Raw genomic sequence first — 71,725 nt, 5'->3', positions numbered from 1 at the left:
CTAGTAAGCATGCAGTCAAGCGTTATGAAAAGTGAAAATCGGTTTTCTTAAAAGTAGAGTAACAACCTTTCAAACGCTGGAGATTTGCCTGCTCAGGCAGGGTCTCATTTTTTTTTTGTTGAGTGGGTCGCTTTAGAATTGCGTTGGAGTTAAACCTAAACAAGGCTGTCAAATTTGCTAGTGTTTGGTTCACTTGGGGTAGTGTTAGACACGAATTACAGTAACACCCAGACCAAAACTCAGCCTAGCCAACTTTCTTAGGTCAACCTCGTGTACAATGTGTTAGCACACGAACACTCCACCCCGTGTCTTTAGCGATGAGCACTATACCCAAGACACATTATCAGAGAAGCTTTGTCAGGAGCGCTATATGTAAGACACACCGATCATGGTCCCGTGAAACTAAAAATCACAATTTGATTTTTTTCATGATTGAATGTGTTTCTTGTGAGATTTTTTCTTTTGACAACCGTACCTTGAGACACATTTTTCATTAAGAGGAAGTAGAGTTTTGAAAAAGTACAAATGACTTGTATGTAATCTTAGGATTACCACGACGGTCCCAAAGATACAATGAGCACCAAAAGAAAAGCGGAGGAAAAAGGACCCTTAACCACAACACCCTAAGAGACTGAACATATGACAAAAAAAAAGACATCAACAGAGTGGTAGCCTATAGAACAGTCAGTGGCGGAGCCAGAAATTATACATAGGGGAGGCCAACCAAAAAATTCAACTAATCAAAATTGAGCATAATTAGTGACCATTTAGCTTAATTCATCAACTTGATATAGGTGCTCACACTATATGTATTTTAGGATCAAATGTGTTATTATTTTGGTGGTAGACGATAAACCCTTAATAGCAAGATGTTTGAGATAATTTTGTAAATCTTAAGATCTGCATCTCAGTTTTTCTAAGGTGCTTCATTGTATTATCTAGTTATTTGTACTTCCTCCATCTCAAATTATAAATCATTCTAAGAATCTTGGAAAATCAAAGTATCTCAAGTTTGACCAAAATTATATAAAGAATTATAAAAATTTATATCGCAAATAGATATACTACAAAAAAATATAATTAATAAAGAACTTAATGGTACTTAGTTGGTATCATAAATATTGTTATCTTATCATATAAATTTAGTCAAATTTAGGATAATTTGACTCTCCAAATTTTTTAGAATGACATATAATTTAGAATAGAGGAAGTATAATTTTATTATCTAGATGATATTAATAAATATATATGACATCATTGTTATATTTTTCTTTTAATATAAATAAAAATCATTAATTTATAATAGTAAAAAATTTTGTTGACAAATGTTAGGGGGGGCCATGGCCCCAGCCAGCCCCCCCTTGGCTCCGCCACTGAGAGCAGTGAAACTGTAGTAACGAAGCATCCACCTAGGGAAGACAAGACGCGCTTTCAACAGCTGTGGTAGCAAAGCATCTTCTAGAGAGACGATCAAAACAACTTCAACGACAAAGCATCCATCAAGAAAGCTGACACGACTTAATCCACAATACATGCATTAGTATGAGCAATACGTAGAGCCTTGATGGAGAGGTGGCTCATGCAAGTTGCAAGTGCTCAACTAGTTGAGTAGTGGCTTCTCTGGAATTCTGATCTCACAACATTCTCTTTGTTTCTTCCGGATGGTCATCCTGAAATATCAAACAGTGCTTCAAGATCTTGTTGGAACACGTAGGTACAACAGCTGTTCATACGAACTACAGACAGAATGCTCATCATCGTATTATCTATCTCCATGTCCTTTACAACTTTGAGTACTAAAACTAACGATACAGTAAGCCATCCGCTACTACCTAAAATATTTTATAAGACAGGACTCAAACATTAACGGAAGAGTAGAGTTTAAAGGAATTTATTGCATATAAGACATAACATATATTCATATAGCTAAAGATCTGTTTGGGATAGCTCCCCCAACTCCACATCTATCAAGTTTATCTCCGCTCCACGAAAAGTTTGTCAAACACTCTAACTCCACCAAATCCAGACCCACCAAAATAGTGAATCTGAGGGCTAGATTCACTAAAATGGTGGACCTCCTCAAGAGGTGTCACGGGTTACACAAATAATGCTTTGTTCTATTTTCTTTCTTTCCTTTCTTATTCTCATGTCCTTACCAGGCGCCCACACCACCACAGTTGCACCCCATCCTCATCGAAGCTCGCGCCAAATTGGAGCCCCAATCATGCCCTCGTGGCCAGGTGCCGTCGTTGGTCACATGCCTCGACCGTGGCCGCTGGAGCACTGTCCGCGCCGCCCAACCCTGACAAGGCCGCGCCTGCGGGCTCCGACGAGGCCGTGGGACTGCCCACGCCCGGCCCATGCCCAAGCTCCACCACTAGCGAGGCCGCGCCCTCCGCCCTGATGCCATCCACCCCGTGCCCGAGCTCCACCACCGGTGTTGTCATGTCCGCCCTCGGTCGCCCACGCCCACCACCCGCAAGGTCGCGCCGACCATGGACGACCATGCTCGCCCCCGACGATGCCATGCCCAGCACTGGCGAGGTCGTGCCCACCACAGGTGTGGCCGGGCTCGACACTGGCCCTACGGTTCTTCATGGAAAGCATTTATTTTGTTTTACCCGCTGAAACATGGGCCCCTATGCCAAGGGTAGTTCAGTCCATTCCAAAGAAATTGCCCCTGACTAGATCTGGAGCTTGTTGCTGTGCGGGTATAAACCCCTATACCCTTATGGCTAGACTTGGGCTAGGAGGCTTGGCCCGACTTGGGCTAGGAGGCTTGGCCCATCATGAAGACGGTCCGAGGCTTGATCCAACTGCTTGGAGTTTCGCGCAAGGAAACAAGACGTGGAGATCAAGCCGGATCCTGGTCGGTTAGAATAGGGATTGATATCAAACTATCTATGGCAGTTGTAACCTAGTTTCCAGATCTGTAACCCTGCCCTCCGGACTATATAAGGAGGGGCAAGGGACCCCCCTAGGACATTATTCTCTCAATCCAATACAATCAGACGCAGGACGTAGGTATTACGCCCACTCGGCGGCCGAACCTGGATAAAAAGCTTGTCCGTGTCTTGTGTCACCATCAAGTTCGTAGCTTGCGCACCGTCTACCGATAAACTACTACCGTGGGTATACCCCAAGGTAGACTGCCGACCAGCTTTCGTCCACAGTGGCGCGCCAGGTAGGGGGTGTACGTACAGCTCTCTCGACGAACAAGATGGTCATCGTTCCAGCTTTCGCGGTCATACCTGAAGGTCTCACGTTCACTGTCGGCCAGATCACGTGGATGACTCAGGGTGGCGGCCTCACGACCACGATTTTGGAAGAAACCCAAATCCGATCTGGGACGACGGCGACGTCAACTTCGATCACGCCGGCGCCGAGCACTCGACCTCCACTCCCTCGCTACAAGGGAAAAAAGAAGGTCGACAACTCGGATCTTTTCCGAGCCCTTGATCGCGCCGATCTCAGGCTCCTCGAAGCTTTCCGACTGGTAGATGGGATCTCACGCCAATCTGATCGAGCCGCGCCGACGGACTTTTTTGACTCCTGCTGGCCAACTCGTGTCGTCACACACGAACGGCTGGGGACGTCTCTGACAATAACTTCCACCCCCACGGGGCGGTCCGCCGAACTCAAGGCAGACCCAGACCAGAGTCCTCCTTACGGGCTAAACAACTCAGCCGTTTACTACTCACGGCACATCTAATCCCTTTTCAACAGGGCGGGTTGGTTGCCAAAACGGAGCAGTCGACCAGCTCGTCACTACGTCAACATGGTGACGATCCGAGAACTACCAAACGACCAGGCTTCCAGCACAAACTCCAGCACTGGATCCATCCCCACCGAGGTTATAAACTCTGAGGACAAAGATTACGACCTGGATTTACCACCGTACCCTCCGGGTTTCTCTCGCTTCCCGGTCTTTCCGCCCCGGCGGGGAGATCTCGTCTTCAATGTCAGCAACGATGAACCGGTTGTCGATGGAGAGTCAGACGAGCAGAAGCAGCTCCGCGAACAGCGCAACACCGACCATGCTCGGCGACGCGCGGACGAGGAACGGCAACTCCCGCCGCATAACCTCAGTGACGCTTTCGACATGGTCGGAGATCAGCAAGTCTACAAAACGCCAAGTGCTAACGTAGCTGTTGCTATGGCAAACCTAGACCGACTTCCTGATACTCCCGAGTGCCAGGGTGTCCGATCCAGCGTACGCGCACATCTGATCGCCGCGATGGGACAGACAGCCACCTTACTCAAAAGGGTCCAAGCTATCTCCTACACAGAGGTCTCCTCCGACCAGACTCATCACAGCCGGACCTCACCACAACCCAGCGAGCACCACCGTAGCCACTCCCCCAATAATCATCGGAGGGATTCACGGCGTGGCAACGGTGGTCGGGACGCCGACGGCTACCACGAGCAGAATCGTGGGCGTGGTCAGGAAGTAAACCAGGACAGGGATCTACGATACAACATCCCTCCCAAGGACGCCAGGGACCGCATCAACAGGCGCGCCACGAAAAGAGCGTTGCACGAAAACCTGCGGCACATTGAGTACGATGCCATGCACGGTCCTCCCGGCCTGAGACAGTTTTTCTCACACCTTCGCCAAGTCGTATGGCCCCACAACTTCAAACTCGAGAAGCTCAAAAAATACAACGGCAAGGAAAACCCAGAGAACTGGATCACTCTCTATGAGATTGCAGTCCGTTCAGCAGCAGGAGATGAGCACGTCATGGCCAACTACTTCCCAGTCGTCCTCGACCAGGCTGGTCATCAGTGGCTCCTGGGCCTGCCCGAGGACTCTTTCGACTCCTGGGAAGAACTGCGCCAAGCGTTTATCGACAATTTCATCGCTACCTGCGAGCAGCCCGGGAACAAATACGACCTCGAGAGAATAAGGGACAGGAAAAACGAGCCTTTGCGTGATTACATCCGACGATTCTCGGATATGCGCCTTAAAATCCCAAAAATTTCTCACGACGAGGCCATATCCGCCATCATCAAAGGGCTACGCTTCCACGAAGCGCTAAGGAACAAGCTACTGCGCAAAAGGCCGACCACGATGGCTGAGCTCCTTGCCACGGCAAAAAACTACGCCGACGCCGATGGCGCAGAAAAGCTCATCCGAGAGGATGCGAGAGGTCCCGACCAGCCTCCTCGACGGGACGACAGTCGTGGTCGTTTTGATAACAGGAACCATCGTCGCCCTGACAACCGCGGCCATAGAGAAGGTTGGGATAGGCGGTGTGACAATCGTGATGACTTCAGGGGCAAGCGCCCTCGCGACCACGACCACGAGGTGAATACGGTCAAGCGCCCCAACGGGCGGTGGGATTACCAGGAAGATTACAACAAGACGTTAAAGGGACCGTGCCAACTCCACCCCAAGTCTAATCACACGATGGAAGAATGTCGTGTCCTCAAACGCATCTACACGCGGCGGGCTGCTCAAGACGATTCCGCCAAGAAAAACGAGAAGCACGACGGGCGCGATCACGAAGACGAAGACGAGGACCAGGATAGGGACCCATGACACCAGTATGTCAATCCCACCGACGCGGTCCACTCTATCTTCGGAGGCAAAGTTTCCATCGAGTCTAAGCGAGAAAGAAAGCTCCTAAAGAGAGCCTGCCTCAACGTGGACAGCACAGACGGTTTGATCGCCGATCCAAAATTTCCTCCCTGGTCGCACAGGGAGATCTCCTTCAGCAGGAAGGATCAGTGGGCCGCCATCCCAGAGCCAGGACGTTTCCCTCTAATCCTGGATCCTTGCATCAACACCATCAGACTCGAGCGCGTGCTCGTCGACGGGGGAAGCTCTATTGACATCCTCTTTCGCAACAGCTTGCCTGCTCTCAAGATAACCCCGGCACAACTAAAATCATATGATGCACAATTCTGGGGAGTCCTGCTAGGTCAAAGTTCAGTACCCCTCGGACAGATAACGCTGCCTGTCCAGTTCGGAACGCCCGACCACTTTCGAACAGAGTTCGTCAACTTCGTGGTCGCCGACTTTGACGTAACTTACCATGCAATCTTGGGCCGACCATCGCTGACAAAGTTCATGGCCGTTCCGCACTACTCATACCTGGTCCTTAAAATGCCAACAGAGAAAGGCGTCCTAACTGTCAGAGGCAATGTTTATACCGCATACACTTGCGAGGAGGAAAGTTTCAAGATCACCGAGGCAATTGACCTCTCAATCCGCATGGCAGAAACCATGGCCCAAGCCACGCAGCTTCCACCCGACCAGCTTCGACTACCCGAGCAGGAGACTCTAAGGAAAAATTCAAAATCCAAAGAGCACAAGGAAGTACAGCTGGTCGACGGCAGCCCCGAGAAGACGGCCCTTATCGGGGCCAATTTGGATCCCAAATAGGAAGACACGCTCGTCAGGTTTCTCAGGGACAACGTAAGTGTTTTCGCGTGAAAACCCGCGGACATGCCCGGCGTCCCGCGAAACCTGATCGAGCACTCCTTAAACGTCTCGAAGACCGCAAGACCTATCAAGCAGAAACTACGACGGTTCGCTCGTGACAAAAAGGAGGCTATTAGGACAGAAATAACGCGGCTTCTAGCAGCCGGATTCATTAAAGAAGTGTATCATCCCAATTGGCTCGCCAATCCGGTTCTTGTACGCAAAAAGAATAATGAATGGAGAATGTGCGTTGATTACACTGATCTCAATAAGCACTGTCCTAAAGATCCTTTTGGTCTCCCTCGCATCGATGAGGTGGTCGACTCAACGGCCGGATGCGAACTCCTCTCGTTTCTAGACTGCTACTCTAGTTATCACCAGATCTCGCTAAAGGGAGATGACCAGATCAAAACATCTTTTATCACTCCTTTCGGCGCATATTGCTACACGACCATGTCCTTCGGACTCAAAAACGCTGGAGCCACTTATCAACGGGCTATTCAGCAATGCCTCCACGACGAGATTCGTGATGACCTCGTCGAGGCCTATGTAGACGACGTCGTCGTCAAAACAAGGGACGTGAGCACTCTAATCGACAACCTAGACCGAACTTTCAAGGCACTAAATAAATACAAGTGGAAGCTTAACCCCAAAAAATGTATCTTTGGGGTCCCCTCCGGTCTACTGCTCGGCAACGTCGTCAGCCGCGACGGCATACGGCTGAATCCCTCAAAAGTAAAAGCAGTGCTCTATATGCGACCACCCAAGAACGTCAAGGATATTCAAAAGCTCACCGGATGTATGGCTGCTCTTAGCCATTTTATTTCTAGACTGGGAGAAAAAGGCCTCCACTTCTTCAAGCTCCTATAGGCGTCAGAAAAATTCGCCTGGACAGAGGAAGCCGACGCTGTGTTCACCCAGCTCAAAACCTTCCTCACTTCGCCACCCGTTCTTACAGCGCCTCAGCCCAACGAGGACCTACTCCGTTACATAGCAGCAACCAACAGGGTTGTCTCCACAACAATGGTGGTCGAGCGGGATGAGCCAGGCCATGTTTACAAAGTTCAGAGACCAGTTTACTTCATAAGCAAAGTCTTAAACGAGTCCAAGACCAGGTACCCTCAGATACAAAAGCTCATCTACGCCATCTTAATAACTTCAAGGAAGCTGAAGCATTACTTCGATGGTCATCGGGTCTGGTAACCACTAGTTTCCCCCTGGGGGACATTCTACGCAACAAGGACGCCAATGGCAGAATTGTAAAATGGGCAATGGAACTATGCCCATTCTCCTTGGATTTCCAGAGTCGCACTACCGTCAAGTCCCAAGCCTTGGTCGATTTCATCGCAGAATGGATGGACCTCAACGAGCCTCCCCTCTCCGATACTTCCGACCACTGGTCAATGTTCTTCGACGGGTCCTTAAACATCAATGGTGCTGGCGCTGGAATACTCTTCATGACGCTCAACAAGGACAAGCTATGCTACGTCCTTAGGATTCTCTTTCAGGCATCGAACAACGTCGCTGAATACGAAGCATGCCTTCACGACATTCGACTGGCTGTCGAACTGGGAGTCAAACGCCTCTACGTTCACGGCGACTCTGCCCTGGTCATCAACTAGCTAAACAAAGAATGGGACACAACCCACGAAAAGATGGACCTCTACTGCAAAGAAATTTGCAAAAGGGAATCCAATTTCTACGGCATAGAATACATCCACGTGGTCCGGGATAAGAACCAGGCAGTGGATGCGCTGTCAAAGATAGGATCATCTCGGGCCCAGATCCCGCAAGGCATTTTCGTTCAGGACATCCACGCGCCAAGTGTGGGCACAGACCTGGTTGAAAAGCAACCCAATGAGGCAATGCTCATAGACGACTCCGCTCCGGCAACCAGCAACTATGATTGGCGCGCCCCTTTCATCAGGTACATATCGGACGGATCGGGTTTTCAAGATAAAACGGAGAATGAGCGTCTCATCCGGCGATCCAAGAACTACATACTGGTGGATGGCAAGCTTAAGCAAAAAAATGCAAGTTCCAAAGTACTGCTCAAATGCATATCCCAAGATGACGGCATCAAGCTTTTAGATGACATACACGATGGATCCTGTGGCAACCACGCCGCCTCCAGAACACTGGTCGGGAAGGCCTTCCGAGCAGGCTTTTACTGGCCAACTGCGGTCGCCGACGCCGAGAAATTGGTCCGACATTGTGAAGGATGTCAGTTCTTTGCCAAGCGGACCCACGTACCTGCTCACGAAATTCAAACTATTCCGTCATCTTGGCCTTTCGCTTGCTGGGGTCTTGACATGATCGTGCCATTTAAGCCGGCCCCCGGCAACTTCAAGTTCGTCTTTGTAGTAATCGACAAATTCTCGAAGTGGATCGAGTACATGCCACTGGTCAAAGCAACCTCCGAGAAGGCTGTGTAGTTCCTCAATCAAATCATACACAGATTCGGGATTCCCAACAGTATAATCACCGACCTAGGCACTCAGTTCACTGGCACTACATTCTGGGACTTCTACGATGACAGGGGCATAGTCATAAAGTACGTGTCAGTAGCTCACCCACGGGCCAACGGTCAAGTAGAACGCGCGAACGGAATGATTATCGATGCTCTAAAGAAAAGGCTGTACACCGAGAACGACAAAGCACCTGGACGATGGATGAAAGAGTTACCGGCCGTGGTCTGGGGCCTCCGAACACAAGCTAGTCACAACACGGGTGTGTCACCCTACTTCATGGTTTACGGCACCGAGGCAGTGCTTCCGTCCGACATAACCTTTGGGTCTCCAAGAATTGAAAACTTTGACCAGTCTTCGGCCGAGATCGCCAGGGAGCTTGAAATCAACTGCATGGAAGAAAAGCGCCTAATCTCGTGCCTTCGAACAGCAAAGTATCTTGAGGCCATCAGGCGGTATCACAACAGGAACGTCAAAGACCGTTCCTTCGTGGTTGGCGATCTGGTACTCAAGTGGAAAACAAGCCAAGAAGGAACGCACAAGTTATCCATGCCTTGGGAAGGACCCTTTGTGGTCGCCGAAGTCACACGCCCTACATCTTACAGATTGGCGTACCCAGACGGAACGCGCCTGCCTAATTCTTGGCACATAGACAAACTGCGCCGTTTCTATCCATAAGTTCCAGTACCTTTTGTTTGTAAATTTCTTATGATTCGCAATAATAAAATTTTCTTTTTTTCGCTATATACTTTTTTACACGCAGAACTCTCGACAAGTGCTACAATCTCTTTCTAGGATCAAGACCCTTAAAGATTATCGACCCAGTGATACATCACTCAGACAACGTTGCAGCGCTCAAAACCATGGTCATGACAAATCAATCTTTATTACAAACTTTACATACAAAGTTTACAATACACACCCCTCTGGGCGGTTGCTAGTCTATTCCTACAGACTACTCTACAGGCCTACTGCTCGGGCTGATCACCCGCACGGTCTTGCCGTCCAGTCAAAGGGGTCGGGGCCACCGGCGCCTGGCTGGTCGAGACTGCAGGCGTCGATCGCCCATCTCTGGCATTCGACGCTCCCGACAACTCCCTAGCCGACCTATCTGACCCAGGCTGGTCGGGGGGAGTTGCTGTCCGGCAGAGGTTGATATCGCCGATCACTGTCGACGACAGATCAAGGAGACCAACACGAAGGTTGTCAGCTTTGGTGCGCGGGGCTGGTCTTCAGGGAGCTCGGGGCTGATCAAATCAAGCACCGGGGCCACTCCTTTCCAAAGCTTGATGCAGTTGGCCTTCCAGGAGTCCTGGTCCTTGATCAGCTCGTCGAGGTGCTTCTTGGTGTTTACTTTGAGCACTGAGAACCAAGCAGGAAGTTAGTGCGCGCACAAGACAAGGAATGTTGAGCAAACAAAGAAGAAGGGCATACGGTTCTTACCAGTCACCTCCCGACTCTTGTTGCTTAGCTCCTCGCCAGCTCGGCGCCCGGTCTCCAGTGCCCCGGCAAGCTCTTGGTCGAGCTTCTCCTTCTCTTGTCGGAGGCGTGCAACCTCCTCCTCCAAGTCTGCAAGAGCAATTTCTGGTCAACAAAAATGACTACGTGGCTACATACAGCTGCTCGGAATACATGACTGACCTCCCCTTTCCCGATCCTTGTCGGCCAACCGCCGATTGAGATCGAGCAGGCGCTCTTCCTGAGCACCCATCTCGGCCATCTTCTCCTCGGCCTCCGACCGAAGCCGGTCCACCTCTACGGACAGGGCCTTGTTCTCGGCCACGATTCCCTCAATCTGGTTGAAGCACCTTTTCCAGTACTTCGCCGTTTTCATTGCGCCCTATAGGAATCATGCTTTAAAGTAAGCAATAGTGCATAAACATCTCAAGCAGAGCACAAGACCACTTACCTTAACCTCGTCAACAAGACGCTTGGCTGCGCGCTCCACCCTCGCGGCCTCCTCCGTCTCCGCGAGCTCTTCGTGACCAATGAAATGGTCCCCATGTTGGCGCCACACGTAAACATGTTGGCGACCATCATGGGGACAGCCTTGGATTTCCTCTACCTCGTCGTCGGAGGCCGCCCGGGTCTCTTCGCCCTCCACACTACCTCCAGCCGCGGCCACAGGCATTACCGGACCCTGAACTCGGCCAGGGGAGCCCTTTGGTGAAGAAGCCTCCGCTCGGGGTGGAGTCGGGCCCCTTCTCCCCTCAGAAGACGGGGTAGTCGGAGCTCTGTCCTGCTCCTCCGCGACACCGCTCGGGGGAGGCATCCTCGCAGACTCATCATCCCCTACAGGGGTGCCCGCTCGGGTCCTCGCCGGAGCCGGATGCTCCTCGGCACTCTCAGCGGCGGTCGTCGCAGCGGGTTGCTCCTCGGGTTGCTCCTGGGCGGCCTGCTGCGCTGCGTCCCTGACGACGGCCGCCGGCTCGGCTGTCCTCTGGCCAGGAACATTGTCGGGATCGACGTCGGACGCCGCACTAACAGAAATATGGCATTTTACCTATGTCAAACGTTGCGGTAACAAACGCAAAAACAAAAATGATGATAGAGGAAGCGTCAAGAAGAGATTTTTTCTACTTACAGATCAGAGCGACTATGCGTCGCCGTAAAGACCCTCCTCCTGGTCCTACCGGCTGTCGCTGCCGCCTCTGTCGCCCCAAGACGCGTCGGCTCGGTGTGAGGGGCAGGGGTGTCACTAGTCGCTCGATCGCCAGTGATCGGCGCGACGTTCGGACGACTGCGCGACCTTCAGACCAAAGAGGGGGAGGCCTCCTCTTCCTCGTCGTCATCATCGGTGATCCTGACGAGCCGACGGTGCTTCGGTGCTTGGCTGCTCTCCGCCGGCAGCGCCTCCGCAGGGGACGGATCCGTCACCAGTGGCCTTTTCCCCGCTACTCTATCCTCGGTGGTTGGGACGGGACGGTTCTGCTCCTCCTCGCTGCTGGTGTATTGAGGACACCGAGCAGCGTCGTCTTCTGGTGGGTCCACCCCCGTAGGATTTTTCATACCAGGTGCCAGTGACACGTACACCGCGCACCGGTCAACGTCTCCAATCTGCAGTAGAACCAAAAGACATGTCAATAACTGGGAGAACAAGTAATCAAAAAAGTAATACTAGTCAGTAACATTATTTATTCACCTTAGGAGCTGGTCGCCCCAGCTTGAAGGCGTGCACCCGATCACTGCTTCGAACGAAGTTGTCGTCTGTAAAGTTGAACAACTCGTTCATCAGCTGCAGCACCTCCGCCTTCTCCAGATCGTCGGGGCTCATCCTGGTCGGGTCCTGGCTCCCGCGTACTCGTATGCAGAGTGTACCCTCCTCTGGCAGGGCATCACCCGACGCACGATAAAGTTGCCGACCACTCCTGGCCCGTCTAAGCGGGACCAGTCGATCAGTTTCATCAGGTCTGCCACTTGACCATTGAATGCCGAGCGATCCGTCCAGCTGACCCTCTTCTCGGGGATGTAGCCCACGTCGCAGAACGTGGAGCTGCCTGGCTCTTCCCTGATATAGAACCACTTCTTGTACCATTCGGTGAGAGAAGTGTTCCACGGGCAGTTGAGGTATCGGTTCTTCATCCCATCACGCAGATTGAGGTATACTCCACCTGCAATCTTGGCGCCTCCAACTGCTCCCTTCTTCCTCAGGCAAAAAAGGTAGCGGAAAAGGTCGAAGTGCGGCTCTATCCCAACATAGGCCTCACACAGATGAATAAAGGTGGCGATAAGAAGAATTGAGTTCGGGTGCAGATTGCAGATCCCGATCTCATAGTAAAGAAGAAGGCCCTGGAGGAAAGGGTGGACAGGAATCCCAAAGCCCCTCTTGAAAAAATCCTCAAAGACTACGATCTCACCGGCACGGGGGTCGGGGTAGCTTTCCCCTTCCGGCGCCCTCCAGCCGCCGAGCTCTTGGTTGTGAAGTAGCCCCATTCCGACGAGGTCGTTGAGGGACCTCGTGCTGCTTTGGGATTTCTTCCACTCCTTCGCCATCAGTTCACTCCTTTTCTTTGAGTCACTCTTCGCCATTGACGCTGCAGAAGCGATTGCAAGCTGAACGAACAAGGATGGAGGTTGCAGAGGGTAGGAATGGCAAGAACAGAAGGCTCGAAGGCAAAGGCAGGGTAAAGATTCTGGTCGTGGCGTTGAGTCTTTATAGGCAACGGCTCCACGTCTTCCACTTCCTGCATTCTCGGGAAGTGGGCGGGCCCGGCGGCGGATGCGGCGTTTCGGTTTTCAATAATTACCGGCAGTTAATACGGTGGCTTTTCTGTAAAATTGATGATTTCCTTTTCTTGAACCACGCAAAGAGCGGCTGCACAGTTACCCAGCGCTCCTTTTCACGCAACCATCTGACAATACGCCAGGATGCCTCGTCACATCACACATTAATGTGGCAAGATGCTTTTCTAAAATAACAAGCAGAATTGGTGGAGGACTGTGACATTCTTGGGGACTGTACCGACCACCGAGCACTATAGACCCGGGGACTGGTCGACCAGTCTGCCAGTTTGGCGACCTGGGGACTGCACCGACCACCGAGCACTATATGCCCGGGGACTGGTCGACCAGTCTGCTAGTTTGGAGACTTGGGGACTGCATCGACCAATCTGAGCACTATACGCTCGGGGACTGGTCGACCAGTCCACAATTTGAAAATTCGGGGACTGTACCGACCACCGAGCGTTATATGCTCGGGGACTGGTCGATTAGTCTATTCAATTCCAAACGAGCATGATATGCTCGGGGACTGGTAAATCCAATTTTTTAGACCTTGCTACAAGGTTCATACTTCGCCTTCCAGCAAGCTCGGGGACTACATCGGTACGATGCATCTGGCGACGCATCTTAATTTTAGAATTTCTATGAAGACTTTTTTGACCCTGGCACCACGTGCCTACGTCACCTACTACCAGGCTCGGGGACTAAGTGGGCACACTTCACCTTGCAGTGAATGTGCTTGCTTTTTGAAGGACTGTATTTTTAATAAAAGTACAGTGGGCACACTTCATCGAGAAAAGAGATATTTTTTCGAAAGAGCACCATGCATTCTTCGAACAACCGGCTTCTTCGATGTCAGTGTTGGTCAACTATCTGTTGAGTTGGTCAAAATACCGTTGCAACTGTTTGGGCGACTTTCATGCTAATCGAAGATGTCAAGCCTTGCTGATCGAAGAAGTTCAAGATAGCGTGTTACATCACAATACATGGTGCTCGGGGACTAGCTGTGGGGGTATAAACCCCTATACCCTTATGGCTAGACTTGGGCTAGGAGGCTTGGCCCATCACGAAGACGGTCCGAGGCTTGATCCAACTGCTTTGAGTTTCGCGCAAGGAAACAAGACGTGGAGATCAAGCCGGATCCTGGTCGGTTAGATATGGGATTGATATCAAACTATCTATGGCAGTTGTAACCGACTAGGATTAGTTTCCAGATCTGTAACCTTGCCCTCTGGACTATATAAGGAGGGGCAAGGGACCCCCTAGGACATTATTCTCTCAATCCAATACAATCAGACGCAGGACGTACACTACTGCAGAAAGAATAACCGTGGCGGGCGTTTTCCCTTTTCAGCAGCGGGCAAACGCGTCCGCCATGGCCATAAGGCCACGGTAAATCGTGGCCACTTCCGTGGCGGGCGAACGAGACCGCTACGGTTAATAGATTAACCGCAGCGGGCGTCTTATGTTGCCCGCTACGGATATTGATATTAACCGTAGCGGTCGCCTTATGTTGCCCGCCACGGTTACGTGTTTTTTTTAAAAAAAAACTTTTGCAGAACCATTGCTGCATATGTATTTAAACAATTTGCAAATTCCAGAATCTAGATTTCATTTCAGAAACAGAAGATATATATATATAGACACACACATATGCCTAGCAGTTCAATTCATAAGACACAACCTAATATATAAATCCACTTAGTTGTTCTCATCATATCCACATATACACATGAAACCCACGAATCCGCTACACATCACAATTCTACTGCGTGGGTGTAATCCGTCGGCCGTAGCATGGTGTCCCATCTCCTAAGCTTCTCTAACTCTGGTCAAATTGCCAATTCACCTTCATTGTCGAAGAATGGTTCGCCTTCGAGCACGCATTTCTCTAGGATGAACTTACACATGTCCGCCTTGATTTGCTTAAAAGCTTGGCGTTCATTCTTCATCGTCTCTCCACGATTCTTCACTGCTTCTTTGAGCTTCTTCCAGCTGTTGGTGTACTCCTTGCTTTCCCTTAGGTTCTCGCATGTGTACAAGCCACATGCCTTTGATCCTAAGGGTTGTTTGGCGCACTGCACGATCAATACAAAAGCATTAGACCACATATATACTAAAAGCATGATTGAACTACCTTTGAAATATACTTACGGGGAAATCGCGTCGGATTTTGAGGTGGTGCTTATGCCTCTTCTTGAATTTCTCCGTTCTCCGATCCCAGCATTGCGGATCCTTGAGATATGCACTATAAGCGCTGTACGAAGTGTATTAGTGTTAGCATCAATTTGAATATGATCGATAACCGTAAAGGATCAAGAAGCTCGGTGGCTTACTTTTTCAAGCAGTCTTCGAAGGCCTTGTATCCCTTTTTGTTTGCTACCTGTAATGAGTCAAATATGACAGCCCGGCCATCTTGAGGATAGACGAGGAAGGCAACCCAGTGGCCGCCGGCTAGGTCATTTCTACACCATTGAAACAAGTATAGGTTATGTCAACGAGAAGGCATGACCCTAACTTTTGCTCTACATGGATGTTTTTGACTTACCCAAAGTGATAGGCAGCCATAATACAATGCGGCCCATCTGGGTTGAGCTTCTTCATTACTTCAAAGATGTACCTTGACAGTTTCTTCTTCTCCTCTTTCATGTTTTCTTCGTACTTCTTTTCCCTCTGCCGCACGGTCAACTCTGGGTCTGTTATCTGGAAACCCTTGATCACTCTCTCAGCAATATGCATTGGAGAGAGGTATAGAATAGGATGGTGCCTTTTGTTGCTAATAGTGACCGTCAACCTGCACGGACAAGTCATCGTGTCCTAAAAATCATATAGTTCTCCAATACAAATGTAGAGATTGGTCTATGAAGGTCGCAATCATCACTTACAGAGAGAATAAAGTGATTTGGACGATGTCAAGGTCTTCTTCCCGCAATAGGTTGTACATGTCCTGGAAGTCCACAGGCAGCTGAATATCGGCACCGGGCAAGTGGAACAACTCCGAGGGAATCTTGACGGTGAAACCTGTCATCCCGGCTTTTGCCGCTTCCATATACCACAGGTGGAACTTCCTTGTATCCCACTTTTCGTCGTCGATGAGCTGGGCCTTAGGTAGCATGAACTTTCCAAGCTCATAGTGGCCAGGACAGTCTTCCGCCTCAGGAAATAGATTGATCTGTAGAGTATTTGTAGGCCTGGCAAAACATGGATACAAATGTTATTACCATTTCATGTGTTAGAAACGTTAAGAGATTATTATGCTTGTTTGTCTCATACCTTTCAGATGTAGTAGTGTACGGGAGCACTGTGGCGGTCATGCCTGCATTCTTGCTCGGTGGAGGAGGGGCTTCAAGCATAGGAGTAGATGTTGGCGGTGGTGTCTTAGTCCTTGTTGCCTCCTCCATGCCTCCTTCTTGTTGTCTGCTTGGGCTCCGAGGCGGACTATTTCTAGGAGGGGCACAGGTTGCACCCATGTCTTTGTCCCCCTCATCTACTTGTGCCTTCTCCTTATCTCCGCCATCGTTCTTGTCTTGTGCCTTCTCCTTGTCCTGGCCATGGCTATCGCCATCACCTTGTCCTTTGCCCTTGTCCTCACCATCGCCTTCAGCATCATCGCCACTGCCATCAGGATCATCGGGGGGACAAGATCCAGCCACTGATCGTTGTGATCCGACAGTTGATGGCTGCGATCCTGGTGTCGGTGTCGGAGTTGGTGTCGGTGGAATGATCTCAATGTCTTCCTTGTTCCACAGAACTTCATGACCAACGGCCTGCCCAAGAAATCTGACGTGTTGTATGTTTGGAAGGTCCAATTCGTACTCTTCTTCCTCTGGCACATTCCAGGGTGGGGTCACGACCACATAGCCTTCTGGGATTTCCTCTGGGCTGAAATCTATGCTTTTGGGATGTAGCATTCCCTTAGCTATATACATCTTCTTGGATCTTCCGAACGGGATTAGGAGTTGGATGTGTGTGTCTTTCTGGATGTCCTCGGTCCAGTGCCTTGGTTGACCCTCGATCATCGGCAGCCTTGCGGTTGTTGTAGTGGAGCCGTGGCCAGGCCAGCCTCGCGAAACATCTGTGACCTCATCGCCACCATTTCAGGCTCATTGCTCGTGAAGGCTTCTTTTATTGATTGTTTGATCACCTCGGCCATGCCTTCTTCGAAGCCTTTCTGATACAACATGTCCTTGTACTTCTGCCTCGACTTGTATGCGGATGCGTCGGCCTGCCATGACTCGACCAACTTCCAGCTCATCTTGCACTGGACTCCACGAACACGGCCGCGACGCTCTGGGGTTTCGAGGACCTCGGTCAGCAAGTCATGGCCCCTGCGGACCTCGATGTTGTCCTTAGATTTGGCGGCCTCGACGAGAGCCTTCTCCAACTCCTCATATTGCGGCTCGTTGTACTTGGTCGCGCCTGGCTTTAGCTTCTTTGGAACGCGGGCATACATGAACTCCTTAGCTCTGACATCGACGTCTTCGTACGGATCGGGAATCCCAGCAGCCTGTCTAGCCTGTTCTTCTGCCTGCCATCGAGCCCTATGTCCGACATAGCCAATCATGCCCAAGTGGTGCGGATGCTTGTTTTGTTTCGCCAGAGCACTGAACTTGGCGCTCTTTGCCTCTGCTTCAGCGGTCGTCCTCATTCGGCAGAATTCTTCCCACACATGCTCCTTCACCATAGTGTATTTCTGGCAGGGTGACTTCTTCTTCTTCAGAAACTCCCGTGCCAGCATTGACTTGAAGTTGCGAAAGGCACAAGAAGCCACGTGCATGGCCCACTCACAACACTTCTCCATGTCTGCACCTTCGAGATAATTGAACTTCCGGGTAACCTCACCCCATACATTGCCCTTGACGTCTTTCGGGACTTGGTGCCAGCTCGGCCAAGTGATCAACGCCTTATCCCTGACTATGCAGGACACTTGGTTGCTGAACCGGCCAAGTACCTCTTGCGGACTCACTGGGTTTCCCTCTGGCCCCACCTCAAGGATCACGTGCACCACGTCAGTCAACTCCCTTTGGTGCCTCCCGTGTTGCCCCCTCCTCCGCTTCTGCTTGGATTCCGAGGTTGACGTGGAGGGAGCGGGGCCTTCTTCATGTCTGTTCTCTTCTCCGGACCCAAAGTCTAACGCACGAGGCACAACTGGGATCTGTGCACTGTGGGCTTCGTCATCCGCCGGATTGTACGTCGGATCTACGTCTTCCTCGGTTCGACGTTTCTTTTGCGGTGGGGTCACAGACGCGCCACTTGCATAGCTAGTTGAAGATGAGCTAGGGGTAGGCTCCCTCCAATTCTGAAACGGGTCGTCCGCCATTTCTATGTGCAAACTATTTAAAGATGTGCAAATATCTTAGAGCATAGAAATTATTTATCACAATAAAGATGATGGACATGATTATTTACTGAAATTTTGCAATTGTCCAAGTATATATAGTTTAAATGCAGCAAGCTTAGGGGCTCCTAACCAGCTAAAATGATATGAAGTGAATAGCCATCTTTTTCAGTTTAAAGCAAATACAAAGTAGAACCAAACACAATTATTGTCAGTTCTCAGCAACTGAATTTGTACCTATCTGACCCAGCAGCTCAATCTTATAACAGAGAGGGAAACAATCTATTCTCTGAAACAATCTATTCTCCCATTATCTAAAAGACAAACTATTCTCCATAAGATGGTAGTAGCAGAAATTGGTAACAAGCCAAATATATAACTTCTTTTCAGTGACCTCAAATATCTAAAATTTTGCCTATGCTTTAAATCAGAGAGTCCAAATACAATATAAGCTTCTAAGATGGCATCACAGACTGAGGGACGACGCAGGGTGTCAGCAAGGCAGGGCCGCTGGGCGCGCTGCTGCTGCCTGCCTCCATGGTGTGGCTCTGCGCTGGCGCTGAGGTGAGACCGTGGGAGGCTGCAGCGGGAGGCACGAGCAGCCAGGCAGGAGCAGGGGCGGCGCCGAGCAGAGGAGCAGCCGAGCAGGGGCGCGGACGCTTAGGGTTTGGGGTGCTCGGCCCCGCTAATGAAGAAAGGGAATAGAAGGGAGCGAGCATACCTAGTGGCGAAGAGGTGGTGAAGTGCGACGGACGGCGGACGGAGACGTTGAAGAAGTGGCGGTGGACGGTGCCGGCGAAGGTCCCGCGGATGGTGGACGGTGACGAAGCGGCAGCGGACGGTGGACGGGGACGAAGCGGGCGAATCCGAGAGGGCGCCGGTGGACGATCCGAGCGAGAGGGCGCCGGCGAAGGGTGGACGGGGACGAAGCGACGGCGGCGGCGGAAGTTTGAAATTTGGCAGCCCTTCGGGGTGAGGAAGAACAACACGAATGACTTAGAAAAAATTAGAGGAGGGGACGGTGCATTTATAGGCCGGGAATAACCATAGCGGGCTTCTTAACGAGCCCGCTTCGGTAAATATTAACCGCAGCGGTCACTTAAGAAGGCCCGCTGCGGTAAACATTTACCGCAGTGGGCACTTTAAGATGCCCGCTTTAGTTAATATTTACTGCAACGGGCTCTTTAAGAAGCCCGCTGCGGTTAAACGTTGAACAGATGCTTTTTATTTACTGCAATGCTTTTTATTTTTTATATTATAATTTTTTATGATAATTTGACATTTGTTATTAGCTACAGGGATATTAATAAATTGAAATTTATAAATAGCTGAATTACAAAACTTACATATCTTAAATAGCTGAAATATAAGACTTCTCTTAAAAAGGGATATTATACAATTATTGTCCACTACTACTTCATTACATATAGATTTGTGCTATGTAATTGTCCACTACTTCATTAAATATAAGACTTGTCTTAAAAATAGGTATTACAATAATTGTCCATTATCTTAAATAGTTCTCTCATTTTGGTGCAGGCGCTTTCACAGACCGCACCTCACCATCGTGTCGGGCCCACGGCTTTATTCCACTCTTGTTGCAACGGTCCTCGATGGCCTTCACCTTCTTTGGTAGATCGGTAAATAGCTCGAGCTCTTCATAGTTGTTGTATTGTTCTGGGCTCTGTACCCCATCAGCTCCAACGATCCGTTGCTTTCCTGAAACAACCACATGCCTCTTTGTGTCCTCCGGATAGATATAGTAGGCCACTTGCGCGACATTGGTTGCAAGTACCCACTGATCATCTTTGTAGCCGGTACTTTTGAGGTTCACGGTGGTTAGCCCATAATTGTCCACCACAACCGCTTTTGGGTTAACCCAGTGGCATCGGAAGACGGTTACGCGAACGTCTTTGCCATAGTCAAGTTCCCATATTTCTTCGACCTGCCCATAGTATTGCGTCCTCGAGTTTGTGGCCTCGTCGACACCCTCATATCGAACACCGCTGTTCTGTGCGGCGCTCTTCTTGTCCTTTTCTTTCGTGTGGAATCGGTACCCTTTGACATCATACCCTTGCCACGTGGTGACTTGGGTGGACGGACCAAGCACAAGCTTCTTAACGGTATCTGTATCTTCATCAGGGCAGCCTTCTAGGGGTACGTGTTGCTCTTTAAGCCAGGATAGGAAAGTGCTCTTGTGCTCTTTCTGAACCCATTCCTCTGTGTGTTGTCCATCATGCGCGGCGCGGATCTCTTCTACATGTTTGTCAACATACTTCTCCATACTCACTAACTGATGAAGGATACTGTAATGAGCTTGTTCCACATCTTTGTATGGTATATCGGTGCGTACTTTGCGTCCAGTACACCCCAACCCCGCGGTTCTGCCCTCGTGCTGATGGACAGGCATCCCAATCGCTCTCCCATCTCTTATGTACCTCATGCACCAGTTCACGGACTCCTCAGTTGTGTATGCCTCGATCATAGAGCCTTCTGGGTAAGCACGGTTATGGACGTATCTGCTGAGGGTGGACATGAACCGCTCATACGTCCACATCTGGTGTAGGTACACGGGGCCAAGTTGCTCGATCTGATCAACCATGTGCATCATCAGGTGTGGCATAATATCAAAGTAAGATGGGGGAAAGCACATCTCGAGCTGGCAGAGGGTCTCTGCAATGAACTCCTTTAGGACAGGTAGGTCAGCCTTACCGATGACCTTCTGGGTGATACGGTTAAAGAAGTATGACATCCGAGTGACCACCATCTTCACGTATTCTAGACCGATAGCCCTAATCACGATTGGAAGGAACACCGTCAGCATGACGTGACAGTCATGTGAGTTGTAGCCGGCTAGTGTGAGGTCTTTCATGGACACCAGACTCTTGATGTTGGAAGAGAAACCGGTCGGCACCTTGATACCCCTCAACAACTTGAGCATAGCAATCTTCTCATCATGCCTTAGGTTGTAAGACGCACCTGGTAGATCGACTTTGCCGTTATGAGTCGGACCCGGGTGAAGGTCCTTCCTGATGCCCTGGTTCACAAGATCCAACCGTGACTTGAGGCCATCCTTCGTCTTGCTCTTGATGTCTAGTAGGACACCGATGGTGCTATAGAAGACGTTCTTCTCGAGGTGCATGCAGTCAATGGCATGGGGTGTTTTCAGGGTTTTCCAGTATGACAGGTACTTGAAGAAAATTGATTTCTTCTTGAAAGGGACGACGGGGACCATAGGCGGTACGGTGTCCTCCTTCGTGTCCCGCTTTCGCTTCCTTGTCTGTTTTGTCCCCTCTTCTTCTGGTACCTTCTTCTTCTTCTTGCCAAACTCTATGTGATCCATATCCTTCACCATCTCATACACCTTTGGCCCCCAACTAGGCTGCGCCGGTGCTTCACCCTACGGCTCTTCCTGATCAGCGAAGAACTGATTCATAACACTTCTTCTGTACCTGTGCTTCTTGACGAGGAACCGTCTATGCCTCATGTACACCATCTTGTGAGATCCCTGGAGGTAAGTGTAGCAGGTCCCGTCGATGCACACTACGCAGCCGGTCTTCCCTTTGATCTGCCCTGATAGTGAGAAGAGACCGGGGTAATCGGTGATGGTGACAATGATGATGGCTTTTAGGGTGAACTTCTCTTTGCGGGATGCATCAATCATCTCTACCCCAACATCAAATAACTCCTGCATTTCCTCCATCAACGGCTCTAGGAACACATCGATATCATTACCAGGCTGCTTCGGTCCTGAGATAAGCATGGTCAGCATAAGATACCTTCGCCTCTGACACAGATGGGAAGGTAGGTTGTAGACGGTGAGTACGACTGGCCAGGTGCTGTGCGAGCTGCTAAGCTCACCAAAAGGGTTCATCCCGTCAGTACTCAGCGCGAGCCGAACGTTCCTAGGCTCCTTACCAAATTTCGGGTATGCCTTGTCAAAATCTTTCCACTGTTGGCCATCGGATGGGTGCCGCAGCATGCCATCATCCTTCTTGCGGTCAGCTGATGCATGCCAGGACATGAGCTTGGCATCCTCTGGGTTCCCGAATAGTGCACGCAAGCGGTCGGTCACAGGCAGGTACCACAACGATAGTGCCGGGCTTTTCCTCCGCGTGTAACCCTCTTCTTCCTCATCCTGCTGAGACGAGATGCGATTAGCTGCGGCACTGCTTTTCTCGGCCTCCTTCTTCCTCTTTGGACCACCCCGCAAGGCCACATCGTCGTCTTCGTCCACACGACATCCAGCATTCCTCTTGTAGCGACTGGCGCCGCAGTGCGGACAGCTCGTCATATTCTCATACTCCTTGCCTCGATACAGGATGCAGTGGTTGGGGCAGGCATCAAACTTTCTAAGTTTCATCGCAACTGGACGAATCAACTTCTTCGCACGGTACGTATTTGCGGGGACCTTGTTACCCGTCGGGTACGTGGTAGCAAGGTAACTTAACAGCTCATTGAAGCTAGTATCAGACCAGCCATGCCGGGCCTTCATCATCAACATGTGGAGGTTGAACCAGAGCACCGTGCACTCCTTGGGACAATCACCGCCGTCCTTATACAATGGATCAAGTGCAGCCTGCTTCATCTCCCTAAAATTTTCCAACCACTTCGGGGAGCCATACACAACGTCGTCTTCATCGATGTGGCTGACTAAACCCTCGATCACCTCGATATCCTCGGGTTCCTGCACGGTAGTTGCCTCGCCATCTACAACACCATCTGCCATCTCCCCGAGTATATCATCCACCGTGATGTAATCACGAGCACTGTCATTGTTGCCACAGGTTGGCCCTGCAGTCGCTGGAGATGAGATGGGCGCTCTAGGTTCTTGGTTCATGGTCGTTGACGCCGAGCTCAAACCAGATGCATCGCCACTGGGGTCCACTCTTTCACCGTGATGAGTCCAGACTGTGTAACCCTCCATGAAACCAAATCGAATCAAGTGAGACTGCACCGTACCGTCGTTCGTGAAGGCTGTCAGATTCTTGCAGCGAGAACATGGACATATGGTTGTCGTCCGCTTCGATCTCTCACGGTGAGCTTTCGCCGCGGCAATAAACTTCCTCACTTCAACAAGGTACCGCGGGTCAAGCACCCGATTCATTCCGTACATCCATTCCGACCTATCCATCTCGTGCCTACGATGAAGGTTTCATATGCATCCATTAAGAATTTAGACAAGAAAAACACAACTTTCTCTCTCCTACATGAAACTAGATCTAGATCTAGCTATATATAGACATAGAGGAGGCTCAAAAGTGAGAGAAAGAGGGGAGAGACCTCCTATGTACCTCTTATGATGTCCTACTCCACCAAATCGAAGTTTTAAACCACAATTCAATTATTTGGTCAAATTTTAAGGCAAAACCACTCCCCCACGATTTGGAAGAGAGGAGGCGCCGTCAGGAAGAAGGTCGGCTGGCTGCTATTTATAGTGCCAAAGGTTAACCGAAGCGGTCAACATAAAGTGCCCGCTACGGTTAATGTCAGTTAACCGAAGCGGGCTTCTTAAACAGCCCGCTGCAGTAAATGCATTAACAGTAGCGGGCACGTTACGACGCCCGCTACCGTTAATAAGGTTAACCGAAGCGGGCGTTTTATATTGCCCGCTACGGTTAATCTTTTACCGCAGCGGGCGTTTCTGTGGTCGGTGGTTCTGGCGTGCGGATGAATAACCGTGGCGGGCGAAAACTGTGCCCGCCACGGAGGTGGAAATGGGTTCGTTGCGGTTAATGAATCCTGTAGTAGTGGTAGGTATTACGCCCACTCGGCGGCCGAACCTGGATAAAAAGCTTGTTCGTGTCTTGTGTCACCATCAAGTTCGTAGCTTGCGCACCATCTACCGATAAACTACTACCATGGGTATACCCCAAGGTAGACTGCTGACTAGCTTTCGTCGACAGTTTCATAGACAAATGGTTTCACGATGAATCTTAGATCCACTAGTCGAGCTTCTCTACGGTGAATCCTAGATTTAGATTTACTTTTTGAGAGGAGGAGATGTCCCAAATAGGCCTTAAGTAGAGAAGATCAAGAGGTGAGTCTTGGCTATAAAGAGCTAGGTTGCAAGTGTGAAAGGTAAGTTAGAGGCTATGATTTGTTGGACGATTGAGGTGGTAACATGCGAGTAGAGGGTTTGGTGTCGATGAATATTGTACCATTGTTGTTAATGCTGAAGTGTAAGCGAGGCTAGAGATGAATCCAATAAGACCAAGTAAAGCTATGAATTTGGTTATATTATTCATGAAAGTTCAAGCCAAGTGTTGATTTGTTTAATGATCAAGTGGCTTGATGGAAAAATGATAGAGGAGCTTTGTGCTGTCGGCAGTGATCAAAGGTAGCATGGGTGACTACACGATGGATGACCATTGTTCATCATTTAGTGAAGATAGATGTTGCATGCTTGTGTGGTCATGGAGATGGAATGGGATGCACATCTATAGAGTATTTTATTTCCCAGTCGAAGATTGAGTAAAGAGGTGCTTGACTGGTTTTAACATAGATAGCCGTACTATCAAGTTATTTAGTGCTCCACTTAAATGATCTAACTTTGTGTGTGTGCTAGGATCAAGGGACTATTTGAAAACACATTGAAAAATAACTTTTTGTGTGTGCTAGCATCTTGCACTACTATACAAAACATAACCGAGGCAGGCAAAAAGCATTAACCAAGGCAGTCCTCCAATAGAAAGTCACGATTAATCAGGCCTTAACGGAGGTAGTTCGGTTAATTGATTAACTGAGATGGCTATATTAAAGTGCCCTCCTCGGTGGATTAACCGATGCGGTTGGCGGTGGTCTTAAAATACCTATCTCGGTTAGTGTTTTTGAAAAACGCAGAAAACTAAAAAAACTTGCAACTTTAGAGTGTTAAACCCGTAATGTGTCGTTCAACACAACTATACCTCTACATCTGCACCATCTTTTTATATTAATATTTTGTAATCTTATATTGGATATTTTGACTAATAATGGACTCAAATAAAAAAAATTAACTATAAAGTTTTAAATCTTGTCAAGTACTACAACTTTGGTATAGTATGTATCTTCAGATATAGTTTAGAAAATTCAAAAATTTGAGTCTCAAAAGATTTAAATTTCAAATAAATATTTGAGACTTAAGATGACTTTAAATCAAAAACTTGTCAATATTAAACATGTAGATTAGGTTGGTCGCTAGAATTTTGGTATTAACTATGTGAACATTTGAGATTATTTAGGAATTCTAAATTTTAAATTTCAAAATCTATAACCTCCAAATAGATATTTGGGATACTAAACATCTTCAAATTAAAAACTTTTCAACTACAAAGTTGTAGACCCTAGTGAGAACTGTAACTTTTGCATAAATCATGTTAACATCTAAGATTGTTTAATAATTTAAAATGTTAAAATTTAAAATTTGTACACTTACAACAATATTTTAGGACCCTAAACAGTTTCAATTCAAAAACTTTTTAACTACAAAGTTATAGATCTCATCGAGAGCTATAATTTTGATATAAAGTGAAAGTGCATTTGCCCCCTATGTGGGTTTTGGTGTATTAATGACATCCAATTTAAGGACTAATGCGTTGTATTTGAGATTTGCTACAGCTATTATTCTCATGAAAGATTCAAAGGTTTGATTTAAGATGAAATGGTATCCCCCAATCTTCGTTCGTGAGAAAGGCGTTGGAATCAATCTAGAGCTTAATTGTTTATCTTTTAACTTGGGATAGGTATGTCGTACTATCAAGAGGGATTCAAAAGTTGTTGGTTTGGGGAAGATAGAGTGCTTAAGTGTTTCAAAACTTCTTAGAGACACTCTAGCACCTCTCTTGCACTTGGGTTTACCTTCTGTGTCTTTTGGTGTCGGAAGTCCCGACGCGGGTCAGAACTCCCGACGTGCTGGGCGAAAACTGTGAACGTCGGAAGTCCCGACGTGAGTCGGAAGTCCCGACGTTGAGTTCTGCGCGCGCACGTGTCGGAAGTCCCGACAAGCGTCGGAAGTCCCGACGCCAGGACTTTGGCTGGTTGTTTCCCCGCGCGAGCGCCAACAGTCCCGGCCTGTGTCAGCAGTGCTGACGCGTCGGAAGTCCCGACGTAAGTCGGGAGTTCCGACACTGACTTCCTGCGCTGACCTAGGCTGCCTGTTGAGCAGTGTTTTCCAGTGAGTGTCGGAAGTCCCGACACTATGTCAGAACTTCCGACGTAGATCTGAGCAGACTTTTCTCCCTGTAGTATAAATAGCTCTCTCTGTGTTTCTAACCGTTACTCACTCATTCATTGCGACCAACCCTCAGAGAAAACAGCTCCCAAGCATTCAAGACTCCTCTCTCCTCTTCCTCTTTGCTCCCAATTTCGATTCACCTAAGATTTGGAGTGATTGGAGAGTGGATAAGTGAGAGCAACGCTTTGAGAAGCTTGAGCACTTGATCTCTTCGTCAAGCCGGCAGTTTTTGAGTTTATTACTCTTGGGTTCTTGGAACCCTAGCCGGCTAGGCGTCGTCCAAGAGCTTCCATCTTGTGGAAGAGCCTTGGAAAGTTTGTATTACCTAGTTTTTCTTAGTGGAAAGCTCGAGTGACCTTTGTGGTTACTTTGAGGGAGGCAAGGAGGTGAAAGAGACTCCGACCTCTTGGTGGTCACCTCAACAACGAGGACGTAGGAACTCCTAACTGGGATTGCCGAACCTCGGGTTAAATCCTTGTGTCTCTTGTGGTTGCTTTTCTTAAGATCTACTTGTATTACTTGTATTTGCTTGTACTTCATCCTCCTTTTAGGGTTTGGTCTCGATCTACGGTTTGGGGGACTCTTGGTGTCAAGAAAGGCTCTCAACATCCTCATCTAACCACTAGACAGTGGTGTTGTAAGTTGTGGATCTCACAAAGTTCATTTAAGCACTTGTAGTTCATTTCCCGTAGGTGTCGGAACTGCTGACAGTTAGCGTTGGAACTTCTGACAACGTCGGAAGTTGTGACCCAAACTGTCGGGACTTCTGACAGTTGCTGACAAGTGACTTTGAGTTTTGTGTAGAATTTTTTAGATACGCCTATTCACCCCCTCTCTAGGCATTGTTTACATCCTTTCAGAAAGTTTGTCTTATAAATTATTTTTTGATGTAATCATTAACCGAGGTGGTTGCCTTAAGTGCCCACCTCGGTAAATTAATTAGCAGTTGCCTTAAGTGCTTGTCTCGGTTAATTGAGATGGTTGCGTCAGAATGGCCGCATCGGTTATAATACTCACCTCAATTAATAGACTTTAACCGAGGTGGTTATATTACAATACCAGCCTTGGTTAAGCATTAACCAATGCGATCACTGATCCGGCTACCTAGCCTTGGCTAACTGGGGCGGGCAACCAAGCCGCCTGCCTCCGAGTTAATTTTCAAAATGTTGCACAAAATGTTTTGAGTAGTGACGTTGTGAAAACATTTGTTATATTAAAATATATATTATTTATGTTGCTAATTAGTCATGTCATAGATATAAGTTTTACATGGTTTTTTGGGTACTTTAGTACTTGACAAGATTTAAAACTTTATACATGTCGAAAATCTGCACCATCTTTTATTTTCGACATGTGCTAGGTTACTCGACATCTGCACCGTCTTTTAAATCGTTTTCATAACGGATCTGAAACCAGATGGAGAAAAATCATAAAAAAAAGAATACAGATAAATTCAGGGGATATAAAAATAAAAAAAGGTACCACATAGCATACATGTCGAAAATTCTTGCACTTACACAAGAAGAGTACATCTCCCATAAATTTGCTGTAGTTTATTTACTAGACACATCTTATCTTATACTTCTATAAAGCTAAACCTTAGTATCTATTTCTCTCAACATGCAAGTTATCCAACTAAGCAACCTAATGCCATATACAATTAAAAATCCACTAGGCCATGCAATTGTAGTGTCCACGTCAAGTCACTATATTTCTCTCAACATATAAGTTGTTTAACTAAACAATGTATTAATCATATACAACTAAAATTCACTAGCCATATAATTATAATATCCACGTCAGCAAGACACATAAGTATTTTTGAAAGCCCTAGTTTGGTTTTGGTTAATTGATGAAACCCTAGTACTAACCTCTATACTAATAAGTGTGTGTAGACTTAATGAGGTTGGTACATGCCAAGTGATGGAGCAAGTGATGATCATGGTGATAATGGTGATGACCACAAGATGATCAAGTGCTCAACTTGGAAAAGAAGAAACAGAAAAACAAAACCTTATGGAGATCAAGACAAATGTATTGCTTAGGGTTTTAGTTTTGGTAATCAAGACACCATAGAGGGTGTGATCACATTTAGGATAGATAGCCGTACTATAAAGAGGGGAATTCTTTGGCTAAGCGATTATCAAGTGCTACTAGATGTCTTCGTTCATGTGCATGCATTTAGAACCTAGTGAGCTAACTTAACTCCTTCGAAGAAAATGGTTGTGAAAATGCTAACACACTTGCACATGGTGGTACACACATGGTGGTGTTGGCACACTTTGAGAAGGAGGTGGAGTTTGAAGGGTAGAGAGGGGTTTAGGTTTCTCTCTCCCTCCCGCCGTTTCTCAAAAGTGTCGAATCCCGCCTCGCAAGCTCAGCGGGATTCAGCACTTTTGAGAAAATGAAATGCATATTTTCTATTGCACCGATGGAAAGTTTGGAGAAGTCGCAGGAGTGTTTTTCACTAGAAAAACACTCGCCGAACGCTGCACCTACGCGTCCGGTGCGCTCTCGTTTCTGGCAAAGGTGAAGGGTTGAAAGGTACTTGTTTGGTTTTGGTAATTGAGTGACAACTTAGGTGGACTAATAGTGTTTATGTGAGATACACAGGAGATTAGTCCACATGTGATTATGTGATGATGGAGGAGCTCATTGCATATGAGACATGACATAGAGTCATGTGACCAAGGTGGAGAAGATCAAGATGTGGCTTGGCTTGATGGACCGGTTGCAAGAGTGAAGGGCAAGTCACAGGCTTTAAAGCGAGGGACCGCGTGTGATGGTGAAGCTTGAGCAAGACTTGGCGCCGATGGACCAAGGCAACGGTGAAGAGCAAGTGACGTCAAGATCGATGAACCAATACGGTCACGTGATGATATGGAGTGGATCATATCATTTGGTGATTGGTTGGTGCATGTGTTGCATCAACATCGGAGGAGATGGAATGGAAAGCGCATGGCAAAGATATAACCTAGGGCATTTCCATTTCACCAGTCATAGGTGTGTAGAGAAGTTTATGACCAGATTTAGGATAGATGGCCGTACTATCAAGAAGGGCAAACTTGTTTGCATATCGGTCATCTAGTGCCACTTGAGCAATCTAACTTTGCATACGTGTTAGGATCGAGTGGCGTGGCAAGTTTGAGAGGCTAACTCTTTTGGGAAAATGTTTGTGAAATGCTAACACACATGCACATGGTGGTGTACACTTGGTGGTGTTGGCATATTTGCAAAGGAGAAGGTGTTGGAGTTGATTTTGATCAACTTGGTAAAGAGAGAGAAGTCTTTCGGTGTTCTCCGGACATTAGGATGGCTTTTATATTGAAATACTGCTTTGATACATTTTGATTTGGATTGAGTATTCATATGGATTGGATAGCACTCTGAATAAGCTTTCCAAAATGTCCAAGATCATCGAATTCAGAGTTCGGAGCTAGAAGTTAGCAACCTAACAAGTTGAACTACAAGCACAGGACGAGTCCGGTGTGCATAGGACGTGTCCGGTGGTGCGGGTTCGGTGTGCACAGGACGAGTCCGGTGTGCACAGGACGTGTCCGGTGGTGTGAGTCCGGTGCCCCTGCGAGTTTCTATTGCTCTCTACGTACGGGTCCGGTGTGCACATGATGAGTCCAGTGTGCACAGGACTCGTCCGGTGGTGTGAGTTCGATGCCCTTGTGAGTTTGCATTGCTCTCTGTGTACGCGTCCGGTGCGCACAGGACGCATCCCATGTAAAGCAGCAGAGTGTCCGGTGCTATTGTTCCAGGCGCGCGTGTGAGTTAGCCGTTGGCGGCAATGGTCGAGTTCAAATGGCTAGTGACACGAGGCTATTTCTGGAGCACCGAACGCACTGTTCTAGCGTCCGGTGCCTCCCTGCAGTAGATCCAGTGCTCACGACTTTTGCCCAGTGAAGGGGCAACGACTAGTTTAGCCCTTGGGGCTATAAATAGAAGTGGTGGTCGGCCTTGGCTGGTGCTGAGCACCCTTGAGACTTAGTGTCCATGCTTGGGGAGTGCTAGTGAAGCCTCTAACTCACATATGCTTGATAGTGATCATCCGATTGTATGAGTGAGTGATTCTAGTGCGTTGCATTGAGAGATTGCATCGAGTGGCACTAGGTGTTCGTGTTGCAAGCCGGTGGTGCTTGTTACTCTTGGAGGTTGCCACCTCCTAGATGGCTTGGTGGATTATGACTCCATCGAAGCACGCAAGGAGATTGTGCGGTGCTCCGGAGAAGAGATTGTGAGGGGTACGATGCTCACCTCACGGGGATCGCGAAGAGCAACTCTAGTGGATTGCTTGTGGCTTGGAGGATCCCCATCTTGAGAGTGGATGTGTGGCACCCGCTGAGGGTTTGGCTTTGGAATGCCAATTAGCTCGTGATCCATCAAGTGTGTGTATCGCCACAACAAGGACGTAGCTTGGTGGCAACCAAGTGAACTTCGGTAAAAATCACCGTGTCAACATTGTATACTCTTCTTGGTGGTTTGGATTCGCCTCACAGAAGCTTGTATTTACATTCAATATACTTGTTCTTGTGTAGTTGCTCTTGTAATTAGTTTAGGTTGTGTAGCTTGCTAGTTACCTTCTTGCTTGTATAGCTAGAAGTAGTTCCCTTACGTGGCTAATTAGGTTTATGTAACCTTGTTAGTCACATTGCTTAGTTTGTATAGCTAAGTAAGTAGCGCTATCTAATTTGGCATTAGTTGCCTTATTACTGAGCTTGCTAGTGAGCTTAGGCTTTGTGCACTTTGCCTCACTAGTTTGTGTAGGAGCTCCTCCGGTTTGCAAAGTACTAGTTGCATAGGTTTGTGTGACCTTGCTCCTAGAATTGGTTAGGTGAGCTCTAGCTAAGGTAACACCTTGTTAGCTCACTTAGGATCTTTTGCAAGGTGCTAGAGATCTTAGATAGAGGGGTGTACTCTTGGCTAGACCGTTAGTTTTAATTTTGCATTTGTTTCGGTTAGCCGGCGCGATAAGTTTTAAAAAGGACTATTCAGCCCCCTCTAGTCTGCCATCTCGACCCTTCAAGGGTGCATCGGATGTTTAGCATTGGACGCTGGTTGGACTCTGTTTGTGAGTCTGGTGATGCATGACGTCAACATGAAAGATTGTGAGTGTTTCTGACTGAGAGCACCGGACGCTCAGGAGAGAGTGTGGTGGTCGTGTTCGGTGACCCCGCGCATTTGACAACCTCTTTGCGTACGTGTCTGCTGTGTACCGGACGTGTTCGGTGCCTACTTGACCGCGTCCGGTAGTTTCAATATGACCATTAGAGATCGACGTGTGTGATTCAAGTAGGGGACACATGGATGTCTTCTGAGCACCGGACACAGGGTTCGAGCGTCCGGAGGTCACCTGCTGTGCGTCCGGTGGTCCTGATTTCTCTATCCAGTGAAAGAGCCAATGACTCTATTTGTTTGAAGGGCTTATAAATAGTTGTTTTCTGGCTTGGGCTCACTCTCTTAGAATTCTACCTTACCTGACATCCTTGTGAGCCTAAGCAAACACCTTCCACTCATCTCCTTTATAGATTAACCATCTTTGTGAGATTGGGAGTGATTCCAAGTGCATTTGCTTGAGTGATTACATCTAGTGGCACTTGGAGATCGATTTGGCTACGGGTTTCTTGTTACTCTTGGTGATTGCCACCACCTAGACGGCTTGGAGCAGCGAAGGAGCATTGGTACGAGTTGGTGATTGTTCGTGGACATCTCTCGGTGATTGTGAGGGGTTTTGTATCTTCCCCGACGAAGAGCCGAAAGGTAACTCTAATGGATCGCTCGTGTCATTGAGCTACGTACCTCACTTGTGGGTAAGTTCTTGCGATGTCCTAGTGAGGACGAGGCTCATGCTACACCTCTTAGCCGCTGAACCACCAAGTATTGGTCGACACAACGGGGACGTAGCGTGTCGGCAAGCACGTGAACCTCGGGAGAAAAATCAGTGTCTCAGTTGTGTTTGATTGGCATTCTCCTGGTGCTTGATTGTTCATATATTGGTGATTGATTCATCCCCTACACGGCGATATAAATATCTCATCCTACTCATTTACTTACCGGAAAGTAGTGTAATTAGTTTAGTTGCTTACTTTGTCTTGTGTAGCATAGTTTCCTGGTGTAGCTTGTAGTGGCATAGCTCTTGTGTGCTTAGTGATCATATCAACCAAACACCCTATTAGAGTTAGAGTAAAAAGCTTCGCTTTATTATTTACTAACCTCTTGCCCTAATGAGTTTGTAGAATTTTTAAATAGGCTATTCACCTCCCTCTAGCCATATTAGGACCTTTCAATTTTGTTTGTCCATGTCATCATGTCATGCAATCCACTAAGGCCCCGTTTGGTTGTTTCAATTTTTTTAACTCCTATCACATCGAGTATTTAGACACATGTATAGAGTATTAGACTATTTATAAACTAAAAACACAACTAGAAAATAATTTACGTGACAAATCTTTTGAGCCTAATTTATTCCATGATTGGACACTAATTGCCAAATAAAATGAAAATGCTATAGTACCTGTTAAACTTTAACACTCCAACCAAACACCCTTTAATATATGCATTCTTGCAGCAACACACGGGGTATTCTCGTAGTCATATACTCTTATAAAGCTAAACCCCACTAGATGATTTTTTTCTCTTCGTGCAAGGTGTCCACATCATTCCTCACTAAGTGACCCACTAAATGTTCTATCTCTTTATGCAAGATGTCCATATCATTCCCTACTAAGTCCATGTCATATCATAGTAATTATGAAAAATGCCCATGTCATCTATATCATATAGAATACTTTAAATATTAATCTATTAGCATACAAGTCATGTACATACACTATTTGTTTCATCACCTATTTCTCCGTAGTGTAATCAAATATTAGTTTTTTTTCTATTAGCTTAGCAATTTTTTACTAGATCTGATACAATAAAATACATGCAAGTCAAATTCACACATACTATATATATATATATATATATATATACACACACACACACGACAGCGCTATTCTACACCGCAAGTCAAAACTAAGTAGAAAAAATACTGAGCAGTACTGGAGATTGTTCAGTATCGTCTTGTCCAACACCTAGGACCACGAAATACTGAACAATACTGAAACATGAGTACTGAATGATACTGAATTTTGCTCAGTATAACAATTCGGTGTAGAATAGCACTTATATATATATATATATATATATATATATATATATATATATATACGGCAGCGCTATTCATCTTAGTAGAAAAAATACTGAGCAGTACTGAAACGCGTTCAGTATCATCTAATACTACACTCAGGACCACGAAATACTGAACAATACTGAAACGCGAATACTGAATGATACTGAATTCTGCTCAGTATAACAGTTTAGTGTAGAATAGTATTCTACACTTAGGGTGTAGAATAGCACTTATATATATATATATATATATATAATATAAGAAAATCCTGCAGCAACGTGCAGAAAATTCACCTAGCATCATATACAAACCCCACTAAACTTATATTAGCATTAAAACAAATACGACCATCAGATGTTTTAACACTCCGACTCATCCCTCGAAGGGAGGTGGAGGATGAGAGAGAGAGAGACTAGAGCCCCCCATGCCGTCCTGGCGTCCTGCCGATCGAGCTGGCTTCTGCCGCTGCAACGGAAGGCAGGCAGAGGCGGGGCAGGGCAGGCACGGGCTCATGTCACATGTATGTATGCGGCCGGAGTAGTGATTGCTGCCACGGCAAGGCATCAGACTCAGATTCAGTAGTACTTGCTTGCTCACACGTTGATTGTAGTCCATGGTAGTAGGAGAAATGCTCTATTGCAGCAGCTTTACTTTTCTCCGTCACATCAAATCTTTAGACGCATGTATGAAGTATTAAATATAGACGAAAATAAAAACTAATTGCACAGTTTGGTCGGAATTGACGAGGCGAATCTTTTGAGTCTAGTTAGTACATGATTAGAGAACATTTGTCAAATACAAACGAAAGTGGTACTATTTCTATTTTGCAAAAAATTTTGGAACTAAACAAGGCCTTTACTACACACTTTACTACCCTCCATTTTAGATCAATGTTTGGATTACAGGAACATCAAAGAAAAAATATATAGGAATAGCAAGTGAAAATGGCCGTTTCGAACAAAGGAAATGTCGACGAAAAGTGTTGAGCTTTTTATGGCCTTTAAAAAATGTCTCTTTCTTCTATAGCCTTTTTTTAACTTACCTGGCCTCAAAATAAAATTTCATTTCTTCTATGGCCTTCCTTCTATTTTTAACGCTTGACGATGTGAAGTCAAGGATAAAATGACCATTTTACCCCTGATAGAAAAAACATAGAATAATTTATTTTTTTTTGCTTTAAAAGCAAAATACAATTTTTTTCAAAAAAATTATTTTTGTTTTGAAAAAATAAATTATTTGCTTTGCAGCAAAATAATTTATTTTTTCAAAGCAAACAACTGTTTTTTTTCAAAACTTCAAATTTTTTCATGCCAGGGGTAAAATGGTCATTTTACCCTTGACTTAACACCCTCAAGTATAAAAAACGGACGGAAGATCATAGAAGGAAGAAAATTTCGTTTTGAGTCCTTAAAAAAAGAGGCCATTGAAGGAGGAAGTATTTTTTTAGGCTGTAAAAAGCTAAAAAGTTTTTTGGTGTCACATCAAATATGTCGGCATATATGTGAAATACTAAACATAGACCGAAAAAAACAAATTACATAGCTCATCTTAAAACTATGAGACAAATTTATTAAGCCTAATTAATCCGTCATTAGCACATGTGGGTTACTGTAGCAGTTATGGCTAATCATAGGCTAATTAGGCTTAAAAGTTTCGTCTCACAGTTTACAATTAAACTGTACAATTAGTTTTTATTTTCGTCTACATTTAATGCTCCATATATGTGTCTAAAGATTCGATGTGATGGGTGCAAATTTTTTGGGTGGGATCTTGCGGCATAAACCAAAACTTTTCAAGATTCACCATCATATCGAATCTTACGGCACATACATGAAACATTAAATATAGATGAAAACAAAAATTAATTACACAGTTTACCTATAAATTGCGAGACAAATCTTTTAAGCCTAGTTACTCCATGATTAGGGCCTTGTTTAGTTCCTAAAATATTTTGCAAAATTTTTCACATTCCCTATCATATCGAATCTTGCGACACATGTATGAAGCACTAAATATAGATAAAACAAAAACTAATTATACAGTTTATCTGTAATTTGCGAGACGAATCTTTTAAGTCTAGTTAGTCCATGATTAGTATTTGTCAAATACAAATGAAAATGCTATTGTTCGTATTTTACAAAAAAAAATTAGAAGTAAACAAGGTCTACACAATGTTTATCAAATAAAAACAAAAGTGCTACAGTGTCCAAATCCAAAAACTTTTTGGATTTTGACACGGTAGCACTTTTGTTTTTATTTGACAAACATTGTCCAATCATGGGGTAACTAGGCTTAAAAGGTTCGTCTCGTGATTTACACGCAAACTGTATAATTAGTTTATGTTTTTATCTATATTTAATGCTCCATGCATATATATATATATATATATATATATAGTTTTAGTAGTCAGTTTCAAAAGAGGAAGAGAAGAGGTCACGTGAGAGAATAATTGCTAGCAGTATGCATGCATGGTCATGTGTAGGTAGCTGCATCCACTAGTGAAACCATTTGTGACTGGGCACTTAATTGCATGCAGCAGCACAAGAAGTGTATGATGATGTGGCACAAGGAGGTGCAAGAGAATTAGCTTAGTGGGGTTTGTCTTTATAGGATATATATAGATGGGAAATCTTGAAAAGTTTTTGGTTTTTCAAGATATTTATTTTCCATTGTGTTGTAATTCATGAGGATAGAATAACTTTGTATGCTTGTTAATATTACTCTTGGTATAGCCTGTCTCTATATGTGTAACACAAGCTACATTATCTTCATAGATAATGGTTAGTGTTGGTATAGCACCAAGTCTATAAGATTTGTTGTATGTGGTTGATCATTTTGTGAAGCCAAACGCACTTTCAGGAGGCCTCATATAATGTGACGATTTCAAAATGAGACTTTGTAGACATAGGCAAATTGGTGTACAAAGATTTTAGTTAAAAAATGCTCAAGCTGTAGGGCTAAGCAAAATCTAGTTTTATCCTAATCCATCAACTCGAACTCTATCTTTAGATATTTGCATATGCCTTATCAATATTTAATGACCGATGATATTTAAATGATTAAAGTATACAAATATGATGCAAAACCCCATTTGGGATCTTTCGATGAAGATACATGAACAATCATCATTGTTAGTGTACCCCTTCTGTAGAAGAAGGTACTCACTAAGTCGATTGTACCATATTCTGTCCGACTGCCTTAAGCCATAGAGTGACTTTTGTAGCTTTACACAATACATGTTGCAATTTATGTTTTGATTCGGTATAGGGATTCTGTTGGGAACCTTTATGTATATATTCGAATCAAACGACCCATATAGATATGCAATCACTACATCCATCAACTATATAGATAGATGATTTTGTACGGCCAAAGATAATAAATATCAGAATGTTATTCCACTCATAATTAAAGAATATGTTTCAATTGAAATCAATATCAGGTCTCTGCGTGAACCCTGGTGCTATAAGCCTCGCTTTATATCTCACCACCTCATTGTTCTCGTTCTGCTTTTGGACGAAAACTCATTTAAATCCCACAGGAAATACTTGTGGAGGTGTAAGTATTAATTGAGAGCAAGGATATTTGTGCTTGGATTGCATCCTTCCATTGGTTTCAGTCGAAGCGTTCGTTGCACTCTGCCATGGTCTTGGGATCTATATGATTTTTGAGGATTTCGGCAATCATGGTGGAAAAACATATGTCAATAATTGTAGTCTTTCTATCATATGATTCTCTAGATTCGAGATAATTGATAGAAATTTCATGGATCCTTTCTGATATATGATTATTTCCTAAGATGGTCACATCATGGTATTTTGATGTCCCAACATCATTAATTGAGTGCATTGTTGATGTGGGATGTGAAGGTTGAACCTTCAATGGATGTTCCTCAACTTGAGGTTAAGTTACATTTACTAGGTTGGAAGATTATTCTTCCTTTTCATTTGCTTGCTAGGAGTTGTATCCATGGAGGTGGCCGTACTTCTCCCCCTTTTATTTGGGAGTTGAGTAGTTTTGTTTGGTAACTCTACTCTTTCTGGCATATTTCTCGCTCGACTATAGGATTTTATAATACCCTTATAATCAGTAAATGCGTGTAGCGTATTATTTGCAATGTATTACAAATTGATGGTTTTGTAAACTTGAAGTTCAGTCTCTAAAATGCGTGGATCTGAGTTGAAGATGTCTGGGGCATCCCAATTGATTTCCTCGCATTCTTTGAGGTATTGTAAGTCTCCCCCTAATGTCAAGAAATGATATTCATTGAAGATGTACTCAGCGTACTAGGTCGTGAATAGATCCCCTGTGGTGGGTTTTAGATATTTTATGATGGACGGAGATTTATATTCCACATATATAGATCCCCAATTTTCTGTGAGGGCCCATAGTTGTATGTTGTGGTGGTAAGATCAATACGTATGTAGCGCGACCGAACTTTCATAGACAGGAAATGCTGGGGGGATTTCCATGTACTAGTTGCAATAGAGAGGCACGGTATGCAGTTGGACACAAATAAATTAAGCCAGTAGCGTGTAAGGGGGTGTTTGGTTGGAGTGATAAAATTTAACAGGCACTATAGCATTTTGATTTTAGTTGACAATTAGTGTCCAATTATGGACTAATTAGGCTCAAAAGATTCTTCTCACAAATTATCCTCTAGCTGTTGTTTTAGTTTTACAAATAGTATGTATTTACTACTTCATACACGTATCTAAACATTCGATGCGATGGGTGATAAAAAAATCCCATGGAACCAAAGAGGACCTAAGACTACATGACCCCAACATAAGGATGGCAAATTACAATTCTATAACAATGGTCTTGTAATGAGTTTGATTCTCTTGATGAGAGATTCTGCTAACTCATTTTGAGTATGGACATATGGGACAGAGTGCTGGACTTGACTTTCAGGCCAGACAATAACCATTGATAGCATGAGAGAAAAATTCAGCAGTGTTATCCATCCTAATTGACTTGATTTGATGTTTAGAGTGTTGCGCTTTAAGTTTGATAACTTGAGCGATGATTTTATCAAATACATGATTTCGTATCGAAAGAAGAGACACATGAGACCATCGTGTAGATGTGTCTATTAGAACCATGAAGTATCTGAATGGTCTAGACAAAGGTTGCATGGGACCACATAGGTTGTCTTGAATGCGTTTAAGGAACTTGAGTGGTTCAACTTTTCTTTTGAGGGAAGAGATCTTCAAAACTAATTTCCCAGTGGCACATATGATGCACATAAAATTTAAAGATTGGGGAAATTTTACATTACTTAGAGGGTGACCGACAAAATTACTAGTAATTTTCCTCATCATTGCTATGCCAGGATGCCAAGTTTGAAATGCATTGACATTCTTAAAAATTACTTTGTATGTAACATGTTGTACATGTTTTATATATGAATAGTACAATTGAGACGAGTGATGTAATTCTTTTAATCCGTTATCCTTTGTAATAAAAGAAATTCCTCATTATTTTCATTATGGGTTTTTATATGGAGCCTATTTTTTTTATGGATATCTCTATAATCCAATGAGGTGAGTTGAATGGTACAAGAGTGCATCACCTACTATGATCGATGTACCTATAGGGAGTATAATAATGGCTCGTCCAAAGTTTACTATTACAGTATCCAGCAATTGTTAAAATATTTTCTTTATTAGGATGTAATAATGGTTACGGGAGGAAACATTATTTCACATGATTCACGACACACATTCATGGTCGCGGGAGTATTAGAATGCGGTCTGCACAGAAAAGTCATCTCCACATATAGAGTCTTAGGGGTCGTGGAGTAAAACGGAGGGGAATCCGCCGAGGAGTCGGTTGAGATTTTTCTTTTTTCATCATCATAACATAATTCTCCCTAATTAAGCAATGCTTACGTCCGGAGAATAGTGCAGCTGTTGTGAGTGACCGAGCGCGTGGGTGCACGGACGGACACGATCGACAGAGACGGATCGGATGCCAATGCCATGCGTGCGGCCGGCCTGGCGCAGCGCACGTGTGATCACATCAACTAAGGAGTACTCTACTCCCAGTACCAGTACTCCACTCAAGTAGCTAGGAGTACGTGCATGTTCCTCCGTGGACCGCTTTGCGTGATCGCAGGCACATCTTCACGCAGGCAGGCGGCACGGGCGCCGGAGGCAGTACGTGCTCCTGCTGCCTGCACGTGACGTGGATGGCCGCCGCGCGCGCGTATCCTCGCGGCTGCTGTGGAGACGTGGACATATCCTGCGGCATCGGCATCGGCATCGAAATGACACTGACACAGCACAGCATGCGCACGCTGGCCACTAGTCTACCTGCCCCCTGCAGCAACAAACTCATCTTCGATCGCCACTTCACATTCACGCATGCCATTGCCATGGAACTCACTCACTCACGCGAAACAGCTCAATTACTTTTAAAGGAACACACATGATGGAAGCTACTTAGTTTAGGCTTGTGATCAAAGCTAGTAGTATACTGTATATAAGTTGAGGCTCTGCCACGCCAACCTAAGACATAAACAAGCCTAGCTTCTTTCGAGACCCTTGCTGGTCAGCAACACATGATCGATCGATCGAGACGGTAGGCGTAACCTCAGACATATAAACAATCCCATCAAAGCAAACATTGCATGGTTCTAAGGAAGCATCATGTTACTATAACAGTAGTACTACTAAAAAAGAATCTGATGATGATGTGTGTGCGCATGTGCATCCACAGTTGACTCAGTCGCATGCATGTCTCTCAACAAATCTCCCGGCGTCGAGCTTAGGCCAGTCTCAATAAAGATTTTATAGTAATTTCATGTATATTAAATATGTTAATGTGGCACTATATTGACAAAGAGAGAGAGATTATAAAAGTTTCATGGGAGTAGAGATAGTTTCATGACGATGAAACTCTTCTGCACTATTTCTAAGATACAAATGTTTTAGAAACTAGACCATAAAACCTCTATTGAGACTGACCTTATTAGGAGGGGACTACAAGCAAGGAACAAAACACCAAGCTGAGAGCCCTTCTTCCCATAATCCCCTCTTTGTTGTTGTTGGTATAAAGGAGAGGAGTACAACTGAAGAATCATATATATACTACCATGCATACACAGGCCCGGGCCACAAGCATCAAGCATGCATGTGAGGCTCTGCCATGCCAAGGACAGATGCTGTTGCCACCCCATCACTACACTGCAGTAACCATCAAGGAAGGCAAGGCAACACGCTTGGCCGGCGTTGGCCATCCAGGAAAGCCTCTTTATCTCTTGCTGCAAAATGTATCAATGGCAGTTACTCCCTGATGTCAACCGCTCAGCTAACCACGCACCTGCCCCACACTCTGCACATCAAAAAAACATTGCTCGCAGATTCCTTCATGTGATGAGCACCTTCCACACCACATGCTAATGCTGAAGAATCAGGTGCTCGTCAGAGTTGTTGACATTCCACCCAGCACTGCTTAGCTGCTGATGCACCAAAATCAGGTGTTCAGAGTTCACAATTTGCACCTCACCTACCGCTGGGATCACCACATTGCTTGCCTGCTGGCATTATATGGTAAACAGGATGCAGGGTTCCAACAAACGCATTGCAGAAATAAAGGATGTCAGATGTCAGAACAAGGTACAACCAAACATGCTTCAGGTGATGCTTGTTAATAGTAGCTTGAGTGACTGTCTATAATTCAGAGGAGCAACCAACGATTGCAGCTACCTTACAACAGATGCAGTGTCAATTTTACTCTGAAAACCAACTCCTTTACACCTCTCTTTTTTTTTACATTCAAAAGTGCACTGAAGCTCCCTTTTTTTGCTTGTGGATCCCTAAAGTGAACCATAATCAACTTATATTATGGGCCCAAAAGGCTCATCCATGGATACATTTGGGATCATTTTTTCTAGGTAACAAAAAATGCAAACCAAAAAGATTTTGGGTACACCATGAGGACTTCGTTGTAGGGGTAAAGAAAGTACACAGCGCTTCAAGAGTCAATAAAACTAAAGGATAAATGTTTTCAATAAAAAAATGGTAAAAGTTAGATAAGTAGGAATTCTTATAATAAAAAATAGCCCAATTAAGAATTAGAGAACATATAAACAAGTCAGACAATGTACAAAAATTACAGGGCCAATGAGCTCAAAAAATTATTTCTTGTGGGGATGGACAGGCTTGGGGGTTGAGTAAGAACAAAGAACTCGGGATTCTCAGTGATGTATAAGAATCGTTTGCAAAACTGAGAATATTGCATGCACCATTGAACAACTAGAGAAAACATTGAATACTCACATACATAAAAATGGAGGACCTCAGTTCACCATTTAAAAAAAACAAAAGGGAAAGTAAAAAAAAAGGAAAAGGGTAATGGGTATATTACGAACAATAAGGATATCTATATGCACACATTTCATACAATTTAGAAGAAATGACATACATTAGGTTCCTTCTCTTAGAGGAAAAACATATACATTCAAATTGATACATCAACTTTCGAGCGCTAAAAAGTACCTGATACAGAAATAAGCAGGACCTTATATCCAATTAGTGTGAAGTTATCTGCATTATCTTAAGATAACTAAATGTCAAAATTGCTTCATGGGCTGCCTTCAGTGAAAGAACAGGCGCAAAGTTTGGGATAGTTGTCAGTCCAATGTTCACCCATGCAATCCACTGTAGTAAGGTTCCATGCAAGTCAGAAACAGACTTTCCTACAAATTTTTTTAAAAAAAAAGCCAGTAAAGCTTCAAACAATAGGTATAACCTATTTTGGCAAAAAAAAAAGTCCAAATTCAGTTAAAAAGTTGCCAATGCCATTGATATAAGATCTATCATGGTGGGGATTGCACACTCACCAAAATGGGCAGCGTCAGTAACTTCACCAGGTAACAACATTGTAAACTTTTTGGATTAGGATCAGTGTGTACGTATGGTACCACCTCAGAACAACAGGCTTGGCAGTATAGATAACACTTGTCCACAGAAACGTCAAGTACCACAGTATGAGCTTTGATAGAAGCAATTATGATGAGCGGGTTTCATGTTCAGAGTCCATCGCCATCATACGTTGCCCATCTTTCAATTACAACCTGAAACTCATTATCCCTTTTCCTGACCTGTGACCATTGGAAATTAAAGATTTGCTAAGCATGCTGGCTGCACTGGACCACATAGAGTATAGACTCCACATTTGTATATCACAGAGTTCGAATAAAGATAGTGGCTAGTGCACTACTTAAGACTTAAGATGTCAATATGTCATGCTTCAAAATGACATTTACAGGTAAAACATGCAAGAAATATAGGTACAGAAAGAACTGAAATGACCGTACCCACCAAAAATAACCCTGAATACGTCATATCTCAAAACTTGATACATGGTTTGTAGAATGTTTACCTCAACCAGCGGCTTCTTGCCATGCAGTAACATATCCACGCTCCTTTCTGTCTGCACAAAGAAAATCAGCATTGTGTGTCAGCATTTGCACAAATGGACAACAAGAAAAATAACACAAACCATTTTCTAAGAGAGTCCATTTAGGTTGCATCCTAGGCTTTGAAGCTCATATTGGTTGGTGAAAGAAAAAACAGCAACAGTGGTGGAAAATAGTTATATTCGTAACATAGACATACCCGATGTGTTACCCAGTAATGTCGCTCCCTCATCTCGATAAGGAAAGGGAATGTTGGAGGAGCTTTCCTCTCCAGAATACTTTTCTGACTTCGTCGAGCACGAGCCTCATCGTCTCCAAGAGTAACAGTTTCTACACCTCCAATCTGTTTTCCAGAAGATGAGAAATTTCACTGAACTGGTGTAAATAATATTACTTTAAGCTTAATCACTTCTTTCAGTAAGTGTTTGACACATGGACTCTCTAATTAGGTATGGACACAAGAAGTTTTAGATGAGAGCTTCATGCTATTATATTGACAGCTACTCTTCTCAATAAGCAAAAGTAACAAAAGAACTTCAGATATCCTTGTAGAATAACAGCACCTTTTTAATCTCAATGATCCATTTTTTATCAATGTTTAGACTATGCAGGTATAATGTATTTTTCATTTTGTTTATTTGCAAAATTGTGATAATGTCATAATGATAGCATTACCAAGTCAGATAAGGTTGGGTTCTTAATGATGTTTGCAAGTCGTTCTCCATGGGCAGTGCCAATAAGCATAACACCCCTTTCTGCAATTGATCGACAAGCTTGTGCTTCTGCTTCAGTTCCGATCTCATCTACAATAACCACCTCAGGCATATGGTTTTCAACTGCTTCAATCATCACCCTATGCTGCATTGATGGTTCAGGTACTTGCATTCTTCTTGCTCCACCAATCGCAGCATGGGGAACATCCCCATCCCCACCAATCTCATTACTTGTATCCACAATTACCTGCCCTAAACACCAGTACCAAAAGAATATATAAGGTACAAGAAGTAGATTGAACTGGAAATAGAATGGTACAAGAAAGTAACATTGTTTAACATACCACTCTTTTCTGAAATTCATCTGCTAAAACACGTGCAATCTCACGCATAACAGTAGTCTTGCCTACACCAGGCCTGATTGAAGAAGAAAAAAATAGTGAAGAACAGATAATCTTTTGAAATTTATTTGAAAAACAAACTGAAAACAGAGTGTTCAATTCCTGTTGCCCTATTATCACATACCTATTCCTAAATAGAACATTTTCCATATAATCAATATTCATATAACACTTATATACTGGCTTATAATATATGAACGATGGAATCAAGACCGTAAACATTCAAGGAAGAAGGGGAGGTACCTTCCCAAAAATAGAATACTTTCTTTGTAATTTAGGAGATCATGGACCATGTCGACATGCCCGGTAACAGCTCGGCCAACTCGACAGGTCAAACCAACAACCATTCCTTTCCTGCTCCTTATAGCAGATATCCTATGTAAAGTACCTTCAATTCCTGCACGATTGTCACCTCCAAATTCTCCTACAGCCTTTTGAGCATCCTCCAACTCTTTCTGTGAGATCTATGATATAAAACATCCATAGAGCAGGAAATTACTGTTGCAGTTTTGCATCTACTCACAATATTATGCTGTGTGTTCATCATGAAAAAAGGGGCCTACTATGGTTTTGAAGTATATACATTAGTAAAGATCCATGAGCAGAAAGAAATTAGCAGCCAACCAGCAGAAGACTTGAGACTAACATAATTTCTAATTTTACACAACAGACAAGAGGATAAGAGCAAGCACACCACAATGTAATCATATCTGATCTCTCTGTGTTGCTACCTTTTCTTTTTGAGGTACTATTGGGTTCAACAATATTGACAAGGAAAGTATGTATGATCACTGCAAAAATAATTATTACACATTTCAGAATGAATAGCTGTCACATACCTCACTGTCCCGTAGATATTGGCCACCAGAGTCACCAAGGAAACGTGCCTCTGGCCGTCTTCCCAAATCCAGAATGACCTAATTGATGACTCATCAGTTGGGATCACATATGCAACCACAACCATGAATTTCTGAGTAGAATGAGGCTTGTAATGGTTGAAGCCTTGAAGGAGTCAGGCAGGTACATCTATCTCACCTCCAGCAGTTGGTCCTTTCTAGGTTCATTCTGCAGATTATCTCGCAAGTCTCTCGGGAGAATCTACAAAAGGAAGATTAATACACTTTGATCAATCGATCTATTTATTTGTATAAAAAACGTCAAAAACTACTAGCCCAAAGCAATCTGATAAATACTAGTTTAGTCAGTAATACAAGTAGCAAGTGATATTGGAACATAGACTGTCCATGGGACACAGGGTTTTTCTTCTGTGTTGAAATTGTTCGTCACTTCATCTTGAGACACTTTATTCTGGATATAATTCATGCAGGGCTTGAAGATCCTTCTTGCATTGCAAGGAGAGGATGAAAATTTGCGTGCTTGGTATACTTGTAGAGATAGTTACATCAACTACAAACAGGAATTCATATAATGCCCAAAATTCTCTACTAATTGGACAAGTTTTTTCAGTGCTCCCAAACGGCGGCCAAACCTCCACCTACTAGCACCGCACGGCATAACATACAACCTCTGTGCGATTAGGGAAAAAGGGGGGCAGAACCAAAAGGTGAGACGGACGCGGACCTGCAGGAGCTCAGAAAGGTCGTCCTCGACGATGCCTCCCCATCCGCCGCCAGCCTCAGCGGCGCAGAGAGCGTTGCCAGGCCAGGCTCGGCCCCTGCGCCACCGCCTGAGCTCACGATGCGCCGGCGGGAGCTTCGGGGTGAGGAGGGGGAAGAGGAGCAGGCGGCGTGCGCCACACGTGTCCATCGCGCGGCAAACTAATGCCGGCGCCGGCGGTGGCGAAGTCGCGCACGAGGGAGCGAGCGGTTGTGCCGTGTCCGGCGTCCGGACGGGATGGATAACGCTTTGCTTTCCCTTTTCCCTTCGCGCGGTTTTTCTCCCCCAACTAAATGTCGGCCCAATTGCTTGAACAAAGTGAATATGGGCCTAATCCCTCCGGTGAATCTTAGGGCCCAAAAACAAGTTATATAGACGACATACATATTGACTCGGGTTTAAATCCCTGACTTGATATAAATGCTCATATTTTTTCTAATTTTTTCAGAGCGATATGTTCGTCGACAACGAGGCGCCTGCATCGTCAATCTCGATATTTGTCGGTCCAACTTAGTTTTTTCAAAGGTGCTCATAGAGGTAGGATAAGCGTGCACACGCTCATAGGGGTGAGTGTGCGCTCGTGCATCTGAATGTCTGTGTGTGTAACTAAGTCTCGCAAGAAAATAACAAACAAAAAATGTCTAGAGAAGACGGCGAGCCGGGCGAGCCATGCTCTTGTAATCGGCTTACTCGACTCATATGCCTAGGTTGGCTCCCCTCCTGGCTGGCCCGCTTATCCAGAGCCACAACTTAGCTGACTCCCTTTGTAAAGTCTCAACCAATTTGTTTCGGGTTTTGACATGTTTTTTTAACATTAAAAACTTAGAGAACACGTTTTGGATTTTTTTTACTAAGATAAGACCGCTCACCTCTCTATATATGAGAGAATCATGGCCAATTGAGTTTCCAATTATCCAATCGTAAAAAAACACATGTGCTACGTCTTTTACCCCTCTATAACACTCTAAATTTTGAATTTCAAATTTTAGTTTAAATTTGATTTAATTTTGGCTTAGTTTAAATTTTTAGGCAATTATTAAATAATTTACAAAAATAAGTAAAATTGAATATAGGGTAGAAACATGATTGAATGTATTCATGCTGCTGCATAAATTTTTGTTTGATTTTATTTAATGCTTGTTTGAGCTTGGTTTAATTTTGAAAACAACAAAAAAATAGAAATCAATTTTTATTTGAAAAAGAAAAAAAAAAAGAGAAAAGCCCCTTCCCTTCTCCTCCTGGGCCGGCTCCTCCCTTCCCTCGGCCCAGCCCCCCCCCCTTCTCCCCCTCTTTCTCCCGCGTAGTACGCGTGGGCCACTGCGGCCCACCCCGCACCCAACAGCCGCGCGGCCCAGCCGTCCCGGCCCAGCAGCCGTGCCCTCGCGCGCCAGCTCAACACCGCAGCCCAGCTGCGCCCGCGCCGCCTCCGTCCCACCCGCTGCCGCTGACCAGGGGGCCCCACCCGTCAGCTGGGAGGCCGTCCCCTACCTCCGGCCGAATCGGAGTCGGACCGCAACCGCCGGCTCCGACTTCTGCGCCGCCGCTCGGTTTCCGTGTGCACGCATCCCAATGATCGTCCCCGCCTATTTAAAGGCTGCCGCACCCGCCCGCACACCCCCTAGAAACCCTAGCCGCCTCCAATCGCATCGCGAAGCCCCTGCTCGAGCTCGGACTCGCCGAGATCCCGTCGGCCGCCGCGAACCGCCTCCGTGCCGTCGTTTTTCGCCAAGGTGAGTGCCTTCCCGAGTTCGCTAGGTCACCACGAGCGCAGAGATACCCTCAACGCGCCCTCTCTCCCTCTCTTTCCCCGCGCCCGCGCTCGCCGGAGTTCCGCGTCGCCGTCAAGCCGCGCCACCGCGCGCATCGGCCCTCCATCCGCTGCGCCCAGCGTGCGCACCAACTCCGCCGCGCCGCCGGCATCACGACCGTGGCCACGACACGGCTCCCCGTGCCCTACGCCGCGCGCCGTGGCCCTGCACCCCGCCACCGCGCGCGCCCTGCTCAGCTTGGCCCCGGTCCACGGTGGACCACCGCACCCCCCGGTCCACAGCGCCGCCATGGACCGGCCCAGCCACGTGGCCAAGCTGGCCACATGCCCGCGCCCCCTGCGTTTTTTTGAAAAAACCCCTGCGGTTTCTCAAAATCAACCCACACTACGCTTTAGTTTAGGTTTTATTAAATCTATGCCCCTAGTTTTGCAGAATAGCCCCCGCAGCCGTTAGAATTTACAGATTTAGTCCAAATCACTTTTAAAATTCAGATTTTAATTATTTTAAATGCGAAAAGTAGTTCTGTTTATTCACAGAATTGCCACCCAACTTGTTTTAGCCATAACTTTTGCATTTTAGCTCCAATTTAGGTGATTCTGGTTGCTATAGTTTCGTATCGTCGAGTAGAATACAGTAGTGCAGTTGCTTTCTGCTTTTCAATGCTTTAGTGTACTGTTTCTAATTAAGTTTGTTTGCTTGCATATATTGCTTCTATGTGTGATGATTGTCGCGTATAGCCAACGAGACGCTCGTAAAGGAAGAGGAGCAGGATCCCGCTGAGTTCAAGAAACCCGACTACGATCAAGGCAAGTGCAGACACCGTTTGATCATTTTGAACCTACTCATTAATGTCATTTACTTTACATGCATGTGTCCAATGAATGCAAACCCTAAGGACCTGAGTAGCTTTACTTACTATTCCTTGTTCACCTGGGGTTATGTATATGGGTAGACTAGGTTATATTAGGTATGCTTAGCTGCTCCACTCACCTTATACACATGCTTAAACAAGAACTATTCTCTACTCAACTTGATGCTTAAACTGTGCTGAATCTTTAGTCACTGCGGTGATGGCGATGTTGGATGCTTACGAGCATCGTGATGATGGTGGTGATAGGGGGAGCGGGTACTGTTGGTGGTCCAGTTGTCGGGCGTACCAGTCTCTGCTCTCCGTAAGGACTTAGTCATGGAGCGGCCCCCTGGGACATACAGTGCAGCTACAAGCCATATGGCTCTAGCTTGACTAGCAGGACCTCCACTAGTAGGGTGTTACTTTCTGGGTAGGCGTGAGGAAGTAACTTGGGTAATGGATATTAAGACGTCGGTTGTTCGGTACGCCATGGCTATGGGTATCGACTGTCGAGCACCCCGGCCAAAACTTGCGAGTGGCATCCTATTAGTTAGACCCTGTGAAAGGTCTCGTAGTGAGACCCTGCCTGCTCACCTTGGTAGTGTTTTGGGGAGTCATGACCCCAGGCAAATGAGAATCACGACTTGGAGTGAACGTGCACACCTCTGTAGAGCGTAAAACTGATATATCAGCCGTGCTCACTGTCACGAGCGGCCCAGACTCTCACATGATGAACAAATTGGATTCACATGATACTTGGAGATGGAACTTGTTTGAGGTGGCTACCTCGTGCTTTGGTGGAATGACTATTCCGTGTTGGCAGAATTGCTATCTTGTGTTCTTAATTGGGGTTAATCCTCGGACTACAATAACTATTAGGATAGTCATTCAAAAGATGCTAAATACTACTTACACTAATTAAAGGTTGGGTTTATGCTACTCACAATTAGTGATAGGTTGTTCTAATAATAGAGTTATAATTAAAAGTGATCAACTAAAATACTACCGCAGTCAAACCTAGTCAGCTTTACCTTGTTTTAAGCCTTGCATGTCATTACTTTCCATTGTGCTTGCTGAGTTCGACATGAACTCACCCTTGCTATAATCATTAAAGGTTGCTCGGACGAATCAGAGTACCATTGTGACTTCCCTGAGGACTACCCTGAGTCGCCTGGTTGTTAGGCTCGTGTGATTCTGCTGTCGACCTTCCTATGGCAAGGTGGTCCTGCTACGTCGACGTGATTGAGTTTCACCTTTTATTTATGGAACAATTTAGTTTATGCTTCCCGTTCGTACTTTGATCCATTGGCTTGTAATAATGGTACTTTATACTCATTTATGTAATTCGTTTGAACACTGTGTTTTGTACCATTGATGATGTCGATCCATGTGTGTGAATTTGAGATCCTGGCGCACATATGATTTGGCACCCGAATGCTCTTTTACATCCGGATGTGACACCCTCCCCCCTCGTGTTGTTCGTCGTGTCCCCCAACGAGATTTGGAGGCATTCTAGATGACCTTGCTAGTCCTACGACACCCTCCATGTGCTCCTCCCTGACAAATCTGGTCAGAAGAAGTTTGGGAGTCTATCCAAGCCAAGAACAGGATCAACATCGACCTAACCGGTCTCTAAATCACTTTAATCAATCACTCTGCGTTCTTGCAAAATTGTAGGTTGTGTGCAACCTCTTGGTCATACTAGCCTCCGCTAGTGTGTGATTTGGACACCCTCTGACATCAACATTATATTTTCATTCATTTAACAAATTAGCATAGGCCACCTGAAGCTACCTCAGTTACTGAAAGTCTATTTTTCTAACGAGTGACGAGCTACAGGCTTACCTGTTCTTCGCACATGCACCCTTTCAAGAAAGAGAATCCAACACACGAACGGAACAATTGATAAACAAAGTGACATGTTCAACAGAATGAGTTCCACATACAATAGAAATAAATCTGAAACCCGACACATTCTATGCACTATTACAAGTACTACCAAGACCATAACAAGCACTTGTAACTTGTAAGGTTCTAAAACAAATAGAGATAACATGGTCAGAAAAACACATGTCGATTCAGGGCCACCGAGGCTCAATTTTGCCAAACCCAATTTGAAGCACACGTGGGCCAAGCCCACTTCTCAAAATTAATATAATTCACATGGCAGTCATACAATCATCATAGTTTGACATTATACAAAAATATTGGTGAATGGTCATTATTCATGAACTTGCATACATAAAAGCCAAGCATTCACCAAATTGATCTCTTAAATAGTTCATTGATAGTTCGAGCTATAAAAGTGGGTTTATGCAGCATGAGCAAGACCAGGAAAGATCCAACAGCGCCCCAGAAAAGAACTTGCGTGGATGCTCATCAGCGCGGAGCTCTCCCTCCCCATCCGGTGCCAGCTGGCATCAGCAGTGCAGCGAGCGATGCCGGGCCAGGCCTTCCCTGCGCTGCGCCGGCACGGACAAACTACTCCTCTTCGGCCCTTTCCTTTCCTGCGGTTTTCTCAATGTGGGCTCCATTGCTTAAACAAAGTGAATATGGGCCTAATTTCTGCAGTGAATTCTCACAGGCCCAAAAACACATGTGCCCATTGCAGGAAGAATCAGAGGCTTTGCAAAAGATAACTGTTACTACACAGGAACAGGTGAAACCAGAGGATAAGCTACACATTCATACAACCAAACTTGTCAGGATGCAGAGTATGCTATATCAGGATCCAATACAAAATGTGTCATGTTGGATATCAAAGCCTAAAAGACTTGGGAGAAAACCTAATGTAAACGCCCAGGATCACTTTACCTAGTACCCAGACTTGTACCTGTTGTACCTGACAAATACTTGACGATGTACTTTCTTCTAAGCCACTGGAACCGTTCCTCGGCCGTTTCCATGGTCAGGAACATCTCCCTCTGTTCTCTACTGACAAAAAGTTCAGTTGCAATGAAATGCTCATTGCTCCCACACCGTGCTCCGCACTCCCGGACCAGTGTCATAACATCCTGGATGCTAGGCCATGGCGCTGAGTCAGCCTGGGAGCTGAACTTTTCGAAAGTGTCCTGTGCTTTCTGAGCCAGCTCAGTTATGCGGTACAAATGAGCTTGCATGAGCAGAGCAGTTTCGGACTTGTTTTTCTTCTTCTTCTTTGCAGCACTGAAATGGATCGGTATCTTCTTCCTGTTTGAAGGATAATGAAACACAGGCTCTCGATGAGTGTAATCATTATCTTCAGTGTTGTCCGATCCATCGAGGTTCACACCATTCATGGGGGTTTCTTGAATACGTGGCAAATCACGTGTGGCCAGTGGCAAATGATCTGTGCCATTCACGTGGCTGTCTGGACCAGATGGCAACCCATGTGCAGTCACAGGCGAATGCTCCGGCAAACCAGTTGCGGCCGGTGGCGAATGATCCACCCCATTCTTCGGGCTTTCCGGAGCAGGTGGTGAAGGATCCACACCATTACTGGTGATGTAGTCGAACATTACTTTCAACTTATCCTCATGTTGTAGACCGCCATGTCGAAATTTCCTTGCACCTGGCAGTTCCTACCAGAAATCAAAAGGAAAGGGTGTCATGCGACTAAAATCAACTAAACAGTAAAAAATAAGGAACAGGTTTAATTTATGCAAAACAAACCTTATTGATCTTCTTCCACCATTCTTCGTCAGCAACAAATGTCCCCTTAGCATTGTCCCAGGGTAAACCCTTCCCCACTACAAGCAACTTCCTCCAAGTGATATAATCATTCTTAAACTTGTCCCATTTGTTCTTAAGCTGCAATTTTGTATAGAGAAGTTGTGTCCTCTGCTGAAACTTAGCCGCAACTTGGCGGTAACCAATGTTGTTCAGGTGCGTATTCGGCCTGTTCCCAGCCTGAACCTGTTCTTCAAAGAGTTCACAGACAAGCCTAGTGCGTTCATCGTTCCACTCGGCTTCTGGCATCTGCACCAATAACACACATTGACTGGCATCAGCAACACAAAGTCGTGACATGCAAAGTGAGCGATTCTGCAAGCAAACATACTGATAGATAGAACACAACAGCAAACAGAGGTCTACTCCCAAAAGATGTCAATCCTAACGCTTCTGTAGAAAATAGTGGCTGCAGCCAAACAACAATGCTGTATAAAAACTTAGAACCACATTGATAGTGGCCATACTAAGCTACTTTCAAAAGATGTTTCAGGTTTAACCTACAACATTTTAGTGCCAGAACCCATAAAAAAGTGAAGGACCTAAACAACAATCCTGGACATACAAGACTGCAGTAGAAAGACGTTTGAGGTTTTACCAACATATAATATTGCACAAACCACATTGCAGGAAAGACTCAGGGAGATGTGTAGAAGTGTATTGGGTAGGCCACATTTTTAAACCGCGCACTGATGGAATTAGAGGATAAGGCAACAAGTGCGATAAGAAAAATGCAGGCGTTCTGTTCAGTTGCACGTTCAGATAGACTAACAGCAAGCGTCAGAAATTCGTGTATTGAAAATCAAGAACCAATCCTGCAGCTAGTGGGACTCGATGGGTCGGATCACCCATCCCGGCAAGGAATTTCGGGATTTTCTTGTTGGATTGCTCGAGTCTACCGAAAATTGAACGGCGGAACCGCAGAAGCCCTAGCTAGAACAGGGAATTCAATTTCAATACGAGCAAGCAACGTTAGGGCTTCCTTACCAGCAACGACGACAAGGTAAGGACGAATTCAACTAGGGTCCGGCCCGATTCCCGCTCCGCTCAACACCGACCAAGCAGCACCAGCGCAGCGCAGCGCGGCGAGGCGTCGAGGCGATGGCGGCTGCGATCGAAGAGCAATCCTCGCTCGACTGGGCGGCGCGCTGGATTCGCTGGGCCGTGGGCGGGGGAGCGCGGTCGGCGTAGGGGGGCGATGGGGCAGGCGGGCGGGGCGGGGCGGGGCGGGGGCGCCGGGAGATGAAGAGGCAGCACCCCCCCGGCCGGTCGGTGGCCTCGCCGCGCCGCCGCGTGGGGAAAAGGGGAGCGAATAGTGATTAGCTAGGGCTGCAGGGGCGTGGCGGTGAATGGGTGAAAAACGTTGTCAGTTATCACAAGACCCGGCGTTTTTTTTTTCAGTCGTGGAAAGACCTTGTTTTTTTGGTTGGCAACGTATCTAGTGCAAACTCATCTCCCGTGCAAACTGTGCAAACTCTAATCTGGACCGTAGAATATTGATCCAAGGAGGCGCATGAGAGAGGTGGAAGGAGAGATTTGTAAAAGTGTGATTAAGAGCGGGCGGTTAAGTGTAAAATTACCCAATCTTTCCGTGCCCCTTGGATCAACATCCTATGGTCCAAATTAGAGTTTGCACAGTTTGTACAGGAGATGAGTTTGCACTAGATCCGTTGGTTTGTTTGTTTTTTTTACAACAGAAAGACCTTGTTTGTGTTCTGTATCTCTACGGCTCACCTGCCACGGAGGATAATGAGCCAGGCATGTTTGATGCCTGCTCTAATCTTTAGAGCAACTTCAAGAGTTTGGCTATTTTTATTGTAGAAGTTATTTTAGAATTTGTACAGTAAAAAATAAATAGCTTCCAATAGATGTGTTATTTGATCTTCACAGGTGGTGCTGTCCTACCCCTGTCGTTATCTCGCTTTACTCCATTCATCTTCTCCACTGCCTACCTAAAAATGGGCAGTGAATCCGTTGTCATAACCGAGATCGAGGGCTTGCCTGCATGGAAAGTGACTCCGAAACTCTCCCGTTAACGAGGTCAAGTGCCAGCTTACCGCAGAGGATTAATGGGCAGTCGGGGAAGACCCTCCGGTTTTATGGACTTCTTATTTTTTAACAAGTTTTGTATTTTATAAAATGGTTAAACAATGGAATTTGACTCCAAACTCTTGAGTTGCTCTTAGCCACCAAATCTTTCTCTTCCGAATCCATCGGGAGTGGAAGAGGAAAATAAAATAAAAACTTATTTAGAGTTCTCAAAACAAAATCTTTTATATACATGAAAAATAAAGAAAGTATAAATCCTAGATGCAAAGTGTTTGTCTTATTAGTTTACTTCTCCTTTATTCTTTAAGTCTGTTGAAAATTGATAAATAGGTAATAATTCAAAGAAAAATCTAAAAATTATAAAATAAATTTTGTTCAGCTCCACATATGTAGATCCATGCAGTAAACAAAAAATATCACAAATTTTTAGTATATTTTTTTGCTGGAGATGCTTGCCTATGCTTTTTAGTGTAAAATTGATCGGTTGAAAATTGATAAATACGTAGTAATTCATAGAAAAATGTAAAAATTATAAAAAAAATGTTTCAGCCCCACATATATAGATCCATGCAGTAAATAAAAAATATCACAAATTGTAGTACATTTTTTTGCTGGAGATGCTTGCCTATGCTTTCTAGTGTAAAATTGAAATTGTAGTTATCTGCTCCAATTATTATAAAAATTTTATAGTAGCTTATTTAATGTGATGCTTGATTTGTGGAAAAAGTTTTAGCATCATTCCTGTAAAAAATCAGTCCACCATATCTTTATATGTCCGCTAGTCTAAAGATTAATTAAATCATGCTCCTCTCGTTTGGATCTGATTTCCTAGCTTATTTTCTATTTATGACACGAGGACTCCTGGTCCAATTGGGTTAAGAGAAAAAAGTAAAGTTATGGGCTAAATCTAACTCGAAGCCTAACACGAGTTTAAACCAAATTTTGACCAAAACAAAGCGAATAGTTGAGCTCGACCAAAATCCAAAACGACCAAAATTTTTGTCTTTTTATTATTAGAGAAGAAGAAGAAGAAGAAGAAGAAGAAGAAGAAGAAGAAGAAGAAGAAGAAACTACAAATTATGATTTGATTTTTTCTTTTGCCTCAGATTGAAGCGAAGCAGAATAAAGAACGTAATTCTTATCCTTTTCTGTTTGACTATTAAGAGTTCTATTTAGAATACTTAGGATGTGAGGAATCTATTTATATTAGGACTCCTACTCCATGACGGTGCCTTAAATCGTCATATAATGTATCATAACATGACGGAAAAAATTTCGTTGTCACAAATAGGGGAGAGCCATGTTTTTTTGTGACGACGTTGGATTTGTGTCACATAAAGCCATCAAATGTCGTCATATAATGTCTATCGTCGTCAGCCATTTGTCCATTGCTTTTTTGTGACGCTGGGAAATATCCTTTTATGACTGATTAGTGTTGTCACTTTTAGTTACTTCAATAATTTACCTTTCCCCGTGTTACTATACCCCTGCAGGTGGAGCCGAGCGTTGACCATTTCATTCCCCATCGCCACCGTCCCTTATCTAAACAAGGCCAGGAGCGGAGGGGCTCTGCGCGGCGTCTGCGGCGTGGAGGGAGCTACGCAGCGCCGGTGGCGGCGCCGGCGAGGAGGGAGCTGCATGGCGGCGGTGGCGCTGCGTGGGGAAGCGAAGGACGGGCTACACGGTGCCGCTTGGGGATGTACCCTAGCTCGGACTCCGGCTGGGCGGAGGGAGCGCGTCAGCCGGCCGGCCAGCGCGGTTCTCCGGTAAACGCCTCGACATCATCCCGCCGCTCGAACTCAGGTGCTCACGGCCTGCTGCTGCCATTCCCCTCCCCTTCCCCCTCTATTTGTTCTGCAATGGCGCCTACTTCCCCCTATTTCTCTTTGCTATTGAATCGGAGTAAGAGGCTATAGAGTGTACAAGAAGTTTGAGGAAACGAGCCCTTGATTTGATTGATGCCAAGCTAAATTTATACTGAATTGGTCCTCCCTGTTTCTTTTTAAAGTATATGAGCTCATAGTATGAATATGTCTTTGCATATCTTGTTAGTATGAATTTGTCTGAGCATATGTCTTTCAATCAGGCCTCATGTCGCAGGCGTCGTCATCTAGCACTCGCAATCGGCAGTCAGCTAGGGTTGTCCACCAGCCCGGACCCCTTGTTGTTCATGATGCAGCACCTCTGGCTGCAGCTGTCGATCTGGATCCAGTGATCGATGAAGTGTCCAAGTTGCCATTGATAATGTGCCCAGAATGTAGGGACGTGAGAGTGTTTGGTGCCACTACGACACAATCTCAGTATAACAATGGAAAGAGATTCTTCAAGTGCCCCAGGAAGAACTATGTGAGTATAGTGGTTCCAGTTTGAGTACCCCAAATTTAAATCTTGTTTGCCCAAAATTCATTGTTGCTTGTGGTTCTAATTTGGATGTAGGGGAAATGTCATAGCTATTGGTTTGAGGAAGAATATGTGGTCTTCCTTCGTGACAATGGATATATTTCGTCAGCTTTGACGATGTCTGAAGTTCCTGAGGCTGTGGAAAAAACTCAAAGCTTGGAGCACCTGAACAAGTTGAAGGAAATGGTAGGCACGAACAGGGATGGCCTAGGAAGCTGCATTTGTCTTGTTTGTGGATGTGTGAATGTAACACTATTTCTAGTATTGGCCATTGTCTTGGTTGTAGCTGTAGTGTTCAAGTAGTCAATGGCCGTGAGTATGGGCCTTTGTGTTGAAACTGTAGTGTTGAAGATGGTGAAGATGTGAATGTTGAACCTATTATGGTGGATGTATGAAATGTGGGCCTATGAGCAATTGGACCTATTTTGTGCATTTCTTCTTTATGTTGTAAATGAAGGGCAATTTTGCTTATGATGTTTGACTATTGTTGGAACAATTGTTAGAATACTCCAGCTGTACATTTTGTGACGGTTTTGGATCAATTTGTGACGGTTTTGTTGGTTTTGTCACAGTTTTTGAACCTTTTGTGACAAAAAAACCTGGAAACAGAACATGGTCCATGTGAAATCTGGACAGAACTGTGCCCGCTGCTTTGACATGAAAAGCCTTTGAAGGCGTGGAATTATGGGAAAGTAACGGAGGACCTTGTGAGGAACCTTCTTTCTGATATCCTTGTTGACTTTCCATCTTGTGAAGCCACAAACTGGGCAATGTTGATCAGTTTTGTGGTCCCCCCCAAAACAAGGCACAATCATACTTGCACACATCAATAGAAACATAACCAAAACCAAGCTTCCGGAGGAGAGCTTTCAACTCATTATATGACTTAGGAAGTCCTGGCACATTCTTCAAAGATCTAGAAAGCAACTCAAGGAATGCATCAAACCCAGATGTTGTTATCCGATTGTACACTTTTACATGCAGCAGTTTAATAATGAAAGATAACCTAGTCTCCTCGGTGCAACATGGATAAAGTTCACGCTTTGCCTCTTCCATGAGTTTTTTTATATAAGTTACCACCAAAGCCATGGCTCGCTGCGTCTCGCATATCTTGAATCAACCCCTGAACTCCCCTTGCACCATCATCTATGACATCTTCTGCTTGTCCTTCCTCAGGAAGTGGTGCCTGGTCATCATTTCCATCCCATGGCATATCCTCTAGTACAACAGCAAGTTCTCCATCATCATCTTGTTGGACATCATCAATAAGTTCCTCTCCATGGTGAATCCACCTTGTATAGCTTCTAGACATACCATTGATTTCAATATCCTCGTGTACCTCATCTAAGCTTTTCTCTATGTGGTTTAGGCATTTGCGGCATGGGCACTTGATTTTTTCATTTGCACTATATCTTGCTCGGACATGTTGCATGAACTGGTCCACACCATCCAAAAAAGGATGCGAAAATGGTTTTTCATTGTAAATCCACCTTCTATCCATCTTGACCTACACAAAATTAGTTGCCACATAATTATCTTCGCTGTAGTAAATCGCTTGTATAGCCAACCAGAGGTGCCAAAATAACTTGGAAGAACATATCTAACCTTGATCTATAGTGACGGTGGTGTCCAAATGTGACGGTGCTAGCCATCACAAATTACGGCTTCCATCTCTGGCTCAAGCGATGGCTAGCATCTCCGTTGTAGGCTGACAGATCTGCCCCCGGCGAAGCCCCCCAACGATGGAGTTGCTAGCCTCCATCTCAGGTGCCCATCGAGCATCCATTCATTGAGCAACAACCGGATGAGGTGGGTGAGGCAGAGCCGGTGAGCACTACGGCTCTGGCTTGCTAGCAGCAGATGTAGGTGTTGGGTGGACCGAGAGTGGCAGAGCAGGGGCGAGAGAGAGAGGGGCAGAGCGGGGGCGAGAGCGGCGTGGCTGGAGGTGGGGTGGCGGTGTGGCTCTGCCTTGCGAGCGTTGGGGGTGGCGCCGTGGCTGGAGGTGTCGCCGGCGAGAGTGGCTGAGCGAGGGCAGAGCGGGGGCAGAGCGGGGGCAAGAGTGGGCGAGCGGGCAGCAGAGTGTTCTTATGACTGAGGAGCACAATGACAGGTGGGCCCATGTGTTCTTGAGCTTCATTCATCCCTGTCCATTGTTCATGCATTTTGTTTTTAAATCTGTGCCGAAAAATTGTAACATGGATTCCTCCTAGTAGGTATATCCAAATGGAGTGTTTTTTTTCAAAACTTTTAAGAATCAATTTCTATCAATTTAATGTGTTGATGCTACTCATATTTTCATGTTACAAAATTTGAACAGTTGGAAAGTACAATTGTACAAAAAGTGCAACTAAAGGCCACAATTAGAAATTGTAAATGATTTCAGATGGAAAAGTAGTTAACATGACTTTTGTACAACTCATCAAGACGAACAATTTATATTTTGGTCATTTGGCCATCCGACAAATTGATGGTAAAGTAGTTCATAAAACTTACAATCTCCCTCATAGTCTCATGAACTATAAGTGAGATGTATAAGGTTGTGAACAAAGTTACCCATCACTTTGTCAAATGGACAAGTGGCCAAAATAAAAAGTGTTCATCTTCATGAGATGAGCAATCTTTGTGTTCATCACTTTTAAATTTGGAAACATTTAGTACCCTAATTTGTTGTCCCTAATCTAATTTTTTGAATTTTGAATTTGAAACTATCAAAACAAAGTCAAATGAAAATATAACCAAAATACAGAAAGTACATCTCGATGAGTTGCATAACTTTGTTATAGACAACTTCGCAAATATCAGTCGTTTAGTACCCCAAAATCCAATTTGAGTCCCAATTTAACTAAATGGCTCACTTACAGGTGGACCCAGTGCTTCAGTAGCACAATCGGCCCAGCGCACCACCTTCCACCGAGAGAGCGGCCCAACCAGGTCAAACAAATTTTTCGCTGCCGCTCCCGCCCCATCCCGCTCGCTGACACAGGGGACCCACGCCGACTCCCGCTCTCTCTACCCAAAACCACCCCGTCGCCTTATCCTCTTCACCGGTTGGCAAAGGGGAAATCCCCAATCTCCCGAACCCTAAACCCTGCCTACGGAGCGCCCGCCGCCTCCCTGCCCACCTCCACCGCGCCCACCTCGCCGCCCGCCGCCACCTCGCCTCCACAACGCCCACCTCGCCGCCCGCCACCACCTCGCCCACCTCCACAACACCAGCCGCCCTCACCACGACCCTGCCCGCCTCCGCAGTGCCCACCGTCACGAACTCGGCTGACTACGCACCATCTCGTCGACGGCCTCCACACTACTTGCGCCTGCCGTCACCAGCACGCGAGCTCCGGACGACACTCCCTCAGCTCGGCTTCCTCCTCCGAAGGTACTCTACCTCCTCTCGCTGTCTCTAGCTTGGAGCAATGTTGTCCTAACAGTGGAAGTGTGGTAGGAGAATTGTGGATTTGTTGTCTGAATGTTGACAATGGTAGGAGAAGTGTGGTACTGTCAGTAACACCCTTATTTGTTAGGTACTGTTTGTTTGTTCCAATGTATTGTTAGATACTGTTTGTTTGTTCCATTCTGCAAAGCTTCAGTTTGTTATTGTCTAGTGTTATGTATTGTCATCTGTTCTGCTATTGTCTGTTATTTTCACTTATGTCATCAATATGTGTACTGATTTGTTAGTTATTTGTTCATTTTGTTTACAGAAACTGGTTAAAGTTTCTGATTTGTCTACATCTCATCATACTTAGTCATACAAGATATGACGAAAAACAAGTATGAGCAGCAAAGGGATGATAATGTAAAGAAAATTCAGGAAGTTTTTAAATCTTTGGGTATACCAATCTTAGCTCAGGAAGTTATTGATGGTCTTGCAAAAAAACAAAAGGGCAAAGGGAAGGCAGTAGCCACTGAAAATCCAGGATCTGACCATGATTATGATCCATCATCTGAAATTGAAAACGAAACTGATAGTGACGATGAATGTGATGACGACCTCCATGTTGAGGTCAATACTCAGGTGAGATGCATTACATGGCCAATTAGCAAGTTTCTGGTATCTTTGAAACATGAACTTCATTGACTAATTTCATTTACTAAGGCACTTGTTTTTTCACTAATAGGATGCATGTTTATCTATGCAGGTAGAAGAGATGGTTCCAGGAACGCGCCTTGTCCAAAAGAAGCTGAAGGTGGGGACGGCGGCTGCTAGCAAAAAGGCACCGTGGACACCAACAAGATTAACTAGGCAGCAAGCAGCCATGTCGCCTGGACGTCGTCCACCACCTAGGCAGAGAATGCCCTTGCTTCCTAAGAACCCTGCAAAAGGCAGCACACAAGCGAAAAGCCAACACCCTACAAGCAGTAGCCTCACCACAAACACTGCAAACAAAGCCCCTGCTCCTCTAGTGAATCCCACAGCCCCTGCTCCTCCAGTGAACCCCACAGCCCCTGCTCCTCCAGTGATCCCCACACCCAGTCCAGCCATCTCTGCTCCTATTCCCACAGCTATTCCATCCATGTCTGCTCCTATTCCAAACAGAGAGGCTAGTATTCACAAATTCACCAAGGCAACTGCAGCCAAGTCTGTGCCTAGTGCAAACCCAATGTGTACACCTTCTACTCCAAGACCAACTGCTGCCCTATCTAGACATCCTACTCCTGCCACTAGTGTCACCCAAGAAGTTCCTATAGACACCTCGCCAGGTGTGCAGAGCTCTAGGCAGAGCAATGACATCAATGTGTTAGCTGATCCATTTGATGCAGCAACTACAAAGGACAATGTACATGAAGAACAAGCTTGTGACTTAGATCAGGGTAAGCAATATGGGTTTCCAATCATGCTTTCGTCCATCACATATCGACTTTGTCACTGCTATAGCAACACATTATCATTCTTATTGCAGATGTAGGGCGACGAAAGGAAGTCCGCAAGAAAAGCATGGGTCATGGTTTAGAAAATTTGCTAAAAAAGGGGCACAAGCTGCCTATCGAAGTGGCTAAAGGGAAGAAAAGGCCTGCTGTCCCCCTTCAGGCAGCTAAGCTAGCATCAGAAACTGGCATTTTCCTTAGAGACCAACTCCCTATCTACACATCATGGAAGACTTATGAAAATGATGCGGGGAAGGCACAAGTCCAAAAAGTGCTTGTTAAAGTGGCGGTGAGAAATATTTCACTAAAAATACTTCTAACCAATCACTAGCTCAACTCCGTTTTAATAAATGTTGTCTAACAAATCATTTCTGTGGCTACAGACAAGGTTGGATGTGGATATTAAGAATGATGGACCAAGCAAGGCAGCATGCACTGATATTGTCAAGAGGGGAGTAAGGCAGCAGAGGTATCATCTGAAAAGGAAGTACTATGACGAGTCACTGACAAAAGAACAACTCTTGGCCATGGAACCTCCACCTAAGATGAAGAAGCAGGAGTGGGTCAACCTGGTTGAGTACTGGTGTGAGCCAAAGAATCAGGTATTTGCCTTGATTAACTCTTTTCTTACTGTGAAATGGAATATGTGCAAGTGAATGAACCTCTATTGCATTTCTATGGTGCAGGAAAAAAGTTCCAAGAATAAAGCTAACCATGCCCTAGTGCAGCTTCACCAAAAGACTGGATCTAGGTCCTACATTGCCCACTGTTACAGCCTGGTATGGATACTATGCCTTTTGTACTAGTAGTTTGAAAGATGGGTCATTTGTAGCATATATAGTCTCATGCAATTGTATGGCACTCTAAGTAATTACCAAGTGCTTAACACCTGCCTACAAATTTTGTGTTACAATAATAAATTAATGTGTGGGTTTGTGCTGATACAAAACATACAAATGTTGAGTTTGGCCAATCTGTTGACATAACATGCATGCCATAGAGAAGTACTCTAATGTATGAATTTGTGATGATACAGTGCTTATAAATGTTGGGATCTTGCTATAAATATGCACAACTAATCTGATGCTTGTCCACAAATGTTGAGAAGTACTCTAATTCATTTACCTTTATGGACAGAGGTCTAAGTACAACGACACGGAACCAGATGCGATTGAATTCTTTGGTGAATGCATGAATCATCCACAACATGGTCGTACTCCTCTTGCAAATGAATTATATGTAAGTGAACTGAATGTTGCAGATTCAATCCTGGTATAAGACTGTTACTGTTGTATGGCCTTTCAATCAAGTGCATGGATTCTATGTAGGAACAAATGGTGGCAGAGAAGGAAAAAGAACCAGAAGAAGGAGAACAACAGAAGTCTCCAACCAAGATAGTTGCTGAAAGTCTCAGCCACATCAGCAATAGATCAACATTCCTTCAAAGTCTTGGCATAACTAAAGTGAGCAAGGCTGCCGGGTCCACATCAGCTGCAGCACAAGCACGTATGCAAGCGCAATTTGAAGAACAGCTACAAGAAGAAAGAGAGGAGGCTGCAAGGAGGCAGGAAGTGTGGCAGGCACAACTTGAAGCGCAGTAGGCCGCACTTGAAGAAAACCAAACCTTGCTACGCGCGACACAAGAAGAAGTGAAGGCAATGAACAACAAGTTTGATGAAGTCAGTTCGATGCTACGATCTTTGCTGAAATTTCACAAAGATTGAGGTAGGCTGAATGCACTCTATGCTTGATAATGCCCAGGTTGGAAATTTGAGGGCTGCTGAAACTTCTCTGCACTTGTTGAACTTGTTTGATGTTTTGTCTCATGGAACTTGTGTGTGGTCATGGAACCTGGAACTTGTAATATGGTTTATGTGAGTACTTGTGTGTGAACCTAGAACCTGAACTTGTAGAATTCGAAAACTGTGTTATCAGTTTCAATATGTCTGCGATGTGTATGATGCCTTGGCAATATTGTGTATGAATGATGATGGATTCTGTTGTCTATATTGGTATATATGTCTGGATGAATTCGATATGTGGGCCATCAGTCGTCAAAAGTTCAAACTGAAATTGTGACGGTGTTTTGTCGTCTACAGATGTTTAGGACGCCTATAAAAACAAGACGGTCCATGTCAACATATGACATCAAAGAGTCATCACAAAAGGGTATAACCAGGTCTTTCTAACAGGGAATCTGTGACGGTGATAAAACAATAAGCGATGCGTTGACTACATAATATGTGACAGTTGCCGTCGTCATAAAAGAGTCGCCTTATGTGACGGTAGTGTAAATGCCGTCACAAAATGTTGGGACATATTGTGACGACTTAGCTTGTTACCGTCACATATCCATTTTGTGACGATCGTTTTGTGACGCCACACGTGACGGTGCTGTTTCGTCATAAGAATCTTTTTATGACAACATTTAAGCTTTATGTGACAGACTGCTGTTGACATAAAATCCAACTTTTTTGTAGTGAGTAGCTCCATCATGGAATTGATCTTCAAGTATTTGGTACACCTCTAGTTTGGATTTTCCTCCCCTCTATCTCATAGCCACATGACCACATGTTAGGTCTCCATCCTTTCTTTCCTCCCCTTCCTATAGTTTGGAGTAGAGCAAGGACAGGGCAATCGATGGTGAGGTGGCGGCCAAAGCTTGCTACGCGTGGCTGATGGCATGACGCACACGGTCGGTGGTGAGGCGATAGCCCGAGCTCGCATCATGTGGCCGACGACGCGATGCGCACGGTCGATAGCGAGACGAATCCTGCAAGGCCAGAGCTCGTGCGACCAGCCATGTCTTGCGCCCGGCCATGTATTGCGCCTAGACCGGAGCTCGTGTGGCTATGCATGGCGACCGAGACTGGAACTCGTGACCAAGGCGGGCCACGCCACGACAACGCGATGGGTCATGACACAACGTGATGGGTCACGGTGGTGCGCACAACACATGTGGTGGCAGTGGGCATGATGGTGTCAAGACCTCATGGTGACGGAGAGTGAAGCATTGGGAATAGAGGCAGCAAGACAAAAAAAAGAAACACAACCCGGTTTTTGTGTAACCAATGGTACTAGTGGGTAATTTTTCCCAACTCTAATAAATTTGGAGTTTTCAAAGCACCGCTTGAGGTGCTCCAAGAGATCTATGGATCTGGAGGCACACCGATGGATTTTTGTGGAGCTTCTTAATGGTACTTTGCGGATCTGAGAGCGTTTGTTTTGTTGCTTGAATCGAATTTCATAAACTCACACTGTATATCTTGGTTGAGTGGAAGGAGGTTGAGGAGTCGAGATGCATGTTACGTGACAGTGTGTGTTTGGTGAGGTACCGCTGGAGCCATGGTTTAAGATTTTGTTTGGTTAGTTATATGGATGGATACAATCTAAATAACATGTCAGATTTGCATATGGGTCCATCATCTCTTGTTCTACATCAGTCCCACTTGGGAGCTATGACCGATTCAAGCCTATCCTTTGTCCTTGCATCCAGTAGTGCAAATGCACTTGCTCATGCAGGCATAACATCTCCGTGCAACCAATCGCTCTTCTCCATAGGAATCCGTGCATGCATACAAAAGCAGATAGGCTTACGTGCTCTACCTGGTGGCCATCGTCTAGAACGGGCACATGTCCACATATTTTAGAAAAGATGAGTGTTTGGTTAGTTGTAGTTGTGGATGCAAGTTAAGTTGAGTCTATATACGATGGACTAAATTTGAGGCTACATGAGCAAATACAAGATACTAAGATGGTGTTTAATTGTATGTATTAGAATAAACATGTGCCTATAACGTGCGGGCCCCTTAAACTGTACAACTACACACGTGGAGCCAAGCCCGATGGATATGCTTGATCTGGGCGCACTGCTGAGCCAAGGTTAAATTAAAGATTCTAACAACCAAACAACCAATTTTATTTAAGTAACATGGGTCATTATCTAAAAAAAATTTAAGTAACATGGGTGGGTGGTGTTACCCGCATGCACCCTATCAAACATGTCCTAATTCGATGCGACAAACCTTGATGAGTCCTCCTTCATTCTTCAACTTGTGGTATAATATGGGGCCACGAGCTGCACCGTGACAATTGCACGTTTTTCATTTCTCAATTGACCAGGCCAAGGATCGATCTGGACCATCCATCTGGCAATCCAATGGCAGAGTTTTTGTTTTTCCTCTAGGCCTTGTTCGGTTCCAAAAATTTTTACAAAATTTTTTAGATTATCCGTCACATCGAATCCGTATGCATAGAGTATTAAATATAGGCGAAATAAAAACTAATTGTACAGTTTGGTCGGGATTGACAAGATGAATCTTTTGAGACTAGTTAGTTCATGATTGGACAATATTTGTCAAATACAAACAAAAGTGCTACAGTATCGATTTTCTAAATTTTTTTAACTAAACAAGGCCCTAATCCTTGGGCGTTCCTCAACACTTAAGGCCATGGTGGCTGGATATTTTCACGTTTGGATTTCTTGATGGTGCGGGAGGTGAACTTGGATGGCTGCGGAATTGTCGTGTGCAGCGGACGGGCTGCAGTCTGCGTACACTCAGCGCCCGGCCTGCAGACTTGCCGTTGGCTTGGGCTCCTAGCTCCAAAAAGAGGGGACGCCATCTTTGTTGGTTGCCGGCGATGGTCCATTCACCCGGTAGAGGCAGCGACGCTCGCTATTTCCCTTAGCTTTATCTCTTGAATTTACCGGACACTCAACAACATTTTTTCTCATAAAAAGTTAGCAAATAGTACTTTCAATCATAACTTATTAGCTAAACGAACAACCTATAGAGCTGGGCACTGGGCTGTTCGGCTGCTGCTACTTGTGTGTGTGAGTGAGAGAGAGAGAGAGAGGGGGGGGGGGGTGTTACAAGGGTCACCGTGTTGGCAAATTTCTGTGCAATACTAGCGTGTGAAGCGTGTTACTATCCTTTGTACATGGCATAGATTCGAACCTAGCTTGCCAAAAAAAATTTCTAAGTGATATCATTGGTTCGCAAATATTTTACTAGAAATTAAAATGCATATAAAGAATTTGATGAATTTAATTTTTTTCTTCCGAAAATCAATATGTTTATGTTTAGATACCTATGGATGGATGATGAAGCCCCATCTAGTTTTGTTTTACCTTAAGATATTGTCAATATCGTATCAAGAAGCATCATTACGTGACTATGTATAACTATTAATACGCTTTACACAACGTGTATAACATTATACAAACGATTTAAAGCATGTCTCTAAGTATCATTTTGAGATGACTTCATACACGTTGATCACCTGAATTTGATCACAGCACTGTTTTCTTCAGTGCGACTTACCATTTGAGGGTGTTTCCACTAGCAGTCTAGAAAAGAAACAAATATATAGGATCAGGAGATTCTTCCACGGGAAGGGAGAGGAAAATGCTAATGGCGGCCATTGCCTTGTCAATTGGAAAACAATTACCAAACCAAAAGACCTTGGAGAATTAGGGTTAGGGGTGCCTGATCTTGATAAATTTGGAAGAGCATTGTGCCCATGTTGTCTGCGGCAAGGTTAGGTTTGGTAACTCCAAGCCATGGATAGTGAGTGAGGTCGCTCTTCAACGCTTAGACCATAGACTATTTTGGCACCACAATTGGCTTGATGGGGAGGTACCTATGAATCGTGCACCACATTTATTCGAGCTAGTAAAAATAAAAACTAAAATGGTGGATCAAGAATTGAAGAACAATGCTTGGATATGAATCTTTGATGGTAAAATCACAAGCATGATGCAAATTGAGGAGTTTGCATCCCTTTAGATCTGGATGCACGAGGTCTAGCTACAACTCGAGGTGTGTGACACAATTACAAGGAAATGGACACCGAATCTCATTTAGGTCTTGTTTAGTTCCTCATCAAAACCCAAAATTTTTCAAGATTTCCTGTCACATCGAATCTTTGGACACATGCATGAAGCAATAAATATATACGAAAACAAAACTAATTACACAGTTTACCTGTAATTAGCGAGACGAATCTTTTGAGCCTAGTTAGTCTATGATAGGACAATATTTATCACATACAAACAAAAATGCTATAATGCTCATTTTCCAAAAAATTTTGGAACTAAACAAGGCCTTACTCAACACACTCACATACTGTGTTCCAATTCAAAGGTGCTTATGGCAGACACAAGTTCAGCTTGATCCAGAAAGTGCATGCAGAAAACAAATGTAAGGTATTCATGTGGACACTTATACAAGACAAGATCCTTGGCCACACCAAGTTTCTTGCATTTTATGCAATGGATCGCTGAGCCTGGCCACCACTTGTGCTTGCCCTGCCCTTTTACCGGACCGAATCAGTTTTTAGCCAGATGCTAATATATTTGACAGGGTCACAACTTCAGACAGCTCCGATCCTATGGCTATAGGACTTAGCTATCGGTGTATGGTGGCAGGAGGTAGCTAAACAAATTCACAAAGTCCAACAAATACAAATTTGATGGCACTGTGATCTATCTTTTCGAATATTTGGAAGGAACACAACCATACCAGTCATAGTTAGGCTTAGGCACAACACGTGGGGGGTGAAGGAAGACATTGAGCAGCGCGTAGAACAACATTTAGATTACCCATGTAGCCCGCGTCTCTCCCTGGTTGTTTGCATGTTTTGGCTCGGTTTCAGCTGTGGTGTGTGTCGAAGCTATAGACCGGACTCTTGTGTGTGGTCTTAAACCCTCTTTCCCATCTTAATTGAAAGGCCACACTACTATTGAATTGGCAAATTTAGAACAGGTTTTATGTCCCAATAGAATTTACTCATGTACAAACAAAAACTCTAGATGTTTGAAACAATTATCTAAATATTTTGTATGAACATGTATTTTGAGGTATCATGAAAGTTACTCATATTAGACTAATGCAACATATCAAAATGTAAAAAAAAAATCACAAACTATCTACATAATAGATGAAAAAGTATCCCAAAAAGCCAAAACTACTCCGTCTAAAACCCGCATCATAAATCTATAATTTTATTGGCATATGTATAGCTATATCACAAACTGCACTTCTAGAACCAATTTCACAAAAAGAATAATAATTTCCTTATCGGTTCACTACACCATTCCCACTTTTGAAATATTCTTACTTCTTACTGTGGAGTATTGTGTGCAGAATATAATACAATACCATGTCAAACAAACTATGTCCAAAACTGGAACCAAGAAAGTTGAGCCAATAGAAGCAACAATTAGCATTGTCGTAAACCCATTTAAGCAATCAGTATATATGTTTTTAACTTAACCTGATCGCAGCCTCATAGATGCTGTAGCATTTGATCATTATGTCTAATCGATTAGGTTTAGTTCTCCATCAGTAGAGTAGCAAGGAGAATCACACACAAGTACACAACAATACACATCACAATAAGGTTATGGAAGCCAAGAACAGCTAGAGGGCAACAGCCAGCTTCCATGGGTCACACAGTTCGCTTGAAAAGCTTCTCGTGCATGCGGTTTAGAACTGATGAGGGTTATTGTTGGCAGCGTCAGAGTTAGGCAGCGCCAGTTGGTAGCCGAGGTTTAGCTCAGTGGTGAGCATCTGGCGGTGCTGTGCCGCCGTCGCTTCCAGCATCTGATAGCCGCCAGGGAAGAAGCACTTCATGTCCAGCGTCGCGAAGGGGCCGCCAGGGAAGAAGCATTTGGTATCCATCTCCAAGAATGGGTTCAGCTCCACGTTGGTGGCTGCTGCTGCTGCTGCGACAGACCGGGCCACGGTCACCTGCTGCAGCTGTTGCTCTCCCTCCTCAATCTGACAAGACAATTGACAAAATGTTCAGTTACCACACACGCATGTTTAATTCTCAAGACTATTAATTACTTAGTTTTTTCTTTACTTTCAACGCTAGGCTATATATATGCAACAAAAAGAAAAGCGTTGGTTCTTGTTTCTGACAGTGACAACAAGCATACCTTGGTCCTGAGGTTCATGTGGTCATTCTGAAGTTCAGTCTCCTGCAGACAAGATATGATGCAAAATGAATGAATCCAAACAGGATTAGCTAAAATGAATGACATCTAGGTTTTTGTAGGTGACATGTATATATATGTTACCCTTTTGGCCATGTAATTGATCTCCGCAGCCAGCAGCTCATTCTGAAACAAGAATAATTCAGCAATCAGAGTCTGACATACGAACTCACAATTAAATTTGCCTCAAAAAACTCACAATTACATCAGAACTTGAAGAATTATTGAAACAAAACCAACTTGGGAAGGAATTGATGGTCAGATTATGTACTATATGAAGAATTAAATCTCACTTAGCTTATGAAGTTATGATTAGTTTGCAAAAGATGGTTTGGCAAATGTTATACATTACATACCTTCCTGGCCCTGACCTTAGAGATGCCTTTCTCAAGGCGGCTCTCCAGCTGCTTCAGCTCCTTGAGTGTCAGGTTTCCCACAGAATCACCGACCAAGTGCCTTCACAAGGGAGAAACAGAATCAAAATACAGGCAGTACGTACTTTCAGTCACTTATCACAATAATCCTCTTATCAGTAGGGCCTTGTTTAGTTTACCCCGAAAACCAAATTTTTTTCAAAATTCTCCATCACATCAAATCTTGCGGTACATGCATGGAGCATTAAATATAGACGAAAATAAAAAGTAATTGCACAGTTTACCTGTAAATCACGAGATAAATCTTTTAAGTCTAGTTACTTCATGATTGAATAATGTTTGTCAAATAAAAACGAAAGTGCTACACGGAACTAAACAAGGCCTAGGTTAGAAAGTAAATACTGTGCAGACTACACAAGTAAGGCTCGTGTACCTGTTAGTGTTTTGCAGCATCTGAATCTGGTTGCGCAGTTTTGCGGATTCTTGCTGGTAGAATTGCTTCAGCAGATAAAACAAATTGGAGGAAAGGATCAGATGGATCTCATAATTTTGTACAGTATCCAAGGTCAAATTAAGTAATAAATGGAATATTCAGTTCCAGTCAGTACTCAGTAACCAGAGGGGTCTGAAAACTACTTTGTTTCAGGTGTATGACTATTTCACTTTTAGAAATTTTATTTTCATTCTATCATATTTCACTGCTTGTTCTGACACAAGCCGGTAGGGCTCAGCTCAGCATGATCATAAAAAATGTAGATTTAGTATATAGATTTAGGACATGCTGCACATATGTTTAATCTTCTCATGCACTACATACAGCCTAGTACTAATGTCAAAGTTACTTTCAGAAGAATCTTATGCAAACTCTCAGTACGTGTATGAATCAGAAAAAACTGTAAATCATAAAATCACCACCATATTTTACTGTAAGAACAGTAAGGTTTATATATAGCTGTCAGCCTGTCATGAGTTGGTATTATTTACCTGGGCATTGTGCTCTAAGAGTGGGGGCCCAGAGGAAGACCCAACGGTGTGTACCTTCTTGTACCTCTCAATCGTAGCCTTCACGCTGCAGCCAAACCAGATCAATCAACAATGAAACAAAGGCCTTGTTTAGATGTGAAATGTTTTTGGATTTCGCTACTGTAGCACTTTCGTTTGTTTGTGGCAAACATTGTTCAATCATGGACTAACTAAGATCAAAAGATTCGTCTCGCGATTTACAGGCAAACTATGTAATTAGTTTTTGTTTTTATTTATATTTAATACTTCATGCATGTGCCGCAAGATTCGATGTGACGAAGAATCTTGAAAACTTTTTGGTTTTCGGTGGGAATAGCAAAATGTATGAAGATGCAAGGTGTCAGTATACTGAAGTGACAATGCAGCCTCCATCTGTGTGCTCTTGTACACTGATAAATAACAAGGCATAATATATGTTCACAAGACAAAAGACCACAGCAGTAACAGTAACACGAAACAGGTGAAAGCCATTAAGGCCTTGTTTAGTTAAAAAAATTTGCAAAATCGACACTGTAGCACTTTCGTTTGTATTTGACAAAAATTATCCAATCATGGACTAACTAGGCTCAAAAGATTCGTCTCGTCAATTTCGACCAAACTGTGCAATTAGTTTTTATTTTCATCTATATTTAATACTCTATGCATGCGTCTAAAGATTTGATGTGACGGGGAAT

General features: G+C 44.9%; 4 protein-coding genes across 6 annotated transcripts in view; 1 reads left to right on the top strand and 3 right to left on the bottom strand.

Annotated features, from left to right (window-relative positions):
- On the bottom strand, positions 42,192–46,263 carry LOC8082824 (uncharacterized protein ycf45). Of its 2 annotated transcripts, none has more exons than XM_021466266.1 (10): positions 45,975–46,263; positions 45,429–45,491; positions 45,233–45,310; positions 44,637–44,857; positions 44,337–44,409; positions 43,955–44,239; positions 43,479–43,622; positions 43,243–43,293; positions 42,701–42,961; positions 42,192–42,518 (listed from the first exon to the last, which is right to left on the bottom strand). In XM_021466266.1, the coding sequence occupies exons 1-9, from the start codon at positions 46,158–46,160 to the stop codon at positions 42,890–42,892; spliced, it is 1,173 nt and encodes a 390-aa protein (XP_021321941.1). In that variant the 5' UTR covers positions 46,161–46,263; the 3' UTR covers positions 42,192–42,518; positions 42,701–42,889. The 2 variants fall into 2 exon arrangements, with proteins under 2 accessions (XP_021321941.1, XP_021321939.1); XM_021466264.1 differs by having other exon boundaries at positions 42,220–42,556.
- On the bottom strand, positions 50,743–53,620 carry LOC8082823. The gene is made up of 3 exons (XM_002441945.2): positions 53,325–53,620; positions 52,281–52,586; positions 50,743–52,189 (listed from the first exon to the last, which is right to left on the bottom strand). The coding sequence occupies exons 2-3, from the start codon at positions 52,584–52,586 to the stop codon at positions 51,440–51,442; spliced, it is 1,056 nt and encodes a 351-aa protein (XP_002441990.1). The 5' UTR covers positions 53,325–53,620; the 3' UTR covers positions 50,743–51,439.
- On the top strand, positions 60,544–63,253 carry LOC110437503. The gene is made up of 7 exons (XM_021465968.1): positions 60,544–60,801; positions 60,926–61,598; positions 61,688–61,941; positions 62,036–62,254; positions 62,339–62,431; positions 62,790–62,891; positions 62,981–63,253. Exons 1-7 carry the CDS (start codon positions 60,544–60,546, stop codon positions 63,251–63,253), a joined length of 1,872 nt encoding a protein of 623 aa, XP_021321643.1.
- LOC8082822 (MADS-box transcription factor 13) overlaps positions 68,865–71,725 on the bottom strand; it is a 5,994-nt gene continuing 3,133 nt past the window's right edge. For both annotated transcript variants that reach the window (XM_002441944.2, XM_021445802.1), the window contains exons 3-8: positions 71,013–71,097; positions 70,462–70,526; positions 70,011–70,110; positions 69,739–69,780; positions 69,598–69,639; positions 68,865–69,436 (exon numbers count right to left, since the gene is read on the bottom strand). In XM_002441944.2, the coding sequence (XP_002441989.1) occupies positions 69,143–69,436; positions 69,598–69,639; positions 69,739–69,780; positions 70,011–70,110; positions 70,462–70,526; positions 71,013–71,097 (628 nt within the window). In that variant the 3' untranslated portion in view covers positions 68,865–69,142. The remainder of the gene's footprint in view (positions 69,437–69,597; positions 69,640–69,738; positions 69,781–70,010; positions 70,111–70,461; positions 70,527–71,012; positions 71,098–71,725) is intronic.

Source organism: Sorghum bicolor, chromosome 8 (genome assembly GCF_000003195.3).
Source record: "Sorghum bicolor cultivar BTx623 chromosome 8, Sorghum_bicolor_NCBIv3, whole genome shotgun sequence".
Lineage (NCBI taxonomy): Eukaryota > Viridiplantae > Streptophyta > Magnoliopsida > Poales > Poaceae > Sorghum > Sorghum bicolor.
This window is presented reverse-complemented; position numbering and strand designations above follow the sequence as displayed.

Bases quoted from the DNA above. Each gene is read 5' to 3' on its own strand.
- LOC8082824 (XM_021466266.1), bottom strand. From the start codon at position 46,160: ATGGACACGTGTGGCGCACGCCGCCTGCTCCTCTTCCCCCTCCTCACC. The intron at 44,858-45,232 runs GTATGTGACAGC...TTTATATCATAG, and splicing joins AATATCTACGGGACAGTGAG to ATCTCACAGAAAGAGTTGGA. The intron at 44,240-44,336 runs GTATGTTAAACA...TGTTTAGGGCAG, and splicing joins ATGAATTTCAGAAAAGAGTG to GTAATTGTGGATACAAGTAA.
- LOC8082823 (XM_002441945.2), bottom strand. From the start codon at position 52,586: ATGCCAGAAGCCGAGTGGAACGATGAACGCACTAGGCTTGTCTGTGAA. The intron at 52,190-52,280 runs GTTTGTTTTGCA...GATTTCTGGTAG, and splicing joins GGTGGAAGAAGATCAATAAG to GAACTGCCAGGTGCAAGGAA.
- LOC110437503 (XM_021465968.1), top strand. From the start codon at position 60,544: ATGACGAAAAACAAGTATGAGCAGCAAAGGGATGATAATGTAAAGAAA. The intron at 60,802-60,925 runs GTGAGATGCATT...TTATCTATGCAG, and splicing joins ATGTTGAGGTCAATACTCAG to GTAGAAGAGATGGTTCCAGG. The intron at 61,942-62,035 runs GTGAGAAATATT...CTGTGGCTACAG, and splicing joins AAGTGCTTGTTAAAGTGGCG to ACAAGGTTGGATGTGGATAT.